This window comes from Monodelphis domestica, chromosome 2 (assembly GCF_027887165.1).
Source record: "Monodelphis domestica isolate mMonDom1 chromosome 2, mMonDom1.pri, whole genome shotgun sequence".
In the NCBI taxonomy this organism is placed as follows: domain Eukaryota; kingdom Metazoa; phylum Chordata; class Mammalia; order Didelphimorphia; family Didelphidae; genus Monodelphis; species Monodelphis domestica.
The window spans coordinates 468,281,555-468,353,643 of NC_077228.1; the positions used below are offsets into that span (position 1 = coordinate 468,281,555).

Genomic DNA, 72,089 nt, shown 5'->3' on the forward strand with positions numbered 1-72,089 from the left:
AGGTCTAAGGATTGCATACGAGTTCCTTTGCGGCTTTCCCTCCACCCTATGCAGAAGAGGGATGCTCTCTGGTTCTTCCAGCTCATGCCAGCAGAGGGCACAGGTTGTCTTTGTGAGTTTTTGGGCAGCCTCGACCAGTGCATGCATACGCATACGCAAGCCGGTAAGTTTTATATGCTTTTCCCAAGTAATTTCTAAACCCAGCACGAGGCCACCCAAAGCCCCATTATCAAGCTGGCTGAAAGGCAGAGTGGCAAGAAGGCTGGTTCCCGTGGCAGCGTTCGTTGGTGAAAGCGGCTCTGGGCTTCTTGCATTCCCAGCAGTTCGGTTTTGATTTATAGGGCTGCTGTTTCCCACCTTTCCCCTGTTTATTCGTTTGGAGTAGATGCTCGTTGCCAACCAGCAGCATTGGAGGCGATGCGATCCAGGGGAGGCTTGGGGGGCCGGAGCTTTCTCCTTTGTTCTCTTGGCATGTTTTAGTGTGTCCATAACCAATGAGCAAACACCCGATTTCCCCACCGCGCATTCTGCAGCCTCGGGTTCCCACCCTGCCAGCCCTGTCCCGCCAAGGATGCACTCTTTTCTTCTTCCCTATCGCTTATTGATATTCTGCTCACCTTCTGACTTCATGGGCTGAATAAATGTGTCCTCCCCTTTTCCCTCCACCTCCTTCTCCTCCAAGTCTTTCTTCTTCCTAATGCTCATTGAAATCATTACAGAGGCTGAGCTTTCATTGTCAGCAGTTGTCCCCCCCCCAAAACAACAACACCCCCCCCTCAAATGTTGATGACCAACACCAAATACTACCTAGGTCTAGGGTGGACGACTTTAGGGCAAGGGAAGGGGCTAGCTTAGAGATGTATTTTGAATTTAGTCCTCTGTCTGCTTCCTTGCCTCAGTATTTCCAAAAATTTGATTGAAACAGCTCCTGAAATTTAGCTTAGTGTGGTGGAAAGAGTGCTAGAGGCAGAGTAGTGAGTTCAAATCCTTTGCCCACTACCGATTTCCTTTGTAATGCCTCATTTAACAAGCAAATGAATTATTTAACTTTTCTTGAGCCTGTTTCCCATCTATAAAAAGAATGATTTCTAAAGCTCCTTTCAGTTCTAAATCTATGACTGTGATCTGAGAATCAAAAGGAGTTGATAAGTAGTGATGACAGTTTTCTATTTCTTTCTTTTACCTGTAGGGATATGAATTAATACTCAAAATTTTTTAAATTTATTTTTTTAGAATATGTTTTCCATGATTACATGATTCCTAGTCTCTCCCTACCCTCTTCCCTCCCCATAAGCACTTCCACTGGTTTATGCATTTATTATTACTCAAAACCTATTTCTGTATTAATGAATTAATACTCTTGGTCCTCTGAAAATACTAGCAAGATCAGATATCCTGTGAACCTTATGTTCACAGCAGAATCTAGGATGTCCACAAAATGACAATTTCCACTACTTTACAGTTAGAAGGCAGTTCAAATCCTGGCCCTGATGCTTTCTGGACTCTCAGAGTTGGAAGGGATCTCATTAATTTAGTCCAACCATTGCCTGAGTGGGAAATTCCCTGTCCAGTATCCTGACAAATGATACTTCAGCTTTTGCCTAAAGACTTCTCTCTGATAAGAAGTAATTACTCCTGGAGGCAACCCATTCCACTTTTGGATGGCTTTATTCCTAAGGAATTTTTTTTCTCAAGCTTAAATCTGCCTGTCTAACTTTTCCCCAAAATTCCTAGTTTCACCTGCTGTATCTAAGCAAAGAATGCCTAATTCTTCTTCCACATAATAGTTATTAAGTCTCAAATGGGCAGTTAGGTGGATCTAGAGTTAGGAAGACTCATCTTCCTGAGTTCAAATCTGACCTTGGACACTTCCTTTAATACCATTTGCCTCAGTTTCTTCATCTGTCAAATGAGCTAGAGAAGGAAATGGCAAACCATTTCAATATCTTTGCAAAGAAAACCCCAAATGGGGTCATGGAAAATTGGGCTCAACTGAAACAACTGAAAATCAACATCAACAAAAATTATGTGTCAGGCAGGAGGTTAGTAGAAGTTTAAAGAATGAAACAATTTTTATTCTCAAAGGCCTTACATGTCAATGAGGAAGACAATAAGTATATTATAGAAAGATCATATGGACTCCATAAATAAAAAAAATTAATATGAAGTTTCAGCTTTAAGAGCTTAAAATTGCACTATGACTTTTGGGACCCTCTATGTATATTTATAAACAATCACACTCACACAATTCACACAGCACTAGGTATTTTATTACAGTTTATATTTTATTTATATATTATATTCCTGAGTTCCTAAATATTATATTTATAGATTATATTTTCAGTTGTGGGGGTCAGGAGGAGAGGCTTCATAGTTAAGATGATTCCTAAACTGCATGTGAAAGTGAGGGACTTCACGAAATGTTAGTGAGGAGGGAGGGAGTACATTCCAGTTATGGAGGTCAGTCAGGGCAAAGTCACCAAGACAGGAGACAGAGAGACATGAGTAAGAAGGAGAAAAGGCTTGTCTGGAGTTCAGGATGGGAGAAGCACGTAGAAACTGCATGTACTCACCCCTGTGGCTCCCTCCACAAGGGAGTTCATGAATAATCCTTCTGAAATCTTGCCTCCTACTTACAGGAAGGGGATTTCATACATGCCATAATACTGGAATTTAGACTAGAAAAAGGGAATTTTGGGGGCATTGTCAGCCTTGGTGATTGTAGTAAGAATAGCCCTAGTTTTACTAAAGAGTTGGGACTGCTGGCTTACTAGGAAGAGAAGGGGAATTTTCTCAAGCAGGATACATTTGGTGAGAGAAGAGTCTTGCCCATTTAGTCTCTGCATCTAGAGGAACTAAAACTTAAAGGTATAAATTGGAGCTCAGGTACAGTTGGTAGAGTCTTGGGTTTGTAGTTAGGAAGATCTGAGTTCCAATCCTGTCTCAGACTATTGTTTTCTGTGTGAATGAGTGAGTTACTTAATCTCAGTCTGCCTCAGTTTCCTCATCTATAAAATGGGAATAACAATAGCAATCACTTCCTTAGATTGTTGTAATGATAGAATGAGATAATATTTGGAAAGCACTTAGCATAGTACTTAGCACATATAATATATGTTATTATATAATATATATAATAGAAGCTATATATGTAAATGTTTATTATTATTATTATATACTAAAATCATAGGTTTAGAAGTAGAAGGTACCTCATAGGCCCAACTCTTTTATTTTATAGATAAGGAAACAGAGACATGGTTTCTTTGTCTAAGGTCCCATGGATAGTAATTGCTGTAGAGAATATTTGAACCCAGGACCACTGAATCTAAAGCTATTCTGACAGTTCATGTCTGAAGGAAACAGAGGGAATAGCCTCTCCAGTGGTCCAAGACTATGTTTACCTTTCAGTGGGTATCTATATCACAAAGTAGTTATACTTAATATACATTAGTTTCCTTTAATTCTTATATAGGAGCTAACATTCTTTTATTTTCATTTGTGGAGGTCTAGTCATGAATTCTGCATAAGCTATATTTGAAGGTTTCTCAGTGTTAATATTAGGTGTTACTGTGGAGGGGAGTATGTGCTTTTCCTCAATTTCCCCTCCCAACCTAAACTAAGCTTAGAAGACTCTCATATATCATGTCCATCTATACCTGCTGGGAAGACTTGGAGGTATGACTTTCTCCAGTGAATTCCTCTTACCTTCTGTCTTCTCTTGGGCCAGGGCAGAGGAGGAAACAGCCATGATTACAAGGAGCCATAGTCTCCAAGTGGGCCACACCTATACTGACAACCACTTCATTCTTTTAGGGGAAATTACTGAATTCCATTTTCTCTCTATTAGGAGAATTATAGAATCATGCATAAAACTAAATTGTAGTTTAGTGGTTCCTTCCTGGCACTTTTACACCCCCAGCTAAGAAGAACTAGAAGGTTCTAACATTTATTTTGGGAAAGATAAAAAACTCTTCAGGGCTGTCTCCACATGCACACTCTGGTCACAAATAATAGCATTTCATAGACAATGAGAACAAAGAAAATCAGGATTACAAGCTATCATCTGAATGATGAATGATGGGAAATTAGGAAGCCCTTGGGTTTAATCAGTTCTGTTTAAATGAACTGAGACAGAAAGATGGGAGGATAAAGAAGGAAGGTTGGGGTGGAACATTCTACCTGGTCTTGGATTCCATGACTGAGGTAATTCATCAAGCCTGGGACTCACCTCCTGTCCTAATCACTGCTACTGCTGCCTCCATTGGGCGAGGCTTTTGGCATCCTGACATTTTGGCCACCATATTTACTGGGCTACTTTTCTACCATCTAACTCTTGGGTTCTCCTGAGAGTGTAGTAACCTTCTTCCCCTGTCCCCCCACTTGCTCTTTCTGTTCCAATTATTTATGAGGTAATTAGTTCAAGTTTAAGTTTTGCCTTGCTTTCTTAAATATCATGAAAAAAAAATTCTGTCTTTCCTAGGTTAGAAGGAGGAAAACTCTATCTAGTTCATTCATGATTTCATGAGGCTTCCTGTTCCATCCCCTTGAGCCACAGGTAGATAAGCATGTACCAGAATGAGCTTTGAGTAGAATCAAGGCCAGGAGAAATATATATTCTTTGGGTCAGCCCTTGAGTTTCAACTTAGTCCATGTGACATTTTGGGGACTGTGGATTATGTACAAAGTATGTCATAGTCCTTAGTAGCAGTTTGTACTTTTAATAATATTCCCCCCTCCCATTTTGTTAAAAAAAAACCAAAACAACTTCATGAAAATGTAGTAATGTACTAGGCTATGGCCCAAGTTGAAATTTCACACAGATTAGATGTCCACAGTTCCTCCTCAAAATCTCTATATTCCAGACAAACTGCATTATTTATACAAATATCAAAATGCCCCATCTTATTTCCTACTTGTATACTTCTACGTAAGTTCTCCCTTATGCTTGGAATGTTCTTTTTCCTCACCTCTATCTTTTGGAATCCTTGCCTTCTACCAAGTTTTGATTCAGGGGCTTCCTCTTACCTAATTTTTTTCTGACCTTCCCATTTGCTAATGTTCTCCTCTTCTTTGAAAGCACTTCATATATACTTTGCATTTACTCCTGTATATGCCGTATGTTCTCAGTAGAATATAAGCTCTTTGAGGGCAGGTTTAATTTTTTTTTTGCATTTGTACCCTCATTACCTAGAACAATGCCTTGTGTATAGTAAACATTTTAAATATACTTTTTGCATTTCTGGTTTCCCAGTGTACTTCTTTTTAATATTCAGACATCCCTTGTTTTTCTCCTCCCTCCCTCCCTCCCTCCCTTCCTTCCTCCTTCCTTCCCTCCCTCCCTCCCTCCCTCCCTCCCTCCCTCCCTTCCTTCCTCCCTTCCTCCCTTCTTTCCTTCCTTCCTTCCTTCCTTCCTTCCTTCCTTCCTTCCTTCCTTCCTTCCTTCCTTCCTTCCTTCCTTCCTTCCTTCCTTCCTTCCTTCCTTCCTTCCTTCCTTCCTTCCTGCCTTCCTTCCTTCCTTCCTTCCCTCCTTTCCTCTTTCCTTCCTTCTTTCCTTGACAGGGGAGAAGAGAGAATACTGCAGAGATATGTATTAAATTTCCTTGGGGGGGGGGAGGGGAAGTGGGTAGAAATGACACTAGAAAATGTAAAAGCTGCATGGTTTATAATCTTAAGAATTTCCAAGTGATGATACTTCCCATTTTATGGCGAGTGAGGCGTGTCTCTCTTCAAAATGTCAAATTAAAATGGACAATGCCCCAGTGCTCCCAGTGGAGGATGAAGCATAGGAGGGAAGGGGGAAAGAAAATCACTTAAAACACAGTTTTCTGAAGATAGATTCAATACAAGAGCCCAGATGATATTTTGTTCCTCTGGGGCAGGTTGTCTCCAGTTTGCAGTGAATGCATTTGTATGATTGTTTATAACTGTACTATTGTTAGCCTGACTTTAGAATAATAATAAAAAGAAGAAAATAAAAAAGACGCATGAGCTGCTCCATAGCTTTTCTCAATTTGTCATTAGAATGGAGTCAAGTTTATGCTTCAATAAGTACTCTGAAAAAGCTGAATGTTTCCCCAGCCTTCAACATTGAACCCTTTCACCATTTTCTAGTAGATGTGACTGAGGGAGTAGTTTGTGTCTGAAGGTGATGGTAGCAAAAGAGGAAGGCCAGGCTAGCTGTGTTGCTGACCTTTCCAGTTACCCTTTAGGGTTCTAAATACATAGAGTAGTCCCCATTGGGACAGGAAGAGCCTCATTCTTAACAGGGAACTATTATTTTGACTCCTCAGAATTCTATAAAAATAGTCATCTTGTACTCCTGTAAAGGAGAGTAAACATAGTAGCTTTTTTGAGTACTTTAAAGTTCCTGTGGATCTGGGAGGTGTTAACCCAAAATTTCCCTCCATTTCAGGGTCCCCTACAAGGCAGGCTAGGCACCCCTCAACAGAAAAGTGAACTGAGTTCTTGAGCTTGACCCATTCCTTAAAGAAATGATCCTGGAGGTGTCAAAAGAATTTGAGGAAGTTTCTTCCCCCCTCCCCCATGTTGGGTAAACCCCTGTCGGAAACTTAAAGGACATAGTTAAGAGTTACATGAGATAGGCAGGTGTGGAAAAGCTGCTATCCATAATTTTGGAAGGAGTACCCAAATTGATGAGATCACAGGTTGAAGAGTCACATGGTACGGTGGATGAAATCAGCATTGGACTTAGATTCAAAAAGATGTGAGTTCAAATCCTGATTCAGATTCTTATCTGAATCTTATCTGAAACTAGGTAAGACCCTTAGTCTCAGTTTCATCATCTGTGAGTATAGGCATAATCATTGCAACTGCCTCACAGGGTTATTGTGAGGATCAAATGGGAAAACAATTAAAGTTCTATATAAATGTTATTATTCTTCTTCATCGTTGGCCAGTCAATAAACATTTATTTAGCACCCACTAAGCACCAGGCATTGTACTAAATTCTGGAATATAAAGAGAGGCTAAAGAGAGTACCTGACTTCAGGTGCTCACCATCTAATGTGGTAGATAATATGGAAACAATTATTTTTTATTTAATTAATTAATTTAGAATATTTTTCCATGGTAACATGATTCATATTCTTTCTCTCCCCTCTCCCCAACCCCCTCCTGAAGCTGAAGCATAATTCCACTGGGTTTTACATGTGTCATTGATCAAGACCTATTTCCATATTATTAATATTTGCCTTAGGGTGATCATCCACATTCCCAATCTTAGCCCCATCGAATCATGTGATCAAGGAAATGTTTTTGTTCTGTGTTTCTGCTCCCACAGTTCTTTCTCTGCATGTGGATAGCGTTCTTTCCCATAAGTCCCTCAGAATTGCCCTGGATCATTGCATTGCTGCTACTGGAGACGTCCATTACATTCTATTGTGCCACAGTGTATCCATCTCTGTGTACAGTGTTCTCCTGGTTCTGCTCTTTTCACTCTGCATCAATTCCTGGAGGTTCTTCCAGTTCACAGGGAATTCCTCCAGTTCATTATTCCTTTGGGCACAATAGTATTCCATCACCAACAGATACCACAATTTGTTCAGCCATTTCCCAATTGGAGGGCAGCCCCTCATTGGAAACAAGTATGTACAAATAAGCTAGAGACAGGATGAAATTCAAATAATCATTGTAGTATTAATAACTCTTTAAAGGTTTGATGCTTTTGTTCATTGGATCAAATTCTTATAGCTGGAAGAAATTTTATAGGCCACTGGGTCCCTACACCCTTGTTTTATAGATAAAGAAACTAAAGGCTAGGAAGTTTAAGGGACTTGTCTTAGATGTATCTTAGATGGGTCATTTATCCTGATTATGAAAAGAATTTTGATTCTACTGCTGGTGAATAATGACACTCTGATGAGGTATAGATGATTACTTGAGCTGGACTATGGCTTCCCTGGTGATTTTATATATATATATATATATATATATATATATATATATATATATATATATATATATAAGCAGTACTCAAACAGGCCCCTTGTGTAAATGCTTAATACCTTGTGATAGAATAAATGTTAAATGAATGAATGCATGAAAGCCAGAAAATGACTGCAGAAGAAATATAATAAAGTTTCAAGACTGGGAATCAGGAGATGTGAGCCCTCATCTTTCTCATTCAGAATCTTATCTCTTCCAAGAGTTTTTATTTTAATCTGAAAAATGATGTTCATACTTAGCCTCCCATTCGATGGGAATGTCATGAACACAAATTAATACATGCTTGGATATCCTTGTATAGTCTAGTCTCCATTTCCTATCAATCAAAGAAGACTTGTTTTTTTTTCCCATCTCTTTCCAAATTTTCTCCAATTTGTTTACTATCAACATACACAAAGGTTAGATAAGTGAAAATATACTCTTAGAGTTAGAAGGGATGTCAAAAGTAGGATTCTAGGCTTGAAAGTTGAGACTTTAGTCAACTTATTTAGTTCAACTTATTACTAAGGAGGAATCTCTTCTACAATATCCCAGATAAGAGGTCCTTCATTCCTTGTAAAGCACCATTGATGGGAAATAATGTTGAAGTTGAGGCAGCACATTCTACTTTGTGAAGGAAGTTTTCTTTTACATAGAAGAGAAATCTGTCCCTCTGTAATTTTCATTGATTTCTTTTAGTTCTGTCCTCTGAGGTAAAAACTAAAGTAAACCTTGCAAACAAAAAATCCCAAGCCAAAACAAACAAAAAAATCCCCCCTGAAGTCCAATTTCTCTTCCACATAGCTCTTCAAATATAGAAGACAGCTATCATGGCTCCTTTTTTCTTCCCTTTCAACCCAAACTTCTCTTCCCCATGCTAAGAATCTGTATTTCCTTAATAGATGTGGTTTCATGTCTTTTGGTCATCTTGTTCCCTTTCTTTGAACACAAACTAGTTTGTCAGTATCCTTTTTTTGTTTGTTTGATAGCCTATTGTTTGCAAATTCTACTGCCTTTCCCTTTTTGAAAAATGGTTTATTTATTCACTTCTAGTATTGATTTCTGCCAAATTTCAGTGCCTCTTTGCTCATGTAGCATTTTAAACTTCCCAGGTGGAAGCATTTAACCTTCACCTACATGTAAGTTAAACTGTCTTGTACTCTGTGACCAATCCTGTTCCTAGCAAGGAGAAATGAGGAAACTCCTATTTGGCCAATAGTCCATCATCACATTAGCTTTGCTTTGACTTTGTACCCTGATTATGATCCCTGGCATATCTTGTTGCCTTTGACTAAGTTCTAACTGGGTTCTTTTTCCTGAGTCTCTGCCATGGCTCCATGCCTAGTTCAATAGCTCTTCAGAGACTGGTGTCATAGTGTGTCTTCTTGGTAGGTTCTGGAATGAAAGAACAGTCACTAGTTGTTCAGTTTCAGCTTGGAGGAAAATCCTGGAGTATCTAAGGGATGGGGGATTAGAGGTTTGAAGATGGATATCTTATTAGATTTAGCCCATTATTCTAACATTTTGGGATGCTTGCTTTGTCCTTCAGTATCTTAGCTATTCTGTCCAGGGTTATATGAGCTATAGATTTCAGAAGCATCCCATATATACCTCATATTTATGCCATATCATTCAAGTCATTTATATATCCAACCCCAGTCTTTCTCCTGAGCACCAGTCCCATGTATCCAGCTATAGAGGCATCTCAACTGTGACATATCCAGAGCAAAATTCATCATCTTTTCTATTAAACCCACCTCTCCTTCTGCTATTCCTATTGCTGCCAAGGACATCACCCATTTTCCAGTCATTCATGTTCATAACCAACCCAGGAGGCATCCTTGACTCTGTACTTTCATTATCTCATCCCCTTATCTAATCATTTGCTAAGTCTTCTTAATTCTGTCTTCACAGTCTCCCTTGAATCTAATCCTTCTCTATTCACCCTGCAACCATCATCTTTCACTTAGATTATTGCAACAACTTTCTAAGTGATTTCCCTGAGTCATCTCTTCTCCTCTCCCATCCAATCACCACACAGTTGCCAGATTAATTCTCCAAGTGTGAATCTGATATTATTATTCTTGGCTCATGATGCTTCAATGACTATTGCTTCTAGCATAAAATAGAAATTCCTCTGGTTGGCATTTAAAATATCTCGTCTCTAGAATGTCTTTCTATGATGACTACACATTGCTCTCCTGCATACACTCTATGACCTGGTCAAACTGAACTATTTGTATACAACATTCCATTTCCCTGTTTACATCTCATTTTCCTGTACATAACGTCCTATTTTCCCATACACAATTTCCCTGTACACCATATTCCATTCCCCATATCTGTATCTTTGCACATGCTGTTCCCCATCCCTAGGATTTCTCCATTCACACTTGACTTTGGACTTCCTTCAGGGCTCAGCTCAAATGCTATATCTATCAAGAGGACTTTCAGAATTCCTCTAGTTATTAGTATCTGTGCATTTCTTTTGAATATATGCTGGATTTACTTTCTTTAGCACATATGGAAATCCCCATTAGAATGTAATGTAGAATGTCTCATTATTGTATTTATATCCTATGTCTAGCATGGTTCCCAACACACAGTGGGTGCTTAATACATGTTTATTAAATGAAGATGAATTTTATTTGAGATACATGTAAAGTACTATAGTTACACTAAAAATGAACTTTTCAAGAGTAGGAGGGATCAAGTATGGCTAGATAATATTGGCAGTTGGGACTAGTCTGGAGATTTTAGTGTGTGGCAAACAATGTAAATCTAGAGTGAAATGATAACCAAATAATAAGGCAGTCATGATACCAGAAGAGGGGAATAATACTTCTGATGTTTTCTGTCCTGATCAAGCTACGTATAGAGTATTATATTGAGTTTGTGATCCTCTGATATTTATAGACCTGGGTATATTTCTTTTCTTTGCACTTATCTCATTCTCCCTTTTATAATAGGTATTTGTGTACTTGAGTCAATAGGTGGCACAATGGAATGACGTGCTAGGCAGTCAGGAAGACCTGAGTTCAAATCCAGACTTAGACTCTGGGCAAGTCACTTAACTCTGTCTCAGTTACCTCATTTGTAAAATGAGCTGGTGAAGAATGTGGCATACCATTTTAGTATCTTTGCCAAGTAAATCCCAAATGGAGTCATGAAGAGTTGAACATGACTGAAATGATTGAACAACAATAGCATTTGTATATTTTCCCTTCTCCCTATTACAATGTAAGCTTGAGAGCAAGGCTTGTATTATAGTAGGCCCTTAGTAAATACATATGTGTTTCACTTAATTCAACAAATATTTATTTATCACCTTCTATATGCTAAGACCTGTACTGGGTGAAGGGGATACAAAGAACAAAATGAAGACCCAGAATGAATACAATTTTGCTATGGAATGCCTCATATTGGGAGCTTGCTGAATGATAAACCAACATGGGGCCGTATTTCCAGCAGAGGGTGTCGCAATGTGAATTAAAATAGTATGCTTTTTGAATCCTCAAACACTGTAGAAAAAAAAAAGGAATATTGGTGTGAATAGTTATAATGTTTGAAATTCTTGACGACTCCCTCACAATCTGAACCAACACCAAAAAGTGAGCAGGGCAGAAGATATGGAGAAACTCTGGTGATCATCTTCCCCTGGACTTCCTAAGACATCTCTGATTGATAAATAACTACTGAGGAGGTGAACTTAGAGACTCCAATTCCTCCCTCATTAGTTCATCACAGGAAGAGGCAGGTCTCAAGAGTACTCCAAACATACTTCTTCTTCTTTGCCACATGGCTGGTTCATTGCAATCCAACATGGTGGCTGGATCTTGTCTACTTTTCTTACCCAAGATAAATAAGGGGATAATAATGCTAGCTACTTAGAAGGGTTTTGTAAGGATCAAATGATATAATAGTCATGAAAAGTACTCAGCATGGTTCTTGGCACCATATAAATGATTCCTATTGCACTATATAAAGACTTATTTTCCCCTTCACAGTAATTTCCTGCATTGTACTGTGATTGGATACACACATAAACACATTATAGTTATACATATATAGATACATATCACATCTCCTGGAGCTTATTGGTTCCTTTTATTCTTTCTAACACACACATATATATACACACATGCATGTGCATATATAAATATAAATAAGTAAAATAAATGCATTTTCCCCTTTTTAATGGATTATTTGTAGTTTACTTTATACTGCATCTCAGATATTGTTCTTTGTGTGTATGCATGTATGTGTATATTTATTTGTGCTTGTGTGTGTGTATATGTGTGTAACTACTAACCTCCCAATGCAAAGCTGTATCCTGGATCCCATGTCTTTCCATTCACCTCACACCCTGTAGTCATTCTAGTTCATCAGATCTTGATGTATGGACTTCCATGGATTTCTGTTCAGCTCGGCTCACCCTCCTTTCCTCTAATCCTCAGTGCCAATTTTTGGAACTCCTTCCTGATTATGCCAGACTTTGCCTCAAAATTCAAGTTCCCAAAAATGCCAAGGCAGAAAATCTTTTTTATTGCTTGATTTGTTCATCCCAGTCTCACCCTGTGCCTTTGGTTTCTGTGCATCTCCTGAATGAATGACTGGATTGGCGACCATTTGTCATGCCTCCGACTTTAAGGTTTTGGTCTTCTTGCCTGTCTGATTTCTAATCCTATCTACTTGTTCTGGCATTTAGCATCTGTGTAAGCCTTGATTTCTGCTTATTTTCCAGTTGATGTTTTACACTGACTTTTATTCCGTATGAGCAATTGGACTTTGATCTTTCTACTTAGTGGACCCACGAGATAAGAACTTTTTAACCTGATGTTTGTGAACTTGTTTTTTAAATATTTGGAAGAGCTGAATATTTATATTATTGGTTCTCACTGTCATCTTTAAATTTTTTAATTTAAAACATGATTCTGGGAAGGGATGCATAGGCCTTATGAAATTGCCAAAGAGGGGTCTTGATACACAAAAAGATAAGACCCTATGACCTAAATGACTGGTCCTCCTTTTTCTATCATGGTTGGGACTTTGATTCCCTTGTCTAGTTTCTGTACTCTCTGCAATCTCCACAGTCTGAGAAATGACAAGGGGAAATCCATCTGTGGAGCTGTGTAAAGGAAACCGAACTCCAAATGGGCCTTTAGAAAAGAAAAAAAAAAGGCACACTGCCACTAATAGGGAATCGAATTCACTTCTTCATTCCTTGAGTCTTTCCTGAGAACTTCCACATTCTAGCAGGCATTTTCTGCTTACTGCTGCTGGATTACTTCCATCCTTCTGGCATGAACCTTGCAGGCTGAGTAAGCCACCAGGGAAAGTCAGCTGCTCGAAACCACTGCAGAAGAAAGGCTGGGTGGCTGTCGGAGTGTGAGGAGGGCACTATTTCATGTTGTCTTAATGATTTACAGGTGAAGCCATTCTGCAGCAGTCATAAAGAGACCATAAATTCAGGAAAAGGCATAACCACCTGGCCTTGTGGTCCCTCCAGCCTTGGTCCTTGGCAGCTTAGCCAGACCCAGGGGATGCCTCCTTTCCCAGGGCTAACCTTAATCACTGCCCTAATTACAGGTTTGGAGAAATGAGTACATCTGCCTCTGATGAGAATTGGTCCCACAGTGCTGAAGTTTTAATACCCTCCTCACCCCTGGTAGGGCCTGTGCTATTGAGCAGGGCTCCTCTACTGCCTTGGAAGGCTTCAATTTTTAATTGAGAACATCTTCAACAAAAAATTGCCCTGTCTAGGGCTTTTTCTCTCTTTCTTTTTTTTAAAGCCCTCCATTCTATTCCAGTATTTGACAGTAAATTTGTAAATTGCAGATCTGCAAGGATGGCAAGAATCCAGAGTGGAAGCCTTTTTTTTTTCCCTCTTAACCCTTCCAGTATTTCTAATTCTGAAGACATGCCTGAAAGGAGGCAGGCAGAGCAACCGCAAAGGAGGGAGTCTTTCCCTGTGGACTCCTACCCTGGCCCTGATTGCTATTGTTTTTATGACAACATAAAACCCTTTCTCTGGTTCCCAAAAGGGCCTTGAATCCTTGATGGACATCAGCCTGTGAAAGTCTGTGAGGAAGTGGTTGGCCTTGGAGATAGGAATTCCATAGCAGCCAGAGACTTTATTTTCTTTGCTCTTCATTTCTGTTCTCAGTCTGGGGTCTTGAGACTCCTGCTTGTCATGCAGATCACACAGAAGGTACAAGAATAGCTGAGAGGGGCTGAGAGAAGAAAGGGACCAAGGCTGTGTGGGCAGCATCCAGTATGAACACAGGTCTTTTGGATGGAGACTTTTTTAGCCCTTGTAAGAGAGGAAAGCAGACTCATTATGCTGGAAGACCAACTGGAGCAGGGGAAGGGCAGGAAGGAGAGAGAATTCTGGAAAAAGAACAGAGGAACTGAGAAGATCCAAACAGTTGAACTCATTTTTCTTTGGGAAGCCCACCAGGGAGGTTGATCTGAGCTAACCTCTGAGCCTGGAGCATCTTCCTGTGAAACCAGACCCCCATTATCCAGTGGAAGAAGAACAAGAGTGGATAGGACTTTTTCAGAAAGCTATGCACCACAGGAAGAGTTCCTCTTTATCCCTCTAATAGTCCTTAACTCAATATCATAGCTAGGACAGCTCTCACAATTAACCCCAGAGGGTCAGGCAGGCAAAGCCTGACCCTGCAGGACTTGTTGAGAAGGGGTTCAATTGTCACCTTTAGGGACGTCCTATTTCCCACCTTCCCACTACCTTATCCCACAAATTCACTTGCCTACCTTTCATGTGTTCCTTTAGAATAAATTACTGTTTACTAGATCAAGTGCCTGCTTCATAGTATCCAAGAAGGGAGACTTGGATTTGGGGGGAGGAAAGTTACATTTCTCTCCTCAGAGAGAGGGAGAAGCTGTCTGCCCTGTACTTTGTTTCAACCAAGTCTCTGAGGGAACAGTAACCTATGATTCTGAAGGCAACCATTCTGGGGTTTACTAGGGAAAGAGAGAGGGAAAACAATCTATTCCCTCTCTCCATCTTTTTGGCTCCATTCCATCTCTATCACACTCTGGTCCTGAATTCAGAGGTGGGGGACTCCATTTCTCTCCCTCCATTACAGTGGCACCCCAGATTACCAAAGAATCCATCACCAATAGTCACTGACTGGCAGTTGGAAGTGACTTCGGGCAGCCATCTTGGGGGAACAGATTCCAAAACAACTACATACAGGATCAAAGCAGACATCTTGATTCCTATATAACAGAAAGGCTGATAGAAACATCTGAGTGAGGGATAGATATAGGAAAGAGCCAATATATTCCAGAAAGTGTTATGGACTCTATTGGTGGTAGCCATTTTGACACACTGGTGATACTTTTCTATATTTGGCACCATCGCTAACATAATCAATGATATGATAGGGGCAACAGTCAGCATTACAAAATACTGGAACCAAATATCACTAGAAATATCTACAGTCAAAGAGGACTTTCAGAAAGAACAGAGACAGAATGAATAGCAAAAATATGAGTTCTGCCCTTTAAGCAACCACTTTTTAATTTCTTTTACCAAAAAAACAAAAACAAAAACAAAAACAAATAGTTTATTAGGCAACTAGGTTGCTGTGCTAGGAATCAGGAAGGTCTGAGTTCAAATCCAGCCACAGATATTTGCTATTTCTGTGACCCTGGGCAAGTCACTTAATCTTGGTGGGTCTCAGTTTCCTCATCTATAAAATGGAGATCCATCTCAAAAAGTCATTTGTGAAGGTCAAATGAGAGAGTAATAATAAAGTGCCTGGAACATATTAAGTCCTCTATAAATATTGGATATTATTATTTATGTTATAGAGATAAAAAACCTTTTTTTGGGTCCAAATGATTTTTTAATCACTGTAGGAATGGGTTGGTGTAGCAACTCCCTCTAGTGATGTAGATTGGTAATTTGTAACATAAAGAGCTTCCTGAAACCCTTAGAAATTAAATGACTTGTCCAGGGTCTTGCAGAGGCAGGGCTTTACTCCAGATTGTTTTGATTTTAAGGCTAAACTTTTATCCATTATTCTATATGCTCTTTTGAAGCTTAGGATTTCTGGGTTTGTAATATACTGATCACCTGCCTGAAGAACAGTGACTTTTAGGTGGGTCTCAGACCTAGATCTTCCTGGCTTGGGAGCAGCTTTGCAGCCTTTACCATTTATTACTTTGAGCTAGGCTAAAGGGAAGGACTCCTGAGTGAGTAAAAGGATGGGGAAAGGGAGTTAGGAATTAAGCCTGAGGTGAAGAATTTCAAGAGTTGTGGAGAGCAGAGCTTCAGATATCCAAAGAGCTGTTTGGGGTGGCATAGAAAGAGAACTAGGAGGGAATTTGGAGCCTTTTTTCATAGATTCAACCTTTTCATTTCACAGATTGGTTCACTGAGGCACAGAGAAGAGAATAAAGAAAGGAAAGACATTTATTAGGCACTTACTATGTGCCAAGCCCTCTGCTAAGCACTTCATAGGTTTTACCTCATTTGGTATATACATTATTTGGTATATATTATATTTGGTATATACATTAATCTTGGGAGAGAGGTGCTATTATCATTCCCATTTTACAGTCAAGAAGACTGAGGCAGATAGCAATTAGGTGACTTGCCTAGGTCACACAGCTAGATTCTAGATCCAGCACTCTACTGCACTAATAACAATGATAATCATAATAAAAGCTAACATTTATATTGCACTTTCTATGTGCTAGGCACGGTGCTAAGAGCTGTGTAAGTATTATCTCAATTGATATGCACAGCTCTGTGATATAAGCGCTATTATTCACTCTCATTTTACAATTAAAGAAAATGAGGCAAATAGAAGTCAGATGGCTTGCCTGGGGTGCATGGTTAGACACTGGACCCAGAAGTCTATTGTACTACTAATATTAATAATAAATAACATTTATATTTCCCTTACTATGTACCAAGCACTGTGCTATGTAAAAATTAAAATTAAATCTCAAATAATAATATATTTTTAGAGGTTTATTAAATGATCATTAGAAATCAAGGAATAAAGAGCATATAAAATAAAAACCACGTGCCCATGACTGGTTAGCCAATTTCAAAATTCCCACCTTACCACCATCACTGCTGATTGTTACATCATGCCAAAGAGGGAGGAACAGGACTTCTCCCTGGATATTTATTCCATGTCTACAGGAAGTACATAATGACAAGAAGTCAGTGGGCTCTCAGGAAATGTAGTTCCCCTTTAGGGTGACAGATTTTCAATTATATAGCTATTATTTACAATTATTATTTCATTTGATCCTCACAACAACCCTGGGAGGTAGGTGCTAATATTATACCCATTTTACAGATCAGGAAACTGAGGCAAACAGAGGTTAAATGACTGTGTTCAGGGTCATTTCATAAATAAATATCTGAGGCTACATTTGCACTCAGGTTTTCCTGATTCCAGACCCAGCACTTGATTCACTATAGTAACCTACCTGCCTTCAGAATAGTTTTGCTTAATCACACAATGACTGATCACACAAATTTGATTTAATCCCACAGGTTGTGGCCATGGCAGAGCTGGGACACTAACCTAGATTTTCTGTTTCCCAGAATAGATTTTTCCTACTCTTCAGAGGAACTTACATGACCGAAGCACCTGTTTACCAGAAAGGATGCTATTTTAGGTAAGTCAATGAAACCCTGTTTGCCTCAGTTTCCCATCTAGAAAATAAGAGGGTTGGACTACTGAGGTCCCTTCTAGCTTTAAACATATCATCTTTTAAAAAATACTTTTTGTTTTTTTTGGGGGGAGAGAGAATTTTATTTAATTCAGAATAATTTCCCATGGTTACAAGATTCATGTTTGTTCCCTGCCCTTCCTCCCAATCCCCTTCCCCTAGCCCATGTGTAATTCCTCTGGGTTTTACATAAACATATCATTTTTAAATTGTGTACCTTGGAATTAGAGGAGACTACCTTAAATGGTTTGACCCTGTTTAAAATGAATGGGATGGGAATGGGGGGCAATTGGGTGGCTCAGGGGATTGAGAGTCAGGCCTAGAGACAGGAGGTCCTAGGTTCAAATCTGGCCCCAGACACTTCCCAGCAGTGTGACCTTGGGCAAGTCACTTAACCCCCATTGCCTAGCCCCTGGTTCTGCCTTGAAACCAATACACAGTATTGACTCCAAGACTGAAGGTAAGGGTTTTAAAAAAAAAAAAGATCTGGGTTCAAGTTGACCCTCAGACACTCCTTGAAGGTGAGGGTTTAAAAAAAATGGATGGGATGGGCAAGGTGGGTTAGGTGTGCATGTTCTGGCACTTCCAGGCTATACCCAGTGACCCTTAGGCTTATTTCCCTGCTTTCTGCACTCTACAGGGAACACTTCAGCAACCACAAAACTAATTAATCAACCACAGAGTTAGGAGGCATAGTAGATCATTTAGCCACCAGATGGTGCTATATTACATCACCAGCCCAGGGGCAATGTTTGCAGGTAGTCAGTGGTCAATGGGCCTGAATGGGTTTTTCCCAGTGTCTGCATTCTCCTGCTGTTCAACAGATGGTGCTTCAGTATCTGAGTAATTTACTGTGCCTCCTCCCACTGGCCAGCTCTGTCCTGAGCCCTGCAATGGCTGCCACTGGCTCTGGTCCTAGGTAGATCTAGCGACATGATTTGAAATATAATTAAATTATATGAATAAATCACACTTATTCATATAATTAATAAATTAATATAAACTCATTAAGTCATATAAATAAATTAAAATTGCCCCAAGTAGGAAATGTTGTCGTTCCTGCTCACAATCCCATTCCCCACATTTGCAATCATCCCTTCTAATTCACAAACTATGTCCTTCATGGAAATAGATAATTTACTATTTGATTAATGGTCATGAGATAGTGAAAGAAGGCAAGGCAACTCTAACTCTAACATTTGGCAGCATAGCAAATAAGAGCTGTTGAATAGCAAGCTACAGGGTTCAGCCACATGGATCAATCTCCTTCCTTTACACCTCCTCCCTGTCAGTAGAAGTGGAAGAAAAAAGAAATTTAGCAAGTCTTGGAACCCTCTGAGAATTCCCTGGCAACTTCTCACTGAAGAAATAAGAATAAAAGGAGAAATATTGGAGTTGGTTTCACTTGATCTCACTAAGGTTGTGGTTCGTGGGGAAGACAATCTTAGAAAAGGTTTTGATTCTGCCTCCACTTTTCCAGCTCCTGTTGTTTTTGCCTACAGTGCTTCAGATCTTTGTATTGTCCCTCACAGCTCCACAAGAGTGATCCTGGTTCTTTTTTTCACTTTGCCCTGCTTGCATGTACCAACAGCATAGGCACGGAACCTCTTTGTTCTAGTCATTTGGAAGGAAATCCCCAAATACAGTCTATTTTCTGGCCCAAGACTGCTGAAATTGCATCAGTCATTCTTTTCAGGGTCAAAGGAAATGGAAACCTAAGGACATTGGGAAATGTGTGCCCGTGTACATTTTCTATCTTCATACCTTGCTGATCCATGATCTCTAGTCCCTTCTGAGAATCATTAGAAACACTTGTTTGTATCAGATTTTTAGCATAGGCAGAAGTGGATGGCATGTTTATGTGTGAGAATGATTTTAAACATTAAACAGAAGAAATTCTCTTTGAGTTTCTGGATTGTGGGCAGTTAAGAGGTGGTAATTTTATAGCTAAATTATATTACTATCTCTTTGTCAAGCTGAGCATGCTTTAATGTATTAAATGGTACAGCTCTTCGTTGACCTGTTCAGGGAGCTGTGATGTGGCTTTTAACCCTATCTCTATTTTTTTACCCAAATTATTTTTAGCATAACAAGTTTAAGTATTCAGAGATGCTGAATTCTGGACTCAGCAAAGGATAGGACCACAGCAATTAATCCCTTCCAGTTCACACAGACTATATAAGCTTTAAGCTACTCTGACTTCAAGATTGGTTTACTGGAGGACCCAATACAATCAATAATTTCCCCTAGCCTCAGGAGTCTCATCTCTAAAGTGAGGGTAAGGCTAATGGACTTTTTTTTAAGATTAGTGCTACAAAAGAACATCTAATGATTTTAAAGTATTTTGCCTGATGAATACTAAAGTTCAAAGTCTCAATAGTTCTTTATGTGGTTGTGAGCTTGAATCTTAATGTAGCAAATGAGTGTTGGAATATGTACGATATATATGTAATAATGAAAATAAATGTAATAGGTAATAATGAAAATGCTACATGTAATATTTAGAAATTGGTTCTGTTAAATAATATTAGTAAAAATTGTTGTGGTTGCCATTTATAAAATTAACTCTTAAGTCACAAGGATGATAGTAGGTTTTAACAATTTAATTTAATATAAATATAGTATAACAAAGAAATAAGGAAGTAAGTGGAAAATTATTTCCTATTCTACTACTCTAAAGTCTGATCTGTAGAATTTCAGCTCACTCCCCGACATGGTTCTGCAGTGAAATCTAGTCAAAGGACTACAGGAAAATTTCAGAAGGGAGAGAATACTTCCTAGCCTAGGAAATTCCATTGTCCTCCCCTTCCACCCCTTGCCCTCCTTTTCCTTTTCCTTCTTTTCTCTCTTCTACCCTCCTCTTCCCTTCTCCCTCCCTTCTTCTTTCCTTCTTTCTCCCTTTCCTTTCCTGTGTCCTAAAATTGGATTTTTAGTTGCTTTCAGATTAGCTCCACATGGATGTCTCACCTTTATTTTCTCATTGTCACCACATTCCAAACTGAACTCTTCATACTTAATTTTCAAATCAATTTATCACTCTTATTTATTTATTATTTCTTTTAATGGCACACCATTCTTCTGGTCTAGTAGGCTTGATAGTTTAGACTCCTCTTTACTCCCTCCTCCTTTCCATTCATATGTAACCAGTCACCAAGTCTGTTCTTGATTTTATCTCATCTGTCTCTTACATTTATTCCTGTTATGTATATGTGGCTGCCATCATAATTTAGCCCCTCCTTATCAACAAACAAGAGTTTGTCTGAAGATCAGCCTTTTAATTTGTTTGTTGAATTTCCCTCCAACACTTCAATCTAACTTGAGGGCTACCACAAGACCAATCTTAAACTATTGATGTGATCTTGTCATTTCTCTACTTAAAAACTTCCATGATTACCTGGAGCCTATAGGATAGCTACCATACCACTATGCTTGTGGTGCATAGTAAGTATTTAATAAGTGCTAGTTAATTGATTGTCTTATCCTCAGTGACCAATTTTATTATACCCCCTATTAAGATAAAACCATTGGGCATACTGTTCTCTGAGTATGTTTTGAATTTTCTTACCTTCTTTTTTTAATTTATGGTGCTCTTTGCATCTAGAATTTCTTTCACTCTCCTATTCATCTATCTAAATCTCCTATCTTTTATCCCTAGCTTTCAGACTCAGAAGAAATCTTCTTCTCTGAAACTGTTCCAACTCTGTTGAGCACCCAATGAACTCTCAGTTCTCACAATTTCTAAAGTATTCCCTATCTAGATACTATCCTCCACTTTATTCTCTCTGTCACTTTGGTCAAATCACTTCTCTGAAACTCAGTTTTCTCATCTGTAAAATGAAGGAGTTAGACTTGATTATCTCTAAATCATCTCTGAACCCGTGATCCTATGATATGATTTTCCTTGAAATCTTGAATCAGATTCACATAAAATTTTTAAAATTTCTAAAATTTAAAAATTTAAAATCTAGTGCCTATCCATGTGCTCTGCACAGAAATGCCCAATAAATGCTTGTTGGTTTTACTCAACACCTTTGTAGAATTGGAGTGAATCCAGTTAATTGTGAGGAGGCAAAAGGTTCCTTTTGCAGGTGCCTTTGCTTTTTTAGACCTTTAAAGTACTGCTTGAATGTTATTATTTTGTAACCCCTAATCCAACATTCTTTCCAATGAATGAACTGATAGTATTAGTGGTGAGCAGTTTCCAGTCTGCTACCCAATAGAGTGATGTGAATGCTCAGCTTTAGTGATAATGTGCTTATTGAGCATTTGGGGCTTCTATGAACAGCTAATTAGGGGGGGAACTTGTCCATTATTATAAAACCATAAGTTTAGAACTACTTAAATAAGTAGCTTAAAATGTTTTTCAGGAGAAACATTTCATCAGATATTAATACTTTGGCTATTTAAAAAGTAAGATAATTAGAGCATTAAGTGCTGGGAATAATGTATTAACAGCAAGTGTATGAATTTGTAAATACATGTTCTACTTCTCTCTAAGTTGTTTTCTTAAATTTAAATTTATTTTTTTGTTTGTTACATTAGAAGACCCAGGTAATAACCCCTCTTCCTTCCCCCTCTAGAGAAGGCATCATTTGACAAAAAGATCTGTGTATGCATAAAACAAGTTGTTTCCTCATTTGTTGAAAGCAAGAGCAAAAATGACCCAATTTTTGGACCAAAGAGGAGCCAGTTTTTTCTGCTAACAGTCCAGTTGCACATATGAGGAAATATGATGTAAAGAAGGGAGAGCAAATTTTGGAAGTTATATCATCTTAGACAGGTCATTTCACTTTCTTAATCCTTTGTTTCCTCATCTGTAAAGCAGGGATAACAATACTCTGAATGTATCTTGCATCTTCTTATATTACTATATTTTCATCACTAAAATGTGAGCTGCTTGAGGGGGAGGGATGATATTTTTGTGTCATTGTATCCTTGTTGTTTAGCCTAGTGTCCAGCACATAGTAAGTGCTTAATAAATGCCTTTCAATTGACTGTATTACATTTCAGAGTGATGAAAAAAGTTCTGGGTGTCACACTTTAGGAAGAAAATTGACAAGCTGTACTGCATTCAAACTAGACAAACTAAAATAATTTAGAGAACTCATGAAGAAAGAAGAAAAAGATACTTAAGTGGGACCTGACTAATTTTTGATGGATGTAGAAGAGAGATGAAAAAATTTGACATGGTCATCTATTGGTACAGTAGATAGAGTGTTGGTACAGTGAATAGAGTGCTGGGGCTGGATTCACAAAAAACCATTTTTGTGATTTCCCACAGACTCTTTCTAGCTGTGTGACCCCAAGCAGGTCACTCAGCCCCCCCCCCCCCCCCGTTGGCCTCAGTTCTTCATCTGTAAAATGAGCTGGAGAAGGAAAAGGCAAAACTCTCCAGTATCTTTGCCAAGAAAACCTCAAATGGTGTCATGATGGGTCAGACCTGACTATACACCAACAACAAAAGAGGAACTGAATTTATTTTCTTTGAACCTAAAAGGAGTAGAAGGAGGAAATTATAAGAAGATAGAAATGATCTCTATATAAGCAAGAAGTTTCTAAGAGTTAGAGCCATTCAAAATGGCAAGGGCTGTTTTGTGATGAACTTATTATTCAAATTCAAATGCATATTTCCATGGGGCTGGAGTTAATTATTATGTTTTATGTAATTGTAGCTCTGAATGGTGCAAATCTGATTACATGCGACCACTTCAGGGAATTAATTATTCATCTAATAGGGACCTCGCTGTCCTGAGTTCCCCAATACTAGAGATCTTTAATTCTCTAGAAGCTAAATGATCATCTACTGGGGATGTTGAAGAGATAATTTACACTTCAATCAGGGATTGGACCAGATGACATCTTATATATCCTCTCTAGCTCTAAGATTCAGTAATTTCTAAACATGATTACATATGTAAAGTTCTTTCTAAGTGTAAAGTGCTATATAAAGGTGGTTTATTGTTATTATTATATAGCTGAATTATGTCTGGCTAAATATAAAAAAGAACAGAATGTGTTTGGCTAAGAATGTCACCTCTGAGCTCTTTTTGTTATGTGCAATCAACCCATCTTACAGGGAGATAGGAAACAATAAAACACCAACTTTTTTTTTTAAGCATTAAACATTTTTTTTATTTTGATTTGAATTTGATTTTGATTTTGAATGGTTAGGGGGCAGCTGGGTAGATCAGTGGACTGAGAGCTGGTCCTAGGTTCAAATCTATCCCAAAAGGCCCAAGCCCTTAGATAGCTGGGGCAAAGAAAAGAGATCAGTCCCTATTACTCACGTGTCCAAAATGGAGAAACAGTCTCAGAGGCCCCCACCTTCAGCTTCCTTCAGAGCAAGCTTCCCTCAGACCCCAGGAACCACACCGACCAAAAACTCAACCCCCTCTAGTCTCCAGACCCTCCTATCTTTAAGGACACCATCCAAGTTGCCTCCCCTCAGTCCTCACATCTACCAATCACTCTTCATCAATTTCCCTGTCAATGGAGGCTCTCGCTTAACCCAGGACCGCCCAGAGGTTTCTGGCTTTTGCACATGTCTGTTGAAGGTCATATTTTCAAATGATTAAATCTATACTCCTTTGCTACAGCCCTTTCTAAATCCTGTTAACTTGAGTATGGTAGAGATTGGAATAATTAAATTTTGATCTAGGCTGCAGCCCTTACTCAATCCTATTAGGACTGAATAGGGTGGAGTATCTCCATTGTATCAATTCTAAAATCAATCAAGACTCAAAGAAATTCCTGTTCTATGCTTAAGCATAGGTCAAAGTCCTTTCCATTGTTCAGCAAAGGGTCTCTGTCCTAAAGTAATCTTAAGAAGGGAAGAGAAGGAACCTCCCATGCCAATGGGGTTCCCATTCCAATAGACTATCAGTAAGAAATTTTCCAAGTATGAAATATCCCAATGGTGAAATTTTCAACAATTATAAGTCTAAGGAAATTTGAGGTTTACAATCCCCCCTGATGATCATTGGGAGACTTGTCTCCCCATTGATCATTTAACATAATCATTTTGTAGTTCTAAATTCACTTCTAACTAAAGATATACACAATATTCAATTTTCTAGGAGAAATTAGAATAGTGAGAGAGGAAATAGAAAAGAAAAGAAAGCAAAACCAATGTTTGCTAGGCGCATTGACAGAAAGCCAAATTAGGGGCAGTCCCTTTTGGCATAAATGTTACAATAAATGTTCAATCAAAAGTTCAGTCCAATCAATCACATCCAAAGTTCATTCTTGATCTTCTTGATGAAGTGTAGGTTTTTGGCATCTTTCTGCAACAGTTCATTCTCTGGATATAAAAGTTTCAAGCTTCTTTCTTGAAGATCTTTTCTCAAACAAAATCAAAGTCTTTGAATTTTTTATAACAGTAAAATCTTAAACAAAAGTCTTGGATTTTTATAAAAATATAATCTCAAACAAAAAAAATTCAAAAATTCTTAGATTTTAAATTAAAATAAAATCCCCCCTGAAGTAAGTATTTAAAAAAAAATTATCAAGTTTAGCTCAGAATGCAATGTTCAGTTATGGGGGTGTATGTGTCAATTATCAAAAGAATAGAAAAATAATCAAAAACATAAGAAAAATTCAAAATAGGCCTTGTATAGGTCCAGTTTAAAGTAATTTCTATCCCACAAGTATGTAGGACAGAATAGGTTTACAGACACTACCCAGCTGTGTGACCCTGGGCAAGTCACTTAACCCCCATTGCCTAGCCCTTACAATATACAGTAGTGATTCTAAGACTAAGGTAAGGGTTTAAAAAGAAATGAATGATTGTACCTAACCCGGAATGATTCATGAATTGTAATTTGCTTTCTTGTTGATTTTCTTGATAGAAGATGCATATTTTGGGCCACATTTGAAGAAGGAGAAGAAGAATATATCTTTCAAGGCAGACAGAAAGCTCCCCACTGGTTTCTTTCAGGATCACACTGCCAGAGTAGTGTTTGAGAGGCCACAGAAATGGTCTGGAAAGCTGACAGTTGGGATTTTCAGTTAATTTTCCACTGGAAAGAACATAGAACTTGGAATCATGGGGCCTAAAATCCAAATTCTGGCTCTTCTATTTATTATTTATAAATACTACCTGACTTTGAGGAAGTCATTTAACCTCTTTGGACTCAGTTTCTTTATCTGTAAAACAAAGAGGTTGGAGTTGAGGATTTCTAAAGTTTCTTCTAGTTCTTATTTATGACCCTATGATCCCAGAAGGCCCAGATATAGAAGTTCAACTGTGAAAAATAGTATTTCCCAGCTTTGAAACCCATGACTAATGGATGGATGGTTGGAGTAATGATCTACTTAATCCATAATCAGGATCATATTCATAAGTACAAGCTGCTCCTCTAGGTAAAGGTAACATCATAATTCTGGGGTGCGTGCTTGTTAAAAAAACAACATCCAATAAACAACAACAACAAAACAAACTCTATATGGTATTTATTAAAAAAGAAAAAAATTACATATATAATATATATGTTTATATTATTTATGCAACTACCATGTTTCAACCATATAGCAGGAACTAAGGATTCAGAGATAAAGAAACAGTCCCAATCTTCCAAAGGTTTTTATTCTATCAGAGAGAGACAGAGAGGGGAAGAGAGAGAAAGAGATAGAGACAGAGAGAGAGACAGAGAGAGAGACAGAGACAGAACACAGAGACAGAGACAGACACAGAGACAGAGACAGACAGAGTCAGAGACAGAAATCATATATAATATAACTGGTTATATTATATAGAAGCAACTACTATGTTCCAGCCACTATGGCAGCACTAAGGATTCAGAGATAAAAAGGAAACAGTTGCTGTCTTTAAGGGGTTTATGTTCTATGAGAGAGAAACAGAGGCACTGAGACAGATAAAGAGAGCCAGGGACAGACACAAAGACAGAGACAGAGAGACAGAGAAAAAGAGGCAGACATAAAGACACAGATGAGACAGAGAGAGACATAGAATAATAGTGAAATAAGCACACAGGTAAGTGAATATAACATACATAAAGAATAAAAATAAAATATTTTTGGGGGGACAGGTGAGCAAGAACAACTTATATGAATTTGTAGATCATTTTGAATATATGGTTTCATTTTAGCTTTATAACATTTTGTAACAGGTATTATTTTTATTGGCTTATCTACTAAATGGGCTTCTTTTCTTCTTAGTGTAGCTGTTTGCTTAACATAGTCCCAACAATAACTTGTTCTTTTCAGAACTGTCAACAAGCATTTATTGAGCACTTAATGTATGCCAAAGTACTGGAGATATAAAGTAGGAAAAAAAACATTTCCTAGATTATAGCATCATAGACTTAAAGCTCAGAGGGACCTTAGACCATCTATTGCAATTCTCTTCATTTAAAAGAGGAGAAAAATGAACATGAGAGGTTAAATGATCTTCACAATGTTACTTACTGACAAAGTCAGGATTCAAAAATCAGGCCCTCTGATCTCACAACCAGAACACTTTCCACTGAAGAGAACCCGAGTTATAGAAAGAATTTTGTGATTTTGCAAGCATTAGGGTAATGGTGTATAGGTAAATGTCCAATGATCTATATACATACATTAACACTTGGTTTCATTCAGTGCTCTTGATTTTTTAAAAATAAAAATTTATAGATAACTTTTACTTGTATATCACCTATATTTTCTAACACAACCTTTCTCTGTTCCCCTCCCAGAGAGTCATCTGTAATAACCAAGAATAGAAAAGAGAAAAAATAGTTTAGAAAAATGAACCAACATAATTAAAAAAATCTGACATATACAATGATCCATCTTCATAGTTCTCTATCTTTGCAAAGAAATAGTGAAGGTACCATCTCTTCTTTGGGGCCATGTTTGGTCATTATAATTTCAATGCATTTAATTTTTATTCTTTAAAAGATAATTTACATTATTGTAATTATATATATTTTTGCTGGTTCTGTTAATTTCATTTTTTACTAATTCACCTAAGTCTTACCATATTTATCTATGTTGAGGCAGTATTGCATTTGACAGTGAGATGGCCTTGGAGTCAAGAAGAACTGAGTTGAAATCTTAACTCTGACACTTAATAGCTGTGTGATTCTGAGCAAGTCTTACTTAACATTTCTGTGCCTCAGTTTCATTATCTATAAAATTAAAGATTTGAAATTAATGGCATCCTAGTTCACTTCCCACTCTGAATCTATGATCCTGTGACAATATTGTTTCTTACAAAGCAAAAAATTCTATTTCATGCACTGTAACTGTTTAGCCATTCTCCAACTAATTAATGCCCTTGATTAAAAAAATATTACTTCTTGAACAAATTCATAAAAATTAAATCTAGAAGTATCTAGTCCAATCACTAAATGTTACAGTTGATGAAACTGAGCACCAGAGAGCTAAAGGGATTTGTGGAAATTCTGACTATAAATTGGCAGCAAAAACAAGACTGGAACTCAGAATTTAGAATATTCAAAACTCTATTCTAACCATTAGATAACATTTATTCTCAATGAAGAGCTCATCATATTGCTCAGTTTTTTTGTAGTCACTGTTACAGTGCATTGTTCAACACACAGTGAAGAACACTTGGCTTAATTCAATGTCCTTGATTTTTAAAAAAACTCGTTATTCCTCATACCAACCCATATAACATTATAATTTGTCATGGGCCTTCTAGTCGATTAGGGCAAATCAGCAAGGTCCAACAGACAACTGAATTATTTCCTACAATATTCTCTATGATGATTAAAAATCTAGTTTCAGTCAAACTTGGCAGAAAAGATGGCAATTATCTCATTTCCATTGAATGACCTCACATTCTATAATTCTTGTTAGAACTCCAGAAAGTAGGAAGATCATTTTTCAAATGTCAAAAGGCATCCTATGAATTCTATACATGGCCATAAGCACGAAAACAGATAGTTAGCAATTAGTGTCTAACTATGAAGAAGTAATCTACCAACTCCCTAAACCAGATCTGAGAAGCTTCCATGTTGCATACGCAGGGCAACATTGAGGGAAGACTTTCATGCAAAGCTAATAATGAATTTTCCTTTGTACAGAAAATCTTTTTCTAACATCAGATTTGATCAAAGCATTATGCACGTCAACCTTTCAGATATATTTTTGTTTGCTTGTTACTAATGTCTTCTTTGGCTTTCCTTTATCTTTAGGTAGAGCATACTAGGTAGGATTCCTTTGCTTCTGACATGAGGACAGTATGTTCTACACCTATAGCAGCCTTGATACTACTCAGAATACCAATATGCAGGGTTAAACATAATTAACAATAAGTAACTGTGCTTTACAGCCTTTGGAAACTGACATCCTGGGTAGACAGTTGGGTTGCTCATCAGCTGGGTAACGTTTTATAAACAAGTGCCTGTAATTTAAGGGCAATTATGAATCTATCCATGTGTGATTTTCTAATGAAGTCAAATGAAGAAATCAGCAGTTGGGAGACATTTTTTACTTCTTAATTAGGAGACTCACAGCAAGTTCCTATGTCTTAATTTTCAGCTAATCCTTCCCATTGTATTGTGCTTACAAAAGCAGTGGGATAGTCATACTGGATTTAAAGAATGTATTTGATAGCTATTTGAGCCATAGAAATTAGCCTATGTGATGCTTTTCAGGGGTGATACATTGATACATCAATGGATTTGTGTTCTCATTGATATAAGCATTTCCTCTACTGAAGAAAAATGCAACCCATCCATGTCTGTAGCCTTTCATAAATCCTCCATGGAGAATTTATGCAACACTTTGGAGATCTTCCTTGAGGAATTTTCATATTTCATGTATCTCAATTCAAGAATGTACCATCTGTGTACTACTCCTTTTTTGCCATTCAAATGACTCACCATTTTTTCTTGTTCTCAGTCTCTTAAATGATGCCTTTCATATCAAATTTTGTGCACAAGTCATCATTAGCAACATGCCACAGACCCATATCTATTATACATTTTTTTGCTGCTCTTTTTTGTCACCTGGAATTTGTATCTCGTATTTTCCTTGATTTTTAATTATATAGTATCATGAGTGGGTGGAGGGGAGCTGGGGATATTGATGCTAAAAGGATGGGCTATAGAGTCAAGAGACTTATTAAGATCATGGAAAATGCTTCGGAGTTTCCTAAGTGCTATTCATTCTGCTTCCTTCTTCCTATTCAATTATGAACCCAATCTGTACATTTGGACAATTCCTACTCACATTATATTTATCCCTTTCTTTTCTCTCTATACTTTCTCCCTTGGCTTATTCATGGCTTAAACCAACCCCTCTAGATGAATAACTTCTAAATATATATCTATAAGCCTCACTTTTCTTCTGAGCTTTAGATTCACATCTCCAACAGCCCATCTCCAGGTCTGATAAGACTTCTTTACATTACTTCCTTAACCTGTTTCTCTAATCTGACTTCAATTTTCAGCCATTCAATTAAATGAAACATATTTTCATTAAATGTCTATGGGCAAGGTGCTATATTTTGGTCTGTACTAGGGGAGACAAAGAAGAAAGTAAAACAGATCTTCCCCTCAGGGAGTATAGTTTTGGAGTTTTCTTTTGCTCCTTTTTCTTCTTCACTTCTGATATCTAAAAAGTTGCCAGTTCTCATTGATTCCATCTGCAAAAGCTCTCAAATCTATCCATTCCTCTCTATTTCTGGGACCAATTACCTTAGTATAGGCCTTGATTATTGCAATAGCCAGGGGTGTACGAGAGAATCTAACTCACTGATTCCTTTATTTACTTCTCCAGCAAGAATCTGTGAGATAGTCTTCCATTTTACTATACTTTCCTTATGACTATTTTTGATGAAGAGAGGTTAGGTTTTCAGTAGAAATAGCTAACAGTTATCGAATGTTATGAAGCATATTTCCTTCAGTGGTCTATGAAAAAGGTAATACAAGAATTAATATCCATTTTATAGAGAAGCAAACTGAGACTCAAAGGGACAATGATTTACTCCAGACTATAGGACTAGTGAGCATGAGATCTGGGATTTGAATCTGTCCTCCTGACTCAAAGTCAAGTCAACTAGCATTTATTACTGTGCTTACTTTGAGCCAGGCACTGTGCTAGTTGCTGAGAAAATAAATAAAAAATAGTTCTTGCCTTGAGGGAGTTAATATATTCTAATAGAAAAGATATAAAAGTAGCAACAACAAAAAAAGCAAAGTTGGGGAAGGAGTTACCCATGTGGGAGTGCTTTCCTTAAATGGAGGATTTTAAAGGAAAGAGTCACTTACTGAAAGGAGCTGCATGGAAGGCGTATATTTCCAGTTTGAGAAGTCCAAGCATAACGTGAACTTCCAGGATGAGATTTATGTTGGCTAAGTGGAGAAAGTCTCAAGTCAGGAATGAGGTCTGGAGAGAAGGAACAAAGTTATGCCATATTGCTCACAACAGAGCTTTTAAATCAAATCCAGTTTTCCATGAATACAGTCAATCCCTCAATAAATATTTATTTAGCATGATGAGGTGCCCATTCCTAAGTGTTGGAAGGGAACCAACCAGGTCTAATCTTGTTTTAGTAAACCCCCCCCCCCAACGTTTTTGTTTTTTTTTTTCCCCCTATGAACCACCTATTCTGTTACTTGAGTTTGATGTCATTTTAACTCTGGGTCTTCAGGTAATGGATTTGCTTTATCAAATCTACAGGTCTTCAGTTCTTCTGGAATCTATATATTCATCACTTAGTTTTCTTCTTCCATGTCTTAATAGACACTCAACTATTAATCATATTCTTAGGTGATTCCTCTCCACATCCTGGTTCGGGTCATGGGTAGAAGTTTTGTTTCTGAATCTTGCTAGAGAAATTTCTTTTCTCTCTGGCCTCCTCCTCCCTTGTCATGTTTCACACTGACTCCTTTGATTGACAAATATGTGTCATCTTTTTCTTTGGTGATCTTGGGTTTCTTACTTTGTAGAAGTTTCAGCTCTTGACCTTAACCTTTCTAGTTATTTCTCCTTGGTTTGAAGTTATTCCTCTGACTTCTTGCAGGGCTACTGGTTGTTTATTATGAAGCTGGTTCCTTTATCCTATTATTCTAGATTGCCATCTAGATTGGCTTTATTTTTTTTTTGAAAGGCCACATCTTCTCCCTGGGGACTACTTCCTCTGTTTAAAGCTGACAGGTCATTCATTCCTAAGTATGGCTGGTAATGCTTTAAAGCTTATTCTGCTAGCTTTTAGATTGGAGCTGTTCTTTGCCATTGCTTCAAATGGACACAGTTGGATTCTTGCTGGAGGGTGGTCTGAAAGATGGAGAAAATAGAAGTTTGGGCTGGTTTATAGTTTTTACTGAAGTACGTTGTTGGATTTGGGGCTAATGGAACCACTCAGTTCAGGGTTTGAGGGTAAGGGCTTTTTATAGCACTGGGACTTCAGCATAAAATTAGGGCAGTGAGAGAGAGACCAAGTGGTCCAGGGAAGGAGATAGGAAGGATGCTATGAATATTTTGGTATTTGTTGTACCCTTGTTTTTATCTCTGACCTCTTTGGGTTAGGAGTGGGATTACCAGATGAAAGGGACAGAGAGTTTAATAATTTTACTTGAATGAATATAGAATTTTAAAAAAATTGCCAATTTCCTGGGTGTGAAATGAAACCCCAAACTTGTTCTGATTAGAATTATTAGTGATTTGGAAAATGTTTTTAAATGGTCATAAGATCATAGATTTAGATGTGGAAGAGAACCAAGAAGGCATCAGTTCTAATTCCTTTGTTTTATAGATAAGAAAACAGGGGCACAGAGGGTTTAAGTGACCTGTCCAAGTCACATAAGTAGTAAATGCCAGACAGAGAATTAAAACTCAGCTTATTCTGACTCCAAGTCCAACATTCTGTTAACTGCAACATTCTGCCTCTACTTTGACAATCTTCTTTTGGAAGCTATGCTTATCCTTGGTGCCTGTTAACTACTTAAGAATTAGCTCTTGGTCTTATAGATAGAGTATCTCAACAATTTTAGTAAAAAAATTTATAAATCCTTACCTTCTATCTTGGCATCAATACTGTGTGTTGGTTCCAAGGCAGAAGAGTGGTAAGAGCTAGGCAATGGGGGTCAAGTGACTTGCCTAGAGTCATACAGCTGGGAAGTGTCTGAGGCCAAATTTGAACCCAGGACCTCTGTCTCTACCCAGCTGCCCCCAGTTTTAGTAAATTTTAAAAGTTCAATAGTTTCAAAAACACTGGCTCTTGTGACATTGTATTTAGGTAAATTTCCTACATGTCATCTGTAATTTTAGATGATCTTCATTTCCCATATTATGATCTATGTGCTTGAAAGCTGTTCTGTAAATCATCTTTTTAGAATCATTAAATCATTATAAAATCCTATGACAGCAAATACTTTGTAAAGAACTTGTAAAGAAATATCTTAAAAATGTCTTGCCTGTTTATGAAATTATTTACCCTTGACACTGTTCCTTAACCATTGCTAAGAGAAATGAAAGAGGAAATTTTTTCCCCTTTGAGTATTTTTTCATGTCTTTTTCCGAGGAAAATTCAAGGCTTCTCAGACCGTCATCCTTCTGCTCATTTTACCTCCCAAGAAGCTTCATTAACATCTTCCTTCATTTGCATTCTCATTCTAGGCCTCCTACCAGAGACTGAGGCAGATTGATTAACACTTCAAAAGGTATGGGATCTCACAAGGTAGGTTTGTTCTTTCCAAAAGATGCAAAAAAGAGAAAGGAATTTAGGATTTCTTTGGAAAGCTCATCTATGAGTCAAAATGACAAAATGCAATATAGGTAATCACTGACCCTATTTTTCAAGGTTAAAACAAGCAAGTTTGTTGATTAAGGACAAAAGAAATAGAAATATTTTAAATCTTCCTATCAGTTTCATTGAAACCAGAAGCCCCCTGAAGCTTTCTAGCTATGTAAACCTGGCCTCAGTTTCCTCATCTGGTAAATGAAAGGGTTGGACTAGAAAACCTTTAAGATTCCTTCTAGCTAAATCTATCAATTTGATTCCACAGGGAAGAGGTCATTGTGAATTTTTCAAATAATACCAAATATCTTCCTTTCCAGAGACAGCCTGCTGCACTGCTCTCCGAGCCATAAAGATCTGGGTTTAAGATTTGCCTCACACACCTGGCTCTGTGACTTTGAGCAAGTTTCTTAGCCCTTCATTTCCCTAAACTGTTCTCTAAGATTTGAAAGATTATAAACTCTGCTGAGGAGTTGCACATCTGCATTGGTAAAGGGAGTCAATTTCCTTGCTGGTATTTCTCTACGTTAATAAAAACAGATCTATTAAAAAGAAAAGTTTTCCTTTGGACTCATCTCCTTATATGTCTCTCTTTCAGGTTATACTGGAATGTCCAGGTAAGATCAAGTATATATACCCAGCAGGATCACAATTGGCAGAGGCATCATCAAATAATTGGTCAATTCTTGGCTGGGTTGAGCCCTTCAGTTTCCATGGCAACTGAAACTGTTGGACTTTGAAGCCGTCAATCCAATTTTTGTGGCCATCTTAATGACCAAATTGAATTGACTGCCTCAATCCAACAATTACTTGGGAGTTGGTGGTTAGGGTTTAAAAAAAAAAAACAACAAAACTCATCAACCTGGCATAGGCTGATTCAGTAGTGGAAGAAGTATAAACTTGAAGGTGAAGGCAGGTCTTCTTTGCCAGCCTCCCCTTCAGAAAAAAAAGTCTTGAGAAAGCCCATTCGTCTTGATGTGAAAAGTCCCTCCATCTTAACCCTGCTGCTGCTTTTTCATCAGGATTGCTATCTATGAAGTGAATTTTGTAATAGCCTCTTTTGTAACTGATTTCCTGCATAGTTGAAGTGTTCAGGGCCCTCAGATTCACTTCATCTTTCCTGAGATGGGTGAGGGTAATACACAGACCAGGGCATATTGGCTTCTCTTCAAAATGTAACCTGCCAGCAAAAAGCCATTACTCCAAATAGACACCTTCAGATCCCATTTCCCTTTTTCCTCTTGTGCAGCCATGTGCTATGTTTTCTAAAGACTTCATCCTTCTAGAGATTGTTTCTATAGCAATTTTCTCAGGGATCCCCTACTGTTTACCCAGGGAGCTCCCAATTTAGGTCCCAAACTGGGCAGTTGCTGCTGGGTGATGAGGAGCTATTGCTAACTTGCTATTTCCATAAAAGGACCCTGTCCTGTATTATTTTCTTGTGAGGTACATGCCATCAGTCATTGATGCTCTGACTTCTCCTTCTTTTGGTTTTTCTATTTTTGCTCCTGTCTCTGTGGCTTTAACTCTTCTGTTCTCAGACTTTGCTAGTTAGCTCCTGCCTAATTCTCTGCCTTTGCCCTTGGCTTGGCTTTCTATTTATCTGCTCAGCTCTGGTTTTGGACCTTGCTCCTTCCTCCCTCCCCCAGGGTCTCTCTCTGGGTTTATTATTGCTATTAGCCTCTGCTCGCTCAATTCTCCCTCCCTAGGAGATAGAAACATCATTCTTCTTATATGCCCCAAATCAAACCAGACTGCCTTGAACCTAATTCAGACAACAGAACCAAGCCCAGGGGAGGCACCTAGAGAGGAGGGCACAGGAGAAACATCCCAGAAACAGAAGCCATGGGTGAGGTTAAACCTAGATCATGTCTGTGGAAACATCTGGGGATTTGGGTGGGCTATAAACTCTAGTCAGCATGAGTCAGTGGTATGATATGGTAGCTCAAATAATGTTTACCAAAATAGTGTCAAGGCCACAAACCACACAGGATGGAATCAAGAAAGAAAATGTCCTACTTGCTCTGAGCTGATGCAACTACATCTGGAGTATTGTGCTTATAGTTTTCAGGGTATGGGTAAGCTTCTGGTAATGTACTTACAAAATCCAAGGTAGGATTCAAGTCCAAGCTTCTTGGCTCCAAGTCAAATGTTCTCTACCATACTTTGAAGGCTTATTATAAGGGCAGAAGACAATCTCTGCCTTCAAGGAGCTTCAATCTATTTGGAACCAAAACTAATTTACTCCCCCAAAAAGTTAGGGAATAATGTAAAGTAGCATAAATTATACAACATATAAAATTAAATACTACTGACTATGTTATATGGATATGTGAGATCTTGGATCCAAAGGGCTGCTGTTCCTTTAAGAACCTAAAAATTAAGTCTGCCAAGCTGTCCAAGCTTGCCAAGATGCTGTCTGCTTTCGCAGAGTTGCATCAGTATGCGACTGGCCTCCTCTGTTGCTACTGGCTACTCTTTTGCATTTATCCATTCTGTCCCTGTCCCTGTCTCTGACCTTGGCCTGTCTTCTGGCTCTTCATTCTGTTCTCTCTCACCTGGCTTAGCTCAATATCTTCTCTGCTGGCCCTATTTATTATATCTCTTGACTCTAGCTTATGATCAGACTCCACTCTCATCCGACAGCGTTGTAGCCCCTTTTCTTCCCTTTTTGAGTGGACTCTTTGATATGTGACTTATATTTGTGGATGCTAGACTTCCTCAGAGATTTATCTCTGGAAAACTTCAAAGAAGAGGTGACAAATGAACTAGATCATGAAGGAAACATAGCATTTGAATAGGCAAAAATAACTGGGAAGGGCATTATAGATGGAGGAAATAAACTGAGCTGTGGCTCAGAGATAGGAATAAGGATGGCAGATGGTGGAGAGAAAGAAATCATCTCTGGTTGAAATGGAAAAATCTCTGACTGAGGTGGAGATTCCATTTTTAAAAAATATTTAATTTAGAATATTTTTCCATGGTTACAAGATTCATGTTCTTTCGCTGCCATCCCTTAACCCCCCTCCAATAGCCAATGCGCAATTCCTCTGGGTTTCACATGTGTCATTGATCAAGCCCCATTTCCGTACCATTAATATTTGCACTAGAGTGATCATTTAGAGTCTACATCCCCAATCATATCCCCACTGACCCATGTGATCAAGCAGTTTTTTTTCTTCTGTGTTTCTACTCCCACAGTTCTTCCTCTGACTATAGATAACATTCTTTCTCATAAGTTCCTCTGGATTGTCCTGGGTCATTGCATTGCTGCTAGTAGAGAAGTCCATTACATTCTATTGTACCACAGTGTATCAGTCTCTGTGTATAATGTTCTCCTGGTTCTTCTCCTCTCACTCTGCATCAATTCCTGGAGGTCATTCCAGTTCACATGGAATTCCTCCAGTTCATTATTCCTTTGAGCACAATAGTATTCCATGAGATAGAGATTCCTATGGAAGAGATTTCATTCCCACAGCCTAAATTTATGAGAAATGTGGCCTTAGTGTACACCAAATAGGGTCTGCAAACCCGGATTGCATTTTCAGTTTTATTTAGTGTGTTTCCAGTCTCTCCCTTCTCTAAACAATCCTCAACAGAACTTCCAATAACCTCCCAAGGTAGTTCTGTCCCCTCCCACTGTTTTGTTTTGTTTTGTTTTGTTTGCAGAGGTGAGAGGCTATGAGTGTGAAATAGTGTTTAATGACAAACTTCTTCAATATGCTGTTCATTTTGCTGAACTGTCCCCTTCCCCCACCTCTTTTTATGTTTTATTTTAAAGGATTTTTTGGGAGGAGGGTGGGGGTAGAGATTACAAAATGGAGGGAGGGATACATTGTGAACATAACATAAAAATAAAAATAGTAATTAAATTTATTAGAAAAAAAAAAACAATCTTCTTCTGATCAAGTCATACCTTTACCCCAACATTTTCAGTGGCTCTTGCTGACTCTAGGATAAAGTACAAACTATTTGGTCTGACATTTAAAACCCTTTACAGTTGCTCTGAAAATTTTTTTTCAGACGTGTATTTATATTGCTCTTAAAATCTTTCTTCTAGCCAAATTGTCCTATTAGGTATTTTCCAAATTTCATATTCAAATTCTCTGTGCTTTTGTACAAGAAATCCTCCATGTCCTGATCTCATGGTTAATAAGATTCATAAACAGAAGGCACCTTAGAGATCACCTAGTTCATTTCCTTTGTTTTACAGAATATAAATAGATTTAATTATTAACTGCTTTTTTTGAATTATTAACTGACCTATTGTGACCCAAATAAGGGGAAAATCTCCCTTGAAAGGGGCGTGAAGTTCATCTGCTCACCCTTACATCCTACAAATGAGTTTATTTGCTGGTGGGAAGTCTGTGGACAGAATTTAGTCTTAGATCTAGTTTATGTATCACTGGTCAGGAACTGTGAGGGGGGTCTCAATGGGTTGATGATGATACATGCCCAATTCTTCAGATACTTGCTGGGATGGCAGCAACTGGGGAGTAAGCTTCAATTACAATTTAATGAGGTAGAGAGAGTACAGAGACAGATGGTTTGAGAATGGGGGGTAGGGGTGTAGAGGGAGGCAGGAAGTGATAGGGAAAGAGCAGAGGACAAAGAGGGGCACAAAGAGACACCTCTATGGACCTGTAGCAGGTAGAGGAGTACTAGGGGCAGGAGTTTAGAATCCCATTTTTATAGGGTTGTGGTATGATGGTAGGACTAATTTTTATCCATGATATTTAGCTTAGTACATTAACATATCAACATTATCTCAAAGCTATCAATACTATCTAAGGGTTAGTTAATTTGCATAACATCTTACTGGTATTTCATTAGTTATACTGCATGTCTGGAGCATATCTAAAGCTTACAGACCAAGGACAGTTATCAGGGCAGAGAGGCCATTAAATTAGAGCCTGGATGGATTTCCCTAATTTAGCAATAGCTTCAGGATGTGACCTCAGTTAATTTATGGGATAGTTGCCAGTCTGTACTCCCCTAATTTTTGAGATAATTTGCAAGTAATTGTTATTCTTCCTTCATTTATGGGACCCTTTGTAAATAACTTCTGTATTCCTCTTTTGCAATCTTGTTGCTCCCATTGATATTTTATACTAGCTACTTCTAAACTTACTATACTAACTGGGATAGCAGCTGTCAGATGATCCAGAAAAAGATATAGTTTCAACACAGGGATGTTTAGAGATTTGAGTTCTTATCTAGGTGTATGTTAAGGGCATGTAAGCTAATCTCTATACATATCATTTATCTTATCTAAAAGGTAGAAATATTTAGAACTCTGGGAATAGTAGAGATAATTTGATTCAACCCTCTTTTTTTTTTTTTAAAAGATGAGGAAATTGAGATCTGGTGCCCATTGCTTCACAAATAATAGTCAGCTACCTCAGAAAGGGTTCTAACATGGCTTCTGACAAATCCAGTGTCCTTTCCACTGAGGACATTGAACTGATATTTAATGTTCTTTCCATATCTAAAGGTCTAAGGTACTATGGAAAACATCTCGAATCCCTGAGTTTTACCAATTAGGCAACTGAGAGCTTGAGAAGTCTAATGACTTTACTGACCACACAAATTAACAGTTGCTTTTTGTTCATTAGAGGCTCATTCCTGGACTGATTTTGAAACCTAGACTTTGGAATTCTGGGACATAGGAGTGCCTTCCTGATACCTTCTCAAAGTCACTCATTGGAAAGTCTCCACCTCCAATACCTAGAAGGGAAAAGAATAAATGAGAAGCCCAGAGTTGGAGCTCTGTTTCTTCAGACCACAGGAAAGAAGCCCTAAGGCTTGTCCCCTTAAAGCACAGTGTCTTACCAAATGCCATGGTTTAGAGGCACCAAATAAAGCCATAAGATCAAATAAAGCCAGAAAGAGGTAGTTGATAATGACAGATCTTTTTGAATGCCTTTAAAGAGAAGCCTTCTCAACACATAGAAAGCCAACATAGAATGTCTTTGCAGGATCCTTAGTTTCTCCAAGGAACTTTCAATATATTGCATCAAGATTCTTTCTGAAACAAGTGATCACAAAGAGAGGCTGCATCTAATGAGCAATCTTATGGGTCTGACAGTTCATTGGATACCCATTTCATTTTATTGGGATTTCTAATTCCACAGAAATGATAGGTCCAGACCTTACCTCCATCTCTAATCCTTTCTTTCTCCAAACTCTAAACACCCTTTCTGCACAGCTGAGAGGGTGGAGAGGATGGCACAGTGGCTAGAATTTCTCTGAGAATGCCTCCTCAGAAAATTTGGGAAAAGATTAGAGACCATAGGATTATAGTTTTGATGGAGAAGAAAACTTAGGTGTCACCTAGTTCAATCGTCTTGTTTTACAAATGATAAACCGAGGACCAGAGAATAGGAATGATTTGTTGAAGATCATATTAGTAGTAAGTAATAGAGCCAGGACATATTTATCCTCTTTATTTCTAAGTTAATTTTGCTTTCACTGAATGCCCACTTGTCAGAGATCCTATAGAGGCCATTTTGCTTCAGCTGTGGTTGGGATGAAATGGCCTCTGAGATCTGTTCTGTCACTGATATTCCATAACCCTATAGGAAGTTTCACTTTCCTGGAGGTATTGGGAGAGTGGACTTGGTTGTCTGCTGAACCTGGAAGGGGTTGCCAGGCCCATTATTTTTTGTTGGGATAAAATCACCAAGAGTTCTCTCTGTGCTGATGGAATTTTCTAATTTTGGGAAGGGGTTAGTAGAGTGAGTGCCCACTTCTTATACTTTGCAAAGAGGGTAGATTCCCCCATAGCCAGGCTATAAGAGCTATAGTCCAATAAAGAGCATGAATAAAAGAAGAAATCCCCTTGGGTCACAATCAAATTTCCACTTAATTGTACAGTTGAAATGCATGCTGGATTTCTATTGATTTTCTCAATGGGTTTGGTAGTGTCTATCAAAGCTATTTTAGCTCAATGAAACTCCCATTTAACTTGCTCTCCTGTAGCAAGGGCAGTGTAAATGAAAGTCCACATAGATATTGGCTTCAAGCCTAATTTCATATGGAGTCAGGAGAGCTACACACCAGCAAATCGAGGGTGACCTATTGTCAGGGCACGAACAAAGCAGTTATTTGCAGTGTCTCTACTCTACAATTTCCTTAAAATTCAAAAGTGGATAATTATGGCCTAATTCTTCTGTCAATGTCAAAATATCAAGGAGCTGGAGCCAGAGGAAAGCTGGAATATATTGCTCTGAATCTTGTGAAGTGCTCCAGCTAGCTTTCTGTTCTGTGCTGTAGTTAATAACCAGAATTCCTGACTTATTCTGTTTCTAACATCCTAAGACTCCATCACTGACCTCTGAAGCTGTGTCTGCATGACACAGTTATTAATGATAAAGATTATGATGAAATGACCAGTTATTTATTTATTTTTTAAAAACAGGTAAAAAAGATCAGTTATTTCTTTTTTAAAAAGTGGAATATCAAATAGGCTTCACAAAAGAATATTGATGGACTAGTTGTATAAAACAATAGATGTTTGGGCATGTTTTAACTTCAGACAAGGGGGAACTTGTGGTGGCTTAAGAGAATACTCAGAAGTGGAAGCATGGGAAAGGAAGGACAATAAGGGAAGAATACAGTTTGAGAGGTCAGTGACATTTTCAGAAGATGGTTGTATAGTGGATAGAGCTCTGGATTTGTTGTCAAGAAGATAAGTTCAAATACAGACAGATGCTTAAAGCTGTGTGACTTTGACCAAGTCACTTAAAAACTCAGTTACACATTTGTATAGTGGCATAATAATAGCATGTACCTCACCAAGGTTCAAATGAGATAACATACAAAGTGCTTTGCAATCCTTAAGGAACTATACAACTACTAGTTAAAAGAGGAAGGGTTCAAAATACTAAAACAGAATACAAATCAGGGAAGAAGACATCAGCAAGATACAGAGTTTTCATGAGAAGAGGGCTTCACTTAAGTATGTCTCATTCATTTCTAAACTCATTTCATAACTGGAGAGTGGGCTGGGGTGGTGTTAGTGGCTAGAAACAGGAGGGATAATGGAGTCCTACAGGAGGTATGAGTTACAGAGTTGAATTCATCTTGTAGAATGAAGAATTACTGGAGGTCATGAATTCCAGGAGAGTAGGAAATAATGTAAATTCATTAAGCACTTCTCTTAAATGGTGGAGGATATGGGAGAAGCTCTCCAGTGTCTAACCTCTATTCTCTGTAGCAAATGGGAAGAAGGACCTCAAATCTCAGGAGCTGCTGAAGAGGTCTGAGGAGTATGAAGTTATTGTTTTATTTAATATTTAGTTTGGTTTTTAGACTTCTCTAAGGAAAACTTGAATTCAATTACTCAATTAGATTTATTTATTTCAATGATTCAGAAAATAATCCAACCATAGCTACTCATCCATGGCTGCCCATCCTCTTATACATGTTCACCTAAAAAGAAAGAAAAGATATTTATTAAGTACCTAGTCTGTGCCAGAGTTTGAGCTAAACAGTTTACAAACACTATTTCATTTGGTCTTTACAACCCTGGGAAGTAGGTGCTACAATCATTCCTATTTTACAGATTAGAAAACAGGCTGTGAGAAGATAAATGATTTGTCCAGGGTTACAAAGCTAGATTTGAACCCAGGCCTTCTTACTGCTAGCTACCTCTAAAAATAGCATTTATATAGTTCTCTAAGATTCATAAAGTGTTTTATATAAACTATTTCATTTGATCCTCAATAAGAGATGAGGAAACTAAGGCTGAGATGGGGATAAGTGACTTATCCAGGTTCACATAGTATCTGTGGTGCAGTTTGGGTTTGTGACTATTGTCTCATAACTATTTACTCATTGTGAAATCCTTCCCTCTGTCCTTAACTACTTCCTTGTCAAATTTAATGTATTTTTTAGTCAATTTCTATGTATGTTTTCAATGATTCTTTGCTCAGTTTAGATAAGAGTGAGGTTCATAAGATGGTTGCTCCCTCTCTACCTCCTTCTTGTTTGTACCTCCTACAACTTTCTTCCTTATTTATTCTCTAGTATATTCCTTTCCTTATCTCTTTTCCTTTCTAACACCCCCCATGGGAAAAAAATCTCTACTATTCCTTTCTCCTTCAGTGACCATTGTAAACAGTGGAATTTGTTATTTAACTCTTCTAGTAACTCAAATGTCCTTACCTTTCAAAGTTTCTATTGTCTCCTGCATTTGTATTATAGAGATTCTACTTACCTCTGTTTTTTTTTTTTATTAAAAATGTTTGAAAACCCTATTGTCTGGTGCCCTTTTGAAACTTCTCTGGGGATAGTTTCAAAGGGAACTTGGCTGGTTACCATCTTTCCCATTGACATTTTAACCAGAAATTCCCTAACTTCTTGATTCTCTTTTACTATACTAAGTAAATGTTCATTTCTTTCTTATAATGTCATGTGAATAGTTTTGATTGACTTGGGTGGGATGTCAGAAAAACAAATGGTCTTAATGAGCAGTAGTTGCCCTGATTTTGAATCCAAAAAGGTTCTAGAAACCTAAACATGGCACATCATTTCTATAGCAATAGTAATATCTTATATGTGTATTGTGCTTTATAGAGTACAAAGAAATTAACATATACATTTCATTCTATCTTTACACAAACATCAATAAATAGGGAATGGAAGCATAATTATCTTCAATTCACAAATGAGAAAACTAAGACTCAGAGACTTTCTTGAGGTCAGACAACTAATAAGTGGTAGGATCTGGATTTGGACTTGGGTCTTTGACTCCAAGTCCAATACTGAATTAATTTAATAGCTAGGAGTGTAGGTGAGAAATGAGAAAGATCACAGTGCCCTACAAAACTGAATTTAATAAAAGTGAGTGGCTATAGGAAGCCCTCAAAAATGGGAATGATGTGATCAAAGTACCTTGGGAAACTTATTTTTTTCAGTCATATTTTAGATCAATAGGAGAGAGTGGGAAGGTTAGAACTGAATAGAATAAGCCACAGAAGCTTATTTTGACTAAGGGCAAGTTGAATTGTACACCGGAACAGCAATATTGTACAATGATCAACTGTGAAAGACAGCTACTCTCAGCAATACAGAATCTGAGATCATTCTGAGGGACGTAAGGTAAAGAATGTTATCCACTTCCGGAGAATGAACTGTTGGAGTCAGATGAGATCAAAGCATACTATCTTTCAAATTAGTTTATCTATGGTTTTATTTGGGGGGGTTTGGTTTTATATGAGTATTATCTTACAACAATTACCAATATGGAAGCATGTTTTGCATGATAATATAAGTATAATCCAGATCAAATTGATTACTATCTCTGAAAAGGGGGAGGGAGATTTTTGGATCTTGTAATTATGGAAAATATGTAGAAAATTATTACATGTAATTGGGAAAATAAAATATTTTTGAACTAAAACATGTTGACATAGATTTTAAGATTTTAATTCATTTTAAGATCATATAGTTGGGAAGATTCTTAGAGACTGTATTGTTCAAATTCTTACCCAATACAGAATGCTTGCTTTAGCATCCCTGAAAAATAATCACCTGGTTTCCTTCCAAACTTATCATGAGACAACTCTTACCATTTTTTGAATATCCCTATTGACTGATGGGCATTGTGGTATAGTAGATAGAGAGCTGACCTGGAAGCCAAGAAGAACTGGGTTCAAGTTCCACCTCTGATACATCTGGTAGTGTGAGTCTGGGCAGGTCATTTACCTTCTTGGTGTCTTAGGTAATGCTTTAAGAATATATGTTGCAGGCAATTTGACTACTTTTATGGGTAGAGGGAGATTTTTAACCCTAGGAGTTCCTTGCTAGTACTGTATCAATGAAATGATTTAAGAGTACTATACTGGTACTAAATCAATGAAATTACTGGCCCTATCCCTATACCTAAAGTTAGAGAGCTTATGCTTCTATTGAGCTGAACTTGACCTCTTTGTAATTCTCTCAAGTGAAATAATCCTAGTTCCTCATCCACATGATAACCCCTCAGAAATTCAGACAGCTTTCATGCTTTTCATGATTCTTTCTCTCCAGAACTTGTGAAAAAAAGGAAAGGTATGGAATTTGGAGGTCACAGTTACACGATTTAGTAACTTCTTAAATGAAATGAGGGCTATTAAGCCTAAAACTGAGGCTTTGAACCAAAAGGACCCAGCTTCTGACACTCATAACCTAGAGCGCTTTGTAAGATCTGGAATGAGCAGGGCCAAGGGCCTGAGAGCAAGTGATTCTTTACCAATTAACTCTGAAAAGATAATGAGGAAAGTTGGATGTTAGGAGTGTAAAGCAGCAAAACTTAGAAATGAAAAAGAATCAACTGAGAAGGGAAAATATTTTCAGTCTTGGGTTTTTCCTCGTGAATATAGTTTCAGTGAGATGAATACTCGATAGATAATTCCAACAATTCTACAGAATTTTTTCCTAGGCATTCCCAAAGTGCAGCAAAGATATCACTGATGGATGACCTGACAATCCAACATTCAAAAGAAAGGCAAGAATATGTATCATATCTGAAATATTAGCTGCCTTATTAATGATGAATCCCCTAGCTATTTTGTGTGGGGCTAGTGTTGAAATATTCACAGAAGGTTTTGATATTAAATAAACAATCAGTCACTCAATTAATGTTATTAATCTCCAAGTATGTGACTGGTACTATGCTTAATTCTGGGGATACAAAGTCATTTCTTTCAAGGACCTTACAGACAATGGGGAGACAACATGTAAACTTATGTACAAACAAGATACACGAAGGATAAATTTGGGGTAATTTCAGAAGAATAGGGAAAGTCTTCTTATAGAAGATAGCATTTTAACTGATACTTGAAGGCAGTCAGGTAAGGCAGAAAGCAGAGATGAGGAGGGAGATCATTCCAGGCATGGGGGATGATCACTAAAGGTGCTCAGAATTGGAAAATGGAATGTTTTGAGGGAGGAAAATCAAGGAGGCCAATGTCACTAATACACAGAGTACATAGAGAGGAATGAAGAGCTCTGGAAGTTAGAGAATTTGATATTTGATCCTGGATGCAATAGAGAAGGGAGTAATATGGTCTGACTTATAGTTTGTGAAGATCAGCTTGAAAGTTGAAATAGAGATTGATTGGAGTGGCAGGGAGACCAACCAACAGGCTATTCCACTAGATCTGGATAAGGTGATAAGCACCTACATTATGGTAGATGTAGTGTCAGAAGATAGAAGGGAGGATATCCATGAGATTTTAGGAAGACAGAAATGAAAGGGCTTTACTATAGGATCTGGTGGGTGGTTCATGGTATAGAATTGAAAATAACATCTAGGTTTTAAGCCTGAGTGAATACTGGGAAGGCGGTAGTACCTTCAACATAACAGGGAAGTTTGGAAGAAGGAAGGGTTTTGGGGAAAGATGAGTTCAGTTTTGGACATGATGAATTTGAGACATCATTCTAGACACCTAGAAAGCAGTTAAACATGTGAGACTAGAATTGGGGAGAAAAGTTAGAATTGGACAAATAATCACTTTACTGAAAATAGTTTTGCATTGGTATTCTCTGAAGAACACATTTGATAAAGATGTTTCTTTTTTCAGGCTGGAACTATGCAATAATGAAATGTAGAGTCAGTCTTGTAGAATGAAGGCTTAGAATCAGGAAGACCTAGGTTCAAATTCCACTTCTGATTCTAATTAGCCATGTAACTTTAGAGAAATTCAGTTAATTTCTCTGATCCCCAGGCAGTTCTCTAGGGCTGAACATGAAGTTTGAAGTGAGTCAGGCTGGCACAGTGGAAAGCATGCTGGATTTGGAACCAGAGGATCTGAGTTTAATTCTCACTTCTTCCACTTACAATCTATGTGATCTTGGGCAAATCCTGTAACTTATCTGGGTCTCATTTCCCTTATCTGTAAAATGAAGGGACTGTACCCACATCCACATGTACCCATATCCACATATGATCCCTTTATAGGAAACCTCTTCTGGTCCATTTAGTCACTAACATCTTTCCTTCTAAGACTGCAATTCATTTATTCTTTATGTATTTTGCATGTATGTATTTATTTGTATGTCATGTCACCTACTATGATATATGTATTTATATGTCACCTACTAGAATGCAGTCTTCTTGAGGGTAGAGACTGTTTTTTGCCTTTCTTTACAACTCTAAAGATTAGTCTATAGTCTGGAGCATAGTAAATGTTTAATAAAATGCTTGTTGTCTAACTCTTACAGTGTTCCCCTCTCCCCCTGCAAATAAATATTCACCTATTCCCAAGAAAAAATACAAGTTGTTTTTAAATGTAAAGATCAAGATTCTTCTGACCATAATTCTTTATTTTGTTATGAGAATCAAGAAAGAAGTCAAAGATAGGAGGAACTAAGTATATATCTTCATATGAAGTGGTTACAAATGACAAGAAGTCAGATGTTCCTTTGGTTCAGTGATAAGATTCTTTATAGGTTCATTCAGTTGTTCTTTCTAGTTTTAACTTTGAAGAATGAAATTAGAGGAAGCAGAGTCTAGTGGATAGAAAACTGACCTTAAAATTTCAACTCTGACTTATGCTAGCTTGTGATCCCTGTATAAGCTGCTTAAATTCTCAATTTCCCAAGCAAACTCTCTAGGACTATTTGTTGCAGAACATTTGATATTCTACATGGAAAGAAGAGGTTTCCAGGCATGGACAATCCCTCTTCCCCTTTGCCACATCCTAAACCAAATAAAAAACAACCCCTAGGATTATCCAGGGATAAAATCCACAAATATCTTTATTTTTTAAATAGACATACTAGGACATATTTACTGGGTTCACTTAAGGATCTAGAATGGGGCTTGCCTTCCTTTCAAGTAATCTAGAGTTCAGCATATTGTATCCACTAATTAACTGAAGACTGTAAAAGAGGCAAGTTATATTGACAGTTTGAAATTTCCAAATATTACTACCTTGAGCATTTGAGCTGAAGCTTGTTTCCATATCCTCTAATGGGAATCCTTTATTTATTGCATGAAACTGTTTTTATAGTAGACCATGAAATTCAGGAAAGAAAAACAAAGTTTCTGTGTGTGTGTGTGTGTGTGTGTGTGTTTTCAAATGCTGGGCTTGAGTGCAGTTTCATGCAGTTTCATAGATAGGGTCCAATTCCTTGTAGCTTTCTATTGCTTTATCTGGTATTCTTTATTTAACTGTGATCTTAGTGGGAAATTAGAAAAGGTCATTTAAATAAGTCTTTCATCTATTTTTATAGAAAAACCAGCACCATATTAAAAATTCAATTGATATAGAAATGAATCTATTTTTCTATTTTAGATAATTTTGTAACCATTCATCCTCATGTAGTTTAGTGACTGAATAACAGTTTTAGACTTTAAAGAGAATATTCAAATAGTGACAATAACTCACATTTGTATAGCACTTTATCATTTAATTTTTTAATCTATTCTATTTTTTATTAAATTGGGAGTCTCTCTGGCACTACTGCTTTATTGTCTTATGTGGTTATAGCTGACAAGTCTCTACTGGACAGAACGTTTGACACTGTAGGATGGACAATGTTTTTGGTCAATGTTGTTTGGTTGCTCCTCTCTGTGATGCTGGCTGGCATCCTGTTGTATTGTCTCCTGTGCTCCATATGCTGACCATATCTATCTGGCCTTACTCCTTTGTTGCCTTGTGTGGTTGTAGCTGACAAGTCACTTTATGGATTATCCTCAATCTTTGTTTCATGACCTAACAGAGAATCCATCTTGATATCTGTACATCATTCTACTGGTTCTCCTTTACCATTGCAGCCCAGTAGACTTTTGGGAGGAGAAGTCCTTTTATACCACTGATATGCCAAAAAAATGCCAAGATGACCCCCAGGATCACACAGAAAGAGAGGAAGAGAGACAGAGAGAGAGACAGACAGATAGATAGAGTCATATAGACAGAGACAGGGACAGAGATCTGACAAATATAAATTAGATACCTACAGCAGGGAAAGCAAAAACAGAGAAAGAAAAAATTTAGGGCAATTTCGCTAATACATATCAATAAAAAAATTTAAGTAAAACACTGGCAAGGAGATTACAACAATATAATTACAAAAATGTAATCACAAATCACTACAACTAAGTGGGATTTATACCAGGAATGTAGGGCTGGTTCAATATTAGGAAAACCAAAGCATAATTGACCACAACAATAACAAAAACAACAAAAATAATAGAATTATAACAATAGATACAGAAAAAGCTTTTGGTAAAATACAATATCCATTCATATGAAAATAGTAGAAAGCACCAGAATAAATGGAGCTTTTCTTAAAAGGCTAAGTAGTGTCTCTTTAAAATGAAGAGCAAGCATTATTTTTAGTGGTGATAAACTATAAGCCTTCTCAATAAATCAGGGGTGAAGAAGGATGTCCACATCACCACTACTATTCATTATTGTAATCGGAGTATTAGTTTTAACAATACAAGAAAAAGAAATTAAAGGAACAAAAATAGGCAAAAAGGAAACACAACTATCACTCTTTGCAGATTCCGTGACAGTGTACTTTGAAAACCCTGGAGAATCAGTTAAAAAAATTTACTTGAAACAATGAACAGCTTTAGCAAAGTTGCAAGATATAAAACAAACTCAGCATTACTAAATATTACCAACAAAACCCAGCAGCAGAAAATGGAAAAGAGAAATTGCATCTAAAATAATTGTGGCAATATAAGTTACATGGGAATCTACAAGCCAAGACAAACTATATGAACATGATCATAAACTACTTTTCACACAGACACACACGCACACACAAACATAGACATTTCTAAACAATTGGAGAAATTTTGATTTCTCGTGGGTAGAATAATAAAAATAACAATTATATCTAATTTACTTATTCAGTGCTATATTACTCTAACTACCAAATAATTATTTGTAAATCTAGAAAAATAAAATTTATCTGGAAGTAAAAAGTCAAGAATATCAAGAGAATTTATGAAAAAAATGTGAAGGAAGGTGTTCTAGCAGAACCAGCTTTCAAATTTTATTAAAAACCAGTAATCATCAAAACAATTTCATAGTAATTAAGATTGTGGTTGATCACTGGAAAAGGTTACTTATATAATACATGGAACTGATGACCATATTTAAGAGAGAGATTTCTGATTTAAAAAAGCAGCAAAAAAATAGCATTGAATTTTTAAAATGGTATATAGCTTTGTGGGAATTTATGAACTAGAAAGTAATATCATTGTGGAGGTTATTTGGGTAATTAAAAATGGCAATGAGGCAATTTTGTTGTGGAATATCCCAAATTTTACCTGACCAGGTGGAGTATATAAATAATGTCTTACTAATATAAATTATAGAAGGAATGGTGAGGTAAAAAATCTAGTAATGATGAATTGCTTTGACTATGTAAGATATCTAAGAGAAATTTAAGCTGCCAAAAACAGAGCACCTGATACAGCTTGTCTTGCTGACCACACTTTCTCTTTCAGTATAATGATGAAGCAATTAGGAGAATTTTTTTAAAAAGGTTATTCTGACCATCAAAAAAAGGTAGAATGGAGAAACATCATAGAGTAATGGAAAGAACATTGTAATTTTGAGGTAGTCTACTGAATCCAAATGCTGGTTCTGTTTTTGTGATTTTGTTTTCTCTGCCTAAATTTCTTTGTCTATAAAATTGGGATTTGGATTAAACCATCCTTACTGTCCTTTAGTATCCTCAGTCCAAGATTATATTATTTGGTTAGTAAAATGAGAGGAATGGAAACCTTGGGGAAAATTCCCTATCTGGGAATTAACACTTAATAAGGAAGACAATGTAATGTATAATTATGGGAAATGTAGAGACAAAGAGAATCATACTCAAAGCTTAAAAAATCAAATTCAAACAGGTAAATTTCATGTGAAAGTTAATTTTCAGTTATAAGATATATATGATCATGTGGTAAAAGATTTTGAAAGGAAAGGCAGTCCTCAAAATTTCTATTAAAACAAAAAAATGAAACAAACACTTAAAATCAGAAATGATACTAATGAGAAAAAAGAGAACCATTTAAAGAAATGAATGTAACTAAGGAGTTTTTTTTGATGAGCTCATATTATTAATGGACAAGCATGAAATAAGGATGGTTCATGACCAAGGTTGAATACAAAAGTGTTAGGGATGTATAAGGATACTGACAGGAAAAACAAAGCTAGAATGATGGATCTTATAAAATGTAACCTCCTGTAGTTACATCTTAAAATTCTCATGGGTGGACACCTGAGGAGAATGGAAACTGAGGGGAAATGGATAAACGAGAGAAAGAGAGAGACAAAGGAATAAAGACTCAGAGACAAGGAGTTAAAAATATGGGCTACATGTTGCCGTGCTCCCCTGATAGAATTGAGAGAGGGCTCCACACGTGCCCTCAAACTTTTATTGGAGAGTTTAGGAATGTGGAGTGGGAGGTAACTAATGAACATGTGACATGGCATAGGCTTTAACATTGGCTCAATTGACAATCATAATCAAAAGAGGAGGGGGTTAATCAAACATGTGACTTGGAAAGAAATGTGGTCTAACAAGGTGTGAGCTAGGACCCTGTGGCAAATAGTGTCCTGCTCAGGAATTCTTTTTGTCCTTTGGACTGAAGATTTGGCAATACAATAATCAATAAGTAACATGGCCATGAGTCTGGTATATGAACCCATAAGATACAATATCAATACACCAATCATACTTTCAAGATGCTAATATGCCTGGTATGCTACATAAAAAAATTCCAAGGATAACAAAAAGAGATTTAAAGGAAAAGCATGAAAAAAGAATAACAAGATAAGTATAGACCGACTGAATAGGGCAAAACATATACTGTCAACAGACAAAAAAAGAGAATGTTGAGGAGAATGACGTATATTGGAAAGAACAAGATGACCATAATTAAAGAGGAATTCAAAATGAAATGAAGGACAAGAAAAAAACTCTAATTTTAATAAGTTAAAGTCTCTTTGCTCTAAAATATTGCATCACAAGATACTCAACAAATCTGTCAATTGTAAACTAAAAATAATGGAGATCTAGAGAGGCACAGGGAAACTAATGGTCAGATGTCCTGACTTTCAAAATGTGGTAGAAAGTAGATGCCACAAAATTTTGATTTTGAATCTCAGGAAAGTAATGGATGAGATAATGAAGATAATGGAATGTGATAAAAAAAAAAAGAGAAATAGTTACATGAAGAGCCAACCTAGATTCATTAAAAACAAATCATTCTGAGCTATTGTTGTTTTCTTTGTTGATAGGATTATTAGAGTGCCAGAAATCAGAGGAATGACAAAAATTATATTATATGTTAGTAAGGCATTTGAAAAAGTCTTTCATAATATTTACTCTTGTGGTCAAAGTTGTGGCTGGATTAATAGCACAGTTAGGTTTATCTGAAGCTGGTTGAATAGCTCTTTTTAAAGAAAGAGAATACATGGTTAATACATGGTTCATTAGCACCTCAGAGGAAGGTCATCAGTTATATATTGCTGATTTCTGTCTTTGGTCCTATTCTATTCAGTAATTTTGTTAGTGACTTGGATAAGAAGACATTTGTTGATCACATGAAATTGAGGATAGCTAATAATGAATGATAGAACCAAGATTTACAAGGGCCTAGACATACAAAAGCTAAATACAGAATATAACTAAATGATATAAAATAGACATAAAAGTAAATGTGCTTCTAGGTTAAAAAAATCAATAAATAATTATTTATTTAAAATAGTGCATTACACTAATGTAGCAAATCTTTAAAAACACATTTTGGACACAATGAAAATACTTATTTGGCATTTTCAAGCACTTGAAGCATGAAATCCAGTATACTTTTAATTTTTAATTTTTATAATTCACATTATTGATCTTGGCAAAAGTCTAATAGAGTCCACTGGTAAAAAACTTGCTCGTTTAGCAAATAGAAGGATGGAAGGATGAGTTTGTAATTTAATACTGTCTCTATCAATGATCCTCATATAGAAATATTTTTCACTCTTTTTCACTAGTCCGTACTGCTTTTCATTTAAAATTAAAAAGGAAATTTGAAGGGGAAATATAGTTGTCTAGATTTTAAATTCTTTTATAGGATGTTAGGTCTTAGAGATGCTATGGACATAAGGGATCATCTAATCTTAGGATTCTTAACCTGGGGTCCATGAACAAAACAATTCATTTCAGGCTATTGTCATTTTCTTTGTTGATAGGATCACTAGACTGCCAAAAATCAGAGGAATGATAAAATATTATATGTCAGGAAGGTATTTGAAAAACTCTTTCATGATATTTATTCCTCTGGCCAAAATAGTAACTAGATTAATAACATAGTTATGTAGAATTGAAGCTGGCTACCTCTGTTCAAGGAAAGTGAACTGATACACAGATCATTAGCAACCTAGAGGTAAGTCTTCGGTTGTTCTATAAGCATTTTGATAACTATTTAGGTCCCAGCATAATCCCAAGTATTTTATTTTATGCCTTTGAAGACATTATTTTGCGAAGGAGTTAATTGGTTTCATTATAGTGCCAAAAGGGTCCATAACACAAAAAAGGTTGAGAGCTCCTGATCTAATACACCTCTTCATGTCACATATCTGAAAAATAATGCTTGAAAGAAGGTAAGTCACTGGTTCAAGGTCATGCAGGAGTAGTAAAACTGGGACTGGAACTAGTCCTTGAACTCCAAATCCAGCATTCTTTCCATGATGTTATGTTATGTGTATTGAATATATATTTATTCTTCTGGTAATGTCAACAAGATATTTATTTTTTGCATCCTGGTCACAAAAACATGGATTGTTAAGGATTTCAGAAAACAATAATACATCAATAAAGGCTTAGATATTTTCTTTATAATAAAATTCAATTCTTTAAGTACTTAGTGAGCATCTTTAAGATGACAAACACTGTCCTAGGTGCTAGGCATGGGAAGCAAAAATAAAAACATTCATTGTATTTAAAGAACCAACATTCTACTGGGATGGAAATAATGTGCACATGTACCTCCAAAATTTATATGATGAATTTTGGGGGAAAGGGAAAGCATCAGCAATGGGGAACCAGGACAAACTTTATATAAGAGGTGGCATTTGAACAGAGCTTTGAATGGCATTATAGCTCCCTAGAAGGTAGAAGAAATAAGGGAAAGGATTCCAGGATAGGAGAAAGATTTAAAAGGACTTATGTGAATGAAGAAATTTGGGCAAAGACAAAAGTTGGATCTGCAAAGCAATGAGAGCTCAGAACATTTGAAACACACAAATCATTGGAGGAGGGGATAGACTGCTCCAATGGAAGCAAAGAGTGAAAATAGAGAAATAGAGGAGAAATAGAGAAAAGAATACAAATTAAAAACCTTTTGGTAAATAAATGCATTCAAAATTATTATCTTATATTGAATACTCATAGCTTCTCTAGATAATCTTAAAGAAAATAATTATCTTCTGTCTTAGAATTGACACTAAGTTTTGGTTCCAGGGTAGAAGAATGGGCAAGGCTAGGCAAATGAGGTTAAGTGATTTTCCCAGTCACAAAATTAGGAAATATAAGAGATCATATTTGAACCAGGACCTCTCTTTTCAAGGTCTGACTTTCTAGCCACTGAACCACCTAACTGCCCCTCTGTTATATCTTTTGGGACTAGATCCATCTGATTTAAGTGTAACAGGGTTTTGGTATCAAAGAAACTCAGATTTTTTTTTTTTGGAAGCAGGTTCTCTAGGATCTTTACTCAAGACCCTATTATATTAATTACTTCTCATTTGGCCTACTGTAATTTAATTTAACTAACTTTTTATTGAGTTGCCATCCTACTAGAAGATTATGATAGGTACTAAGGATAAAATGACAAAAAATAACATAGAATCTGTATTCAAAATCCTCCTAATTGGTTTCTCAGTCTATCTTTTCCAAATCATTTTGCATATTACCAAAGTTAATCTTTCTAGTGTGTCTTTCTACCTTTGTCATTTCTGTTTGAACACTTTCTGTGACTTCTTTTTGCCTTAGTGTAACCAAAAGTTGCTACTATTTTATTTTTATTACTATTTATTTTATTACAAAGGATGAAGGTTAAGAGGTAAGAGAGTATCCCTCTCTTTTTGGAATCTTTTGGGTTAGTCCCAGGGTGCGGCTACTCTTTCTAGACCATGCTTTCCCCCTTAGGAATGACTTTTCTTTGGGCCATATTTCTATTTTGCCCTTCCCTATGGAGGCTGGAGCTTCACTTGGATTCATGCCCTTCCTAACAAACTAAATCTGGCTTACCTATTACTCCAGCACTTAGGGATGAAACATTGGAGTTATATACTTTAATCTATCTCTGAAGCTGGGGAGCTCTTAAGGGGGATAAATAAAATAAAAAAATGTAACATGTTTTCCCATGGGAAGAAAATATTTTCTCTGCTACTTCACCTTATAGTTTCTATCTTCACATCTCTCCTCTGTTTCAACTATTCGCCTACACAGCTAGTCTTTTTGTTGCAAGTTTTTATCACCTCAACATTTGACTGTTGGTTTTTCTGCTTTATGGTTTTCCCAGGTCCAATCCAACCTTCACACGACTGCCAATGTGAAGCAAAGGTCTAATGGTGTCACCTCCGACCCTGCCACACCTCAATAAATTTTAGTTGATCACTATTACCCCCAGTATAAACTTTAAAGGACTGTTTGGCATTTAATGCCCTTTACAACCTAGCTCCTTACTGTCTATCTAGTCTTATGCTATAGTTCCTCCACATACTCTAAGATCTAGCAACTCTATCCTTGTTCCTTGCACGTGAAACACTTGTCATCTGACTTCTTGCCTTTTCATTTGCTATTCCCCATTCTTTAAATGTTCATCCTCACACCCACCTCCAGCCTATCATGACTTTAGTTCAAGGCTTAGCTCAAATCCACCTTCTGCAGGAGACTTTTCCCAACTCTTTTCTTCCCCACTGGAGTCCCTTCTTTCTGAGATTATTTTCTATTCTCTTCCCCTGTCCTTCTTTCCTCCCCTTCATGTCTGTTTCTGTCTTGTCTCCACTATTAGAATGTGATCTTCTTATGGTCAGAAATTGTATTTTTGTTTTCCTGTGTATCCCTGGTACTTAGAAGTGTCTGGCACATAGCAAATGTTTAATAAATGCTTTTTGATTGACTAGCTATTGTCCCAACAATCAGATTGTCCTCTTTCTCTTCATTTCTGTACCAGCTATTCACTGGGTTCCTTTATTTCAATTCTCTTGTATTAAATTAATTAACTGGCATAAATCACAAAGAAATTATGATTATAGTTTTATACAAAGCAAATTAAGAAATGGAAATGGTTTAAGGAAATAAAGAAACTCACATAGAAATTGTCTGACCACTACAGACCCTAAGGAAAGGAGGGAAGGGAATGAAACCTTCACTATTCTTTGGTCTTAAGGTAGAGTCATTGGCCCTTTCCTGTTATTTCCTTAAAAGAAGATGCCATGACCTTCGGGACCAAGTCTGCAATGTTCTGATCCTAATTTCTGAACTTGCACCAAAAAATGTCCTTAGAAGCTTTTTTTCTTTGTCTCTGGAGCTGCCAAAATTTTCACCATACTCAGCCACTCCAAAACTGAACCCCTCCTGAGCTCTATCTACAGCCCCTTCCACACTGCTGCCTGTATATCCCTTTGGTTAGGATGTCTCTTCTTCATTGTCTATATAAATGACTGCATAGAAACCAAAGTTATTCACTTAGACTAAAGTAATTAGATGATTTGGCATCAAATACCAGCTAAAGGAGAGACTGGGAAGATACAGAATCTGACAGTCAGTTGTGAAAGCCCAAAAAATGGTGAAGTATTGAGAAAATTCTCTAGAAGTTGAAGGCTTGGAGAAGAGATGAGAACATGGACCTTTTTCTGCAAAGCCTGTGGATGTGAAACATTGCATCTGCTTCCAGGTTAAGTTGGAGCACTGCTAAGTTTGGGTTTAGCGACAAAGGGATAGATTCATAAATGGAGGTGATAAAATAAACAAACAGACATAGCCAAATGATGTCAAACTTAAGAGCAAATTCAAAATTTGAAGACTAGATCAGAAAGAATTAGTAGATTTGGGACAATTAGAATTAGCAATGCTTTCTGCATGCTGCTTTGATGAGCTAAGGAAACCTAGTGAAAGGTCCATCTTGAGTTAAAAGTGGAGATAAAAAGACAATATTGGTCTTATATAGCCCAGTAGACAGAGGACTCAGTGGGGAATGGATTGACTGGAATGACTAAATGGATATTCAGGGCTGTAGAATTGCTAAGTAAAACTAAAGTTGTACAAATCTAGAATTTATAACTAGGCATTGTAGCTTCCGTGGAATTGATTGATCAAGCACTGTTCTAGGTGCTCAGGATACAAGAAGCAAAGGGAAACAAGGAGCTGATATTGTAATGAGAGAGACATATACGCAAACATATATTTGGAGAAAGATTCATTGACCATGGTTGAACTATATCAATGTGGGAAACATGATAATACCGTAGAAATTAAGTATTATGTCAATCTAAGAAGGGGGCTTCTATATATAATTAGATAAAATGTCAATAACAACCTTTAGATTAGAGTGTAAAAATCTTAATGTAACTAATTTAAAATAAAAAAGAAAAGAAGATGTCTAGCATTACCAGAATTTAGCCTGGTAAAACATTATTCATCAAACTATTTTGTATTAGTTAATAAAAATCCAAGGGATACTGTGATATTTTGTATGATAGGCTATTTTGCATTATGGCCACAATAGGCTCATTTGATCACTAAGATTTTGTAGTTGTAATTATCTCCCTACAAATAATTTATAGAATCATGAACCCTTGACCTACCAGTGAAATAGCTTTTGTTTTTTTCACAACATGAATGTGTTGTTATTTGGGTGATTTGCTACTGAGGGAAAGAGATATGGGAGGTGCTAGAAAAAAACCAGAGACCGGGGAAGAAATAGGAGGTTCAGGTACTAATTCTTCATGCCATCCACCCCATTCTCCACTCAACTGTTAGTATAATACAAATTTATTTTGTATTTGTTTTCCCATATAGAGATTTTATTCCAACTCTTCCCTCTCCAGGATACTACATGCTTCCTGAAGGCAGAGGTTGTGCACAGTGCCTAGCACAATGTAGGTATCTAATGAATGCTTGAATTTTTTCATAGGCAGTAGATTAGAATTATTATAGCATCATTGCTTAAGCTATCATTTATATAGTGCTTTAAGGTTTGTAAAACATTAAAAAATATCTCTTCTTTACAGATGAAGAAACTGAGGCAGATATTAGCTGACTTGCTTAGGGTCATATAGCTAGTAAGTTCCTAAGGTTTGAACTCAGGTCTTCTTGACTCTAAGTCCAATGCCCTATCAACTCGACTCCACCACTTAGCCAGTTCTCTGGAAGGCACTAGGGAGAAACAAAGTTTAGATAACATTTCCTACCCTCAGAGCTTGTAAACCTCTAGAACAGAGGGACTATTCCATATGTTGCTAAAATTTAGCATAATCCCTTGTACATAGGAGGGTGCTTGAGGGGAGGTATTGGGGTATTAGACTGAATAGAATGACATGTCCTTGTTCTCACAAGGTTTGTAGTCAAGTAGGTACTGCATCATATTAAATTTGTAATCTCCTCAATGGAGAGATGCAATGTTTCATGTTCAACAGACAGGAGTTGCTTAATTCCTTAGGATGGGATTAGGTACTATTTTTTCTTTGTACTGTGAAGCCTTCTAAGGGGAGGAGGCTTTTTCTTTTTTAAAGAATAGTTGATGATTCAAGTGTGAGGGGAAAAAATGGATAATCATTAAAAGATCTGGTTGTCTGATCAATTCAGGCTTTCCTTAATCTGGTCTGAGAATGAGCTCTGAAGATCTGAGTCTGCTCAGATCTTGGATAGGAGGATAGCCATCCCATGAGAACATTTGCTTGGCTCACTCTAGAAAGGAGGGAATAGGTAAGTGCCAAAATTCCAGAAAACACAGCAGGTACTGGGGAAAAACAATATGCACAAGGAATCCCAGCAAAAGGCCCATAGGGAACATGAGAGGCACAAATGGATTAAAATTGTAGATTGGCAGGTTGTATCATGCCCAACAACTTCTTCCACCTCCCACATATTTATACTGGCATTCTTTGCTTTATCATTGTTTAGCCTGGTTTTTTAGATTGTAATGTAAGGTCCTTGAGGACACAGACAATATATTTCCTTTATAAAGTCCTTTAACAAGATCATAGAGTTTCAGGATCTTAGAGTGAGAATGGATGTCAGTTGGCAATTGAGTCTAATCTTTTAGCTAGTGAAAGAATCCCAATTATAAAGCAAACAAACATTTATTTAATTTGTGTTATGGGCAAAGCACTGGGTCAGGACTTGGAAATACAAAGGTGGAGACAAAACAGGGTCTGCCCTCAAGGATTTATATTCTATGGATAGAGCAGGAAGTGGGGAATTGTAACATGGGCAAGTTCTCATGAATCTTATTGTCTAGTAGGGACTTTACTTCATTACATAATAAAAGTAGGGAGTCTTGAGGCTAAGACAAAATGATTAAAGAACATTTCAAGGGAAAGAGAATAATATCAATTTGGAGAAGGAACCAGAGAAGGCAATCAGGGATTCTTAATGTGGAATCCTTGGACCCCCACCACCCGGTCTGTGAACTTGGATGGGAAAATAATTGCATCTTTATTTTCATTATCCTCCAATTGAAATGTAGTATTTCCTTCAAAAAAATTTTTTTTTAACTCACATGATTCCCAGGAGAGGTTCATAAGTTTCACCAGACTAGCCACAGTGGTCCAAAACACACAAAAAATTTAAGAATTCCTAGGCTAAGTGGGGGGATTTAGCACCCGAGGTGAGCCCTGAAGAAAAAAAAGGAATTTGAAAGGCAGTGATGAGGAGGGAGTATATTTGAAGTGGGAAAAACAGACCATGAATATACACAGGTAGGGAAGGACTTTTCAAGTTCATAGTGACTGGGGCTTAGAGTATGTGAAATGGAGACCTATCCTGCAAGGCTATTATAGGGTTGGGAGAAAGGAATATACTATATCTACAGATAAGTATGATAAAAAGTAGAGAATATTGGAGACAAAGGAGATATCAGGCAAAGTACTCCAGGAATTCTTGAGGAAGAGAAGGAACTAATTTCAAATGAGGAGTCTGTCTTAGAATGCTAGGGGTACCATCATGTATATGTTTTCCCAGATTTTCTGTGAGGAACTACCAGTTAAGAGGGGTGAGGAAAAAAAACTCTTAATGTTCAAGTAAGTCCTCTATATTTTGAGACTGTGAATTTTAGATTTTCTCTACCCTGATTAGTCTTTAAAATCCTAGCAACCAGGAATGTATACATCCCTACTTAAGGATTAAGTGTTGAGGAGGATGGCCTATGACAGACATGTGCTAGCAAATGACAAATAAGAAACAACTGACAGACCCCCTGAGCTGTCCTAAGTCAAGCTTAAGCTACCATTGGTACATGTGAGATGCAGGAAGTGATGTAAAGAATGGTCTATATATTTCACATTACTTCCTCTCTCCAGCCTCTCTTGTGGAGACACTGGGGTCTTTCAGCATTGGGAGCTGGTGGTAGTGTCCTTAGCATGCTTGGTGAGTGGTTTAGGCTGATTCCTCCTTTCCTTTACCTCCTAAAGCACTATCCTCTTAGGAGGCCCCTCATCTTGGAGTAGACCTTGTGGCTGGAAGCCAAGCTAGTTTTAATCTTCTCAGGAGGCCTTGTGACTGAGTTCTCTGAACTTCCCTTGGCTTAGGCTAGGATGGAGAAATCTTATACCCTTTTCTCTCTCTCTTCTTAATTCCTTCCCTCTATTGTAATTAAACCACCATAAAAATCCCAAACTGACTTGAGCATTTTATTGGGATTGAATTAATCCCTGGTGACTACTAATATAATATATTCAGTCAATAATCCTTAATTTTACTGCTTACAAGACATAGTGATTATATATAATTTGCAGAATCCACATTTTTTCCACCATTTTGAGAGCCACAACATTACTCTAACTTGTTTTCTGGAAGCTCCCTAGGTCTCCATGGTTCCTCAAATATTACTTAAAGAAGTACATCAATACCATCAACAAGGTCTTTCATATTTCTGAGCTGTAATACATATAGGTTTCTGAGATGTAATACATATAAGTTTGAAAACTCACTTGTAGCTATTTGACCTCTTATTTATTTATTTATTATTTATTTATTTATTTATTAATTCATTTATTTATTTATTCTATTCTGGCCTTCAAATCCTTTTTATGCACTTTCAACTTCCCTTCATGCAGGGATTTCCATTTTCTTCTTCATAAGGGAATATGGAAGCAAAATAGGTGAAGTCTCCATGCACTGTATTCAAAAGATACAATTCTAGCCTCTTCATCAGAAATGTCTTTGAAAGCTATGCTTACCTTTTTAGGGTTCATTTTGATCTAACTAGTTATTCATTCCTGGATTGAGTGTGATAATCCAAGTTGGTCTGACAAAAACCCCAAAATGATCTATTTCATAATCTGCTTTTTCTGTTTGCAGATATAAAATCTAAAATCATAGAAGAAGACTTCTGTTGATTTTCAATTCAATAGAACCCTTTAAAGCTCTAGGGCAGTTCCTAATCCAGGGCTGTGAACTTGTTTATTATTTTATAATAATTGATTTAAATTTAATTGGTTCCCATTATAATCCTCTATACTTTATTTTAAACATTTAAAAACATTCTAATAAAATGTTTCTAGTTTTTGAAAGAGATGCATGAAATAAAAGAATAAATAATTCCTTCTCTTTGGCATATGCTCAATTTTATATCAACCAAGAGTTAGACCTTATTAGAGAACTGTCAGGATTCCAGTGTGAAGTGAAGAGGAGGTAGGAGAGCTTTAGTGGGTAGTGGGGTAGTGGGGTAATCAGGAGCCCAGAATGAAAGGACAAGTAACAGAAATGGTGAGAGAAAAGTACTTGCTTGTTTCTTTAGAAAATGAAGAAATGTAAGGAAAATTTATTTAGTGCCTTCCTTCTGTAATTATCTCCAAATTTATTCTGTCTATAGCTTTTTGGTTCATGTTGTCTATCCCATTGAGCTTCTTGAGAGCAGAGATTTTCTCTTGATCTTCTTTCTTTCCCAAGTACTTAGCCTAGTGCCTCATACACTGTAGACAATAAGTACTTCTTGATTGCTTGACTGAACCAGAGAGTGATGCTGTTCAGAGAATAAGGTACAGGTGCATGATATTGTAATGTGTTCCCTTGGGTGACTATTAGGGCCCTGTGTATAGGACAATTTTTTAAATGGTCTGCATTTTTAATAACTCTGAGCTTTGTAAGTATTGTTATCAAATGGTTTATGCTTATGGAAAGCTTTAACAGTAGGTTGAAAGGTTGAATTTTGTTCCAAGAAAGATCACTCTTTCTCCTAGAGCAGCATTGGCAAACCATTTCTTAGTTCAAGTGACTGGAGGGCAAATTAAAACTGTCTGTAAGCCCCTGTGTTACTGGAGAGAGCTGAAGGAGGAAGTGCTCAGTTTGGGCAGCTAGACAAGGCAGAGCATGGAAAGAATGTCCTTGGGCTCTGGGAAGATGGGGAATGGAGCAGCTCCCTGAGTGCTGGCTCTGCATGTGTGCCACATTTTTTCCCATGCTGTCCTAGAGCTTTCCTGTTTCCTCATGGCTTGACAAAGGGTCACCAATGAATGTAAGGACAGGACTAACTACAAGTATTTATAAAACATATTAAATCTGTCACATGTGTGCTATATCTCCCTCCTCCCCACTTCATTCTTTCTTGATACATCCAAAGAAATCTGATGTATAAGGGGTAGTTAGGTAGACAAAGGGTAGGTAGAGAGAACAGTGACTCTCAGAGCTTTGGGTCTAGAGTCAGAACGATTCAAGTTCAAATTTGACCTTAGACACCTACTAGCTATGTAACACCCCCCTCCCACCCCCAGCAAGTTACTGAGTTCTGTTTGCCTCAGTTTCTTCATCTCTAAAATGAGCTGGAGAAGGAATTGAAAAACCACTTCAGTATTCTTTGCCAAGAAAACCCCAAGTGGACTCACATAGTCAGAAACTACTGAACAACACAAGAAGTATCCTTTGTCTTTCCCTCTGAGTTGATCTTGTTAGTTTTCTTTATTCCCAAATTTGGAAAAAATTGCAACCCACAGGGGCTTTGTGGCTAGCCAACATTTTGCCAGAGGTTGTTCAAATGAACATGTTTTGAGCAGGGTCAGATAATTGGGTCTAGAAACTATTAACCAATGAGCCTTAGTTTGATTCCTGGTAAAATTCTAGGATGTCCATACTACTTAAGGGACATTAATTTTGGTAAAAACTTCTAGCATGTACTATTGAAAGGATGATTAGTGGAATTCTAGAAAATAAAGCAGCAATCACTAAGAACAAGCATGGTTTTAGAAAGAACAAGACTTGTCAGCCCATCCATATTGCTTTACTTAAAAAAAAAAAACACAACAAGCTTGTTAAGTTGATGGATCATAGAATGGTGTGGATGTAGCTTACCTAGACTTTTGTGAAGCATTTTCTAGTCTCTCAAGCTCACCTTGGGTACAAGATGGAAAGTTATGGCCTCTGCAATAGCAGAGTTAGCTGGAATTGAAACTGGCTTAGTAATCAGACTCAGAATAGTCTTTAATGCTCTGATGCTACTTGGAACGAGATCTAGTGGAGTTCCCCTGGAATTGGTGTTAAAATTCTAATCCTCTACTTAGATAAAAGATTAGATAGTGTGTTTATCAAATTTGTAGATTACAAAAACTAATGGCATCAGATAAGATGATGGATGACAGAATCAAAACTCAAAGTTAGAATATGAGGTCCAAATCTTCTAAGGTGAAATTTAATAATGAAGTATGCAAAGTCTTACCATTTGCGTTCAAAGAATCAACTTCTTGTGCAAGAGGGGAGATGTGAGACCAGAAATGTTTCCCTGAAAAAAGATCCAGGGTTTTGAGTAGATTGCAAACTGAATATGAGTTAACAGAATGATGTGGTAGCCAAAAACCTTACTTTAATGTTGTGCTATATTAAAAAGAAAAGGCGTGGTATTCAGGAAAGGAGGTGACAGTCAAAGTGTACCCTAAACAGATCATATCTGGAATATTATGTTCAATTTTGGGTGCTACAAATTAAGAAAGATATTGATAAACTGGACATTATTCAGAGGAAAGTAGCTAAGATGGTGAAGGGCCTTAAGATCATAACATACAAAGTTGAAGGAAATGGAGAATTGTAGCTTGGAAGAGAAAAGTTATAGGGAGTTAGTTACATGGCCGAGATATTCAAGCGTTTGAAGCACTGTCTGTGAAGGTAGATTAAGTTTGTTCTATTTGGTTCCAGAGTGGGTAGACCTAGGAGAATGGGTGGACATTGCAGCTAGACAGATTTTGGCTCAGTATGTGGAAAAACTCCCCAATAGTTAGAGCTGGTCAAAACAGAATTGCTTTCGCAGGAGATTGTAAATTGACCCTTGTTACAAATCTTGAAGCAAAGGCTGGTACATTTGAGCTTAGGTAGGATAATAGAACCAGAGCTGCAAAGAGTCTCAAAGGTCATCTAGTCCAACCCCCTTATTTTTCAGATGAAGGATCTGAACCTAGTACAGGGGTTGTGCATGAAAGGTTGGACTTGAACCTGGATCCTCTAACTCAGAGCCCTTGCATCTTTGGAATGTTGTAAAGGAGACTCTAATTTCAGTACAAGTTGTACTCATTGGCCTTTCAGGTCCCTCCTGAACATGATGTTCTGTGATTCTAGGCTCCCCAAAGCCAGTCAGTCACACAGATGCTTGCCATATCATTTCTATGTGGACGAAATCTTTTAGCATCCATGAGTTATTTTGGCAGAATAACAAATGCTTCTTCTGACCATGAAAGAAGGTAAACATTCTACAGTAAATGGACCTTAATAGGTCAAGCAATGTATTTTGGATTCCTCTAAGGGTTAGTCTAAGAACTTTCTCCTTCCTGGCCAAACATATAAATCCTTTCTTGGTGATGTGAAATAATCCATTCCTACACTCCCGAAGGAAACTTTTCACATTACACTCAGAAATTACATTCGTACTGAGGTAAGCAGATGTGGAACAAGACCAAAAGGATCATCGTCTTTCTTAGAGGACCTGAGTGGCCCAGGACAGAATGACAAAGGGCCAGAGGCAAAATCTTCTGGTCTTTCCATAATAGCATCAAAGCACCAATCAATGGCAAGGTAGAACAATTAGCTATGTGGAGAGGATCGTGAGGGAAGTTTGCCTTGGAGTTTTCTAGCTGTGGTTGTCATAACTGTGAAGCAAAATAACTGCATACCCTTCAGTCTCCAGGGCTGTTCTTTGTGTGAGCAGGAAATTATTCTCTTCAAGAAAAAAAATGAGTAGAAATTTGCAGTAGGCAGGGGCAAAACAGGATGCTATTTTTATCCAGTCTCTCAAGGTTTGTTTTTTTGGGGGAAAAGCAGTGTATGTTTTCTTGTCTCACCTTAATTAAGGAGAGTCCTTTCCTGCCCTCCCCATGGGTTTCCATGAGGCTTTCTTCCATGAGACTTTGTAATCTATTAAATTTTATGGCATTAGCAGGGATTTGAAGTACCAGATTTAATCAATAGTCATTTCTCCCATATCAGCACTTTTGCCAGCGCTCCATATTTTAAGCAGTATTTTTAGCACTTTATTTGACCTTTTCTTCCTAATACTGCACTTCCTAATTATACATCCTCTTGTTTTGCTATGATATATAGCCAAGGTCAAGAGCTGTTAATAGCACCTGTGATTTTTCCCTAAAGGATCACACACACATTCACAGAAAATAGTCTATTTTATATAAACTAGAATTGTACATGCCTTTGGGTCTGAGAGTCCTGGACTTGTGGTTAGGAGGGCTTGGGTCCAATCCAAAACCTGACATGGTTAGATTGCCTGACCTGAGGAAAATCTTTTCATTTCTCCTCATGTCTGTGTTTCTCCAACTGGAAAATTGGGCTGATCATCTATGCCATCTATCTCCTTTTCAAAAAATTGATTTAGTGGTAGAGGCTTAAGTTCTGGGTCCCCAGGACAAGATTTTAGAAAGGCTTATTACCTTGTACACATTTAAACCTCACCAAAATTCTGTGTGTGTGTGTGTGTGTGTGTGTGTGTGTGTGTGCACGCACATGTGCAAGGGGTAGAGGAGGTGTCACTCTCATTAAATTCTTGGCCTATTTGGGCAGTAGCTATACCTCAGAACTGTAGCGCTGTTGGGTTAATACCATATGCCATTCTGAAGGAAGATTTATGAGACCATTGGCTCAGCCTCTTTATAGGCTTCGATCCAGTTGGAAATAAAACTCTGGGCATGAGCTAAAGGATGAGGCATTTGACCCCAATTGTCTATTCCTCTAGCAGATTCTCAGTTTGAATAATCCCCAGGTGCTTCTCAGATCACATCACTTTCAGTGATGCTGGAGCAAATTACTAAGACCTTTCTTGAGTCATGATGTGATGTTTACACATCCCATTTTGCCCATCAGTGGATATCACTGAAGAAAGGTAGCATACTTAGATGATGGAAGTGTGCTTCTTGTTCCATTTCAGAAAGACTGAAGTAGTGGAAAGTGAACTACCTCATCCCACACCCTCTTGAGCCAGAGGAAAGCAGAAAAAAAGCAAAACCAATCTGAGTGATGGCTTAGACAAAAGAGATCCAGGCAAACTCCAATTTACAAAGGGTTCTTCCCTGAAATTCCTCTTGCAAATCAGTTGGGTGGAACTCAAAAAAAAATTTCCTCATGCAAACAATATTATAGCTAATGATTAAGGTAAAAAATCCTATTTAATTTTTAAAAATTAATTTATTTAGTCAATTTAGAACATTATTCCTTGGTTATAAGAATCATATTATTTCCTTCCCTCCCCTCTCCCCACCCTTCCTGTAGGCGATGCACAATTTCACTGGGTATTACATTACATTCACTGGGTGTCCTTGATCAGAACCTATTTCCATGCTGTTGATGTTTGCATTAGGATGTTCTTTTAATTTAATATAAACTTTCTTAGCACCTACCACATGAAAGGCATCATGTAAGTAAGTATGAGAATTAAAGATTAAAGTAGGAAAAAAAATGTCATTGACCTCAGGGAGTTACATTTCATTGGGATGTACACCGTACAAACAGGTAAGTACATATAAGAAAATTTGAGGAAAAGGAAAAGATTAACAACCAAGGGGACAGGAGAGCTTCTTATAGGAATTGGGGCCTAAACTATATTTTGAAGGAAGCTAAGGATTCTAAGAGGGAGAAATGAGCATGTTTCACAATAGAAGACAACTTGTACAAAGGTATGGAGATGAGAGATAGAATTGGGGAACTGCAGTTGTCCAGTTTGGCTGAAAGGCAAAATATAAGAAAGGGAGAAGTATCAAATAACTCTGCAAAGGTAGTCTGGTATCAGACCCCGATGCCAAGTGGAGGCAATGGAACTTATTTACTGGCAATAGAGAACCCCTATATTTTGAGTAGAGATACTGTTCTACCTGTACTTTAGGAAGATCATTTTGACAGATATATTATGAAAAGGGAGAGATAGGAGGCTATCACAACTCTTCAGATAAGAAGAAATAAGTGTCTGATCTAGGGTGGTGGCAATGAGTAGAGGGGGACTAATCTAACAGAGGTAATTGAGATAGACCGAACACCTCAACAATTGTTTGAAAATGCAGGTTGAAGAAGGGGGAAGAATCTAAAATGACTCACAGTCTGGAAAGCTGGATAATGTAGTTGAAATTTTCTACAATTAAATAAGAAAATGGTCAATAATACTGTTGTGAGGCCAGCAATTAAGAAAAATAGGAAAATGTCATTGAATGACAAAGAGGCTTTAAAAACCTGCCTTATTTTAAGTATTGGAATTTGGAGACAATTGATTCTAAGTAGAGGACTAAGAAAACATAGATGGAGACTTTGTGACCATTGTGAGGGGAATAAGAGAGACAGCATGGCATGGTAGAATGGACACAGTATGAGGATTGAGAAGACCTGGGTTCAAATCTTGGTTCTTGAGGTGGATTTGGGTAAGTCACTTCCCCCTTATTGGGTCTCTGTTTTCTTATCTATAAAATAAACAAGAGGTAGAGCCAAGATGGCAGCTTAGTAGTAGTGAAAGGCTGAAACCATTCTGACTATCCTTCTAATCCAATATTTAAAATGTGCCTCAAAAGGACAGGAGTCAAAACAGGACAAGTAAAGGGGCTCTCACACTGAACACAATGTGAGAGATAAACAGAGAGAGTGGATTTCTATGGTATGAGGGGGAACCAGAAGCAAAACTGCATAAAGAAAAGTTTAAGCTGACTACTCCACCAACTATGACACCAGACTCAAAATCAGGGTGAGGGCAATTTCAGGATCCCAGGTAATTGGTTACACCAGCAAAAGAACACCTCAGATCCACCCCTTGAAGTCTCAGGCCTTGGCAGTAAGGTCTGGAGGTCCGTAGCACTTGGTGCTCTCAAGCCTCTGAAGCAGCAGTGAAGACAGCCCCAGGGCAAAATCACAGGAGCCAGAAGCTAAGACAGAAATGGCCCATACAGGAACATGTAGATTTCCTAGTCCACTTCTGGGAAAACGAGCAAACAGCTACAAAAAATCCTTTTGACACTTGAAAATTTCAATGGGGAAAAGAGCAAAGAACATAAGTAACAGGAGATGGTGAGATACAAGCAAACACTTACAAAATCTCCAAAACAAATGGGAATTGGTTGCAAGGTTTGGAAGAATTGAAAAAGGAATTAAAAAATCAAATAAGATGTTTAAAGAAGAATGGAAAAAAGAAATGAAAGTATTGCAAAAAAAAAAGCTTAAAAAGCAAAATTGGTCAACTGGAAAAAGAGGCACAAAAGTCCAGTGAAGAAAAAAAATTAAAAAACAGAATTGAACTACTGGAAAAAGAAGCAAAAAAAAAAATCCAATGAAGAAAAGAGTGCTAGGAAAAGTAGAATGGGCTAAATGGAAAAGGAGGATCAGAAGGTCATGGGAGAAATTCAGTCTTTAAAAACAAAATCAAAAGAGTGAAAAAAATTGAAGAAAATAAGATATATCTCATTGGAAAAAGAACTGATATAGGAAATAGATCCAGGAAAGACAATCTGAGAATTATTGGACTACTTGAAAGTTGTGAACAAATAAAAAGCCTAGATATCATATAGTAAGAAATTATCCAAGAAAACTGCTTTGATATTCTTGAACAAGATTGCAAAATAGATATTGAAAGAATGGTCATTTAATAAAATAGAAGATTTTTTTTTTAGTTTTTAAAACATTATTTTATTTGGTCATTTTCATACATTATTCATTGTAAAAAGATCATTTTCTCTTCCTCCCCCCCCCCCCCGCCACCCCTTCCCTAGCCGACACGTGATTCATCTGGGTATCACATGTGTCCTTGCTCTGAACCCATTTCCTTGTTGTTGGTATTTGCATTAGGGTGCTCATTTAGAGTCTCTCCTCGATCATGTCCCCTCAACCTCTGTAGTCAAGCAGTTGCTTTTCCTCATTGTTTTTACTCCCTCAGTTTGTCCTCTGCTTGAGGATAGTTTTTTTTTTCCTCGTAGATCGCTGCAGATTGTTCAGGAACATTGTAAAGCCATTACTGGAGAAGTCCATTACGTTTTCTTATACCACAATGTGTCAGTCTCTGTGTACAATGCTCTCCTGGCTCTGTTCCTCTCACTCTGCATCACTTCCTGGAGGTTGTTCCAGTCTCCATGGAATTCCTCCACTTCATAAAATAGAAGATTTCTAAGTATTCCTGAAGAAAAGACAAGGCTTAAACAGAAAATGTGAAGCCCAAATACAAAATTCAAGAGAAGCATAAAAAGGTAAATAAGAGAGAAAAAATTTAAGAGCTTCAACAAGGTCAAATTGTTAATATTCCTATATGGAAACATGATATCTGTAACTCTTAAAAATTGTTATCATTATCATAGTAGTTAGAAGAAGTATACATAGACAGAGAGTGCTATATTAAGCTGTTTACAATGATATGTTAAAAAAAAAAACAACTCTAGGGTTAAAAAAGGACTGTTTTGAGAAATTGGGAAGGAAGAAATAAAATGGGGTAAATGATATCACATAAAAAGGCATGTGGTGAGGGTAGAACATTATTACAAAAAGGAGAGGATGAGGGTGGTAACAAGTAATACTGAAACTTTACTCTCATCGGATTTGGTTCAGAGAGAGAAGAACAGCAAGATTAATTGGGGGTATAGAATCCTATCTTACTGTATAGGTAAGTGGAAGAGGAATAAGGAAGGGGGTATGGGGAGAGAATTAATATAAGTGAGGGAAAATTTGGGAGGGGTGATTAAAAACCCTATAGAGGAGTAGGAGGGAAATAAGAAGGGAGGATGGTGGGAAGGGGAATAAAATAAGAGAGGGGGAATGGGGAGCGATTAAAAGCAAAACATTGGTGTGGAGGGAAAGAGTGAAAGGAGAAAGAGCAGGATTAAAAGCGGAAATAAAGATAGAGGGGAGTACAATGATGGTAATCATAACTCTGAATATGAATAAGATAAACTTACCCATAAAATGTAAGCAGATAGCAAAGTGGATTCAAAACCCAAATCCCACCATATGATTTTTTACAAGAAACACATTTGAGACAGGTAGACACACACAGAGTAAAGGTAAGAGGCTAGAGGAGAATCTGTTGGGCTTCAACTGAGAAGAAAAATGCAGGAGTAGCAATCATGATCTCAGATAAAGCTAAAGCAAAAATACATTTGATTAAAAGAGATAAGGAAGGTAATTACATTTTTATAAAAGTCAGTATAGACAATAAGAATATCAGTACTCAACATATATGCACCAAATAGTATAGCCTGCAGATTTCTAAAGGAGAAACTATTGGAGCTTAAGGAGGAAATAAATAGTAAAACTATACTATTGAGGGACCTCAAACTTCCCCTATCAGAACTATAGCAATCTAAATAAAAAATCAAAAAGAAGTAAGGGAAGTGAATAAAACTTTTTAAAAAGGTAATGAATAGATATCTGGAGAAAATTGAATAGGAACAGGAATATTTCTTCCTTTCAGCAGCATCTAGATCATATACAAAGATGAACATGCACTAGAACATAAAAACATCACAACCAAATGCAGAAAAACAGAATAATCAATGTAAATTTTTCAGATCATAATGCAATAAAAATTATAATCAATAAGGGTCCATGGAGAGACAAATTAAAAATTAATTGGAAACTAAATAATCTAATTCTTTAAAAGTGGTGGGCCAAAGAACAAATTATAGAAACAACCACTGATTTCAAGGAAGAGAATGACAATGAAGAGACAACATATCAAAATTTATGGCATATTGTCAAAGCAGTACACAAGGGAAAATTTATATTCCTTAGTTCCTATTTCAACAAAACAGAGAAAAATGAGGTCAATGAATTGGGCATGCAACTAAAAAAACTAGAAAAAGAACAAATTAAAAATCCCCAGTTAAAGACTAAATTTTAAATCCTAACAATAAAGGAGAAATTAATAAAATTGAAAGTAAAAGAAATATTGAACTAACAAATAAGACTAAAAGCTGATTCTATGAAAAAAATTAAATAAATTATTGGTTAATTTGATTTTAAAAAATGAAGAGAATCAATTTACCAGTATCAAAAATGAAAAGGGTAATTTCACCTCTAATGAAGTGTAAATTAAGGCAATAATTAGGAGGTATTTTGCCCACTTATATGACAAAAAATGTGACAATTTAGGTGAAATGGATTAATATTTACAAAAAAGTGTAAATTGCTGAGATTGACAAAAGAGAAAATAGAATATTAAATAATCCTGTCTCAGCAAAAGAAAGTGAATAAGCCATCAATGAACTCCCCAGGAAAAAATTCCCAGGATCAGATGGATTCACAAGTGAATTCTATCAAACATTTAAGGAACAATTAATTCCAATATTATAAAAGCATTTGACAAAATAAGCAAATAAGGAGTCTTACCAAATTCTTTTTATGACAAAAATATTATACTAATGCCTAAGCCAGGAAGACCAAAAACAGAAAAAGAAAATTATAGACCAATCTTCTTTATGAACATAGATGCAAAATATGTAAATAAAACACTAGCAAAGAGACAACAGCAATACACTATAAGGATTATTCACTATGACCAGGTGGGATTTATATCAGGAATTCAAGGCTAATTTAATATTAGGAAAACCATCTCCACAATTGACCATATTAATAATCAAACTAATAGAAATCACATGATTATCACAATAGATGCAGAAAAAGCCTTTGACAAAATATAACACCAATTTTTATTGAAAACACCAAAAAGCACAGGAATAAAAGGACCTTTCCTCAAAATAATAAGTAGTATCTATTTAAAACTATCAGCAAATGTCATCTGTGATGGGGGTAAATTAGAAGCTTTCCCAATAAGATCAGGAGTAAAGCAAGGATGCTCATTATCACCACTTATTTAATATTGTGGCTTCCCGACCTGCGAGAAGCCACAAGGTAGGAAGATAGAAAAAGGATAGAAGTTTTGGATTCTGCGAAGGGAATGTTGGAGCTGAGTTCGAGATGTCAGAAATGAGTCAGAGAACAGGCCTTATTAATTATCATAGAGCCGCAGCCATGCCCCAATCAGTGGATGTCTCTGAAAGCCTAATTCCATCCAAAGATCCCAATTTAACACTTC

At 37.1% G+C, this 72,089-nt stretch overlaps 1 long non-coding RNA gene across 1 annotated transcript; it reads left to right on the plus strand.

The window, feature by feature from the left end:
* The first annotated feature begins 16,518 nt into the window (after positions 1-16,518).
* LOC103099535 (uncharacterized) lies at positions 16,519-34,026 on the plus strand. The gene is made up of 3 exons (XR_001627272.2): positions 16,519-17,616; positions 33,262-33,305; positions 33,703-34,026. It is a non-coding gene; the product is annotated as an uncharacterized LOC103099535 (long non-coding RNA).
* The last annotated feature ends 38,063 nt before the right edge of the window (positions 34,027-72,089 follow it).